At 40.3% G+C, this 72089-nt stretch overlaps 4 protein-coding genes across 9 annotated transcripts; 2 read left to right on the top strand and 2 right to left on the bottom strand.

Annotated features, from left to right (window-relative positions):
• Positions 1-16896: 16896 nt before the first annotated feature.
• On the top strand, positions 16897-22058 carry LOC104247049 (uncharacterized). The gene is made up of 13 exons (XM_070169503.1): positions 16897-17160; positions 17654-18481; positions 18743-18793; positions 18901-19122; positions 19206-19349; positions 20044-20146; positions 20254-20384; positions 20619-20686; positions 21096-21148; positions 21200-21506; positions 21595-21779; positions 21873-21934; positions 22026-22058. Exons 1-13 carry the CDS (start codon positions 16897-16899, stop codon positions 22056-22058), a joined length of 2451 nt encoding a protein of 816 aa, XP_070025604.1.
• An 800-nt stretch (positions 22059-22858) lies between these two features.
• On the bottom strand, positions 22859-23529 carry LOC138887723 (uncharacterized). The gene is made up of 2 exons (XM_070169502.1): positions 23461-23529; positions 22859-23200 (listed from the first exon to the last, which is right to left on the bottom strand). Exons 1-2 carry the CDS (start codon positions 23527-23529, stop codon positions 22859-22861), a joined length of 411 nt encoding a protein of 136 aa, XP_070025603.1.
• Positions 23530-23660: 131 nt separating this feature from the next.
• On the bottom strand, positions 23661-24537 carry LOC138887722 (uncharacterized). The gene is made up of 2 exons (XM_070169501.1): positions 24342-24537; positions 23661-24250 (listed from the first exon to the last, which is right to left on the bottom strand). Exons 1-2 carry the CDS (start codon positions 24535-24537, stop codon positions 23661-23663), a joined length of 786 nt encoding a protein of 261 aa, XP_070025602.1.
• A 1819-nt stretch (positions 24538-26356) lies between these two features.
• On the top strand, positions 26357-50964 carry LOC138888741 (uncharacterized). Of its 6 annotated transcripts, XR_011406108.1 has the most exons (5): positions 26357-26760; positions 29489-29557; positions 31000-32486; positions 37363-37431; positions 38215-38458. XR_011406108.1 is itself a non-coding variant. In XM_070170903.1 (3 exons), exon 3 carries the CDS (start codon positions 31533-31535, stop codon positions 32295-32297), a length of 765 nt encoding a protein of 254 aa, XP_070027004.1. In that variant the 5' UTR covers positions 26357-26760; positions 29489-29557; positions 31000-31532; the 3' UTR covers positions 32298-32876. The 6 variants fall into 6 exon arrangements, 1 of the variants encoding a protein (XP_070027004.1); XR_011406110.1 differs by lacking the exons at positions 37363-37431; positions 38215-38458 and adding an exon at positions 50884-50964; XR_011406109.1 differs by lacking the exon at positions 37363-37431.
• The last annotated feature ends 21125 nt before the right edge of the window (positions 50965-72089 follow it).

Here is a 72089-nt window from a genome sequence, read left to right as displayed (position 1 = left end):
CTGTTGTTCCATCATATTTTGGAATATCATGCATTTTGAACTTTTTTGGAATTGGGAATGGAGCAGCACTTGGCTTCCAGAGTTGTTGCGAATATCTATTCATATCTACCCCTTTGATTATGGGCGGCACCCCGGGTATCTGCTCTATGCGCTCACTTTGCTCCTTGAGCTGTTTCTGCAAGGTTAGTACTAACTTTTGTAAATCAGAATTAATTACATTACTTGGTTCTCTCTCTTGTGATTCACTGGGAGTTCCACCGCTGCCTGAGTTAACAAGCCCGGAACGAGGGTTTTCCAAAGTGTTATTATTTGGAGTAGGTGTGGGTGTTGCAACAGGTAACTGGTTAACAAGTGCCTTAACAACTTTGTTGACCTGAACAACAATTAATTTCTGCAAAGCTTCATCAACAGCTTCAGCATTTTCAAATTGAGCATACTCGTTTATTTGAGACCCATCAGGAGTACCCTCACGAGATTGCCGTGGAGAGTCTCGTGGAGTAGTATTCTGTGGATCTCCCTGATTTTGTTGGTTCGCTTGGTTTTCTTGAATGTTGTCATTGTTGTTCTACATAATTGATGCAACAAGGAAAGTTACGTGAAAAGAAAATAGATTATCAGTTTCCCGGTAACGGAACCAATTTGTTTAACCAAAAAATAAAATTTTAGTCAAAGCTAGAATTTAGAAGAACACGGGTTACTGATAATCAAATGAATGTATAAAAGGAAGTAATTTAGGTAGCAAGAGAGTAATCAAGAGAAAAACAAGTAAACCAAAATTTATTCCAATAGTGTTTCGTATCCTTACAATTGATCAGATATCTCCCTTTTATAGATATCTTGGAGATATACGTTTTGCCCAAATCATAATGAGGCTATTATGAGTAATTAAAGACATTGAATGCTACGTTACATAATCATTACATTCAATACAAATTCTCTAACGTATTTCATATTTAATGCCTATTAAATGCTGTATTTGCACTCTTTTCTATTGTCGGATTTATTCCTTTTGATTCTCGGACATAAATGACTTAGATAGGTATGGGCGCTGAGTTATTTGAATAACTACCCGTGCCTCTTCCTCTGTCATTTTCTCGTATCTGTTGCAACTCGTGTCTCTTAACTAATTGTAATTTTTTGACTATTTGACCAGTCTACGTATCGAGACACGTCACCTTTATATTTAAATACAATTTTTCCCAATATAATAACTAACATTGACACAGGCGACAAATGATCCTTTGGGATAAATATGAGATATTTTGTAGTAATGATTTTGGGAGACATTAGGGCAACCGAGAAAATTCTTGGAGCTATGCATCAACCTCTCTTCGGTTAAAGCTAGACATTTTATCATTCTTTTGGTACCCTGGAGGCTGGAGACCATGTTCTCGTGCATTATTTCATTCATTTCACCATAGAAGCAGATGTAGTTGGATTTTATTTTGCATGGGCACTTGTATGGATTTATGAAGGAACCTTTACATGTATATTTTGAATACATTTTATGTTGATGCATGTATGGGTCAATATTAGATCAAAGATATTCGGTACGCGGAGATATAAGGTCGAGGTCGGACAGGTCGAGGTCGGACAGGTCGAGGTCGGACATTCATCAATAGCCGAGGTCGGACAGTCACCAATAGTCGAGGTCGGACCGTAACCAATAAAGCCGAGGTCGGACCGTCATCAATAAGGCTAAGGTCGGACAGTGATGAAATAGCTAGTTTTCTTTGGAATCCTCAAAGGGTCTAATTGTACTTTTTTAGGATTTTCTATGGATGCCCTTATAAATAGGAAGAGAGGACTTCCAAAAAAGGGAGGGAGGGGGGGTTGGCTCTCTCTCTCTCCCTCCCTCTCCCTCTCTCTAGAGAATATGTAAACATACCTCTTTAAAGAGATTAGAGGATCTGTGATCCCAGACCTTTATGAGATCCAAAAAGGGTCTTAAGGTTCTTGTATGTATTATCATTCGTCTTTATCAAATGAAAGAGGATCCGCTCCACTCAAGATTTGGTGAATCTTTTCCTTATTTACATTTTATTGACATTTAATGTTACTTAATGCATCTTTCTTTATACTATTAAATCTGGCCATAATCACGTCCAATATTTATACTCGGCTATGTTTTTCTATTCATATTATTCATCTCGGATCTAGAGTTAATTATCTTTAACTAGGATTTGCCCCTTCATCTTTGATTGATTTGTTCAAAAAGGTTTTAATATCTTTTGAGTCAAACAATTTGGCACCGTCTGTGAGGATTTTCTAGTTAAAATTTTAGTTTCCTCTAGATCTAAATTCGATTCTAGCTCCACTTTCGTTGATAAATATCTCATCAATACCATTCAAATCGAATAATCGCCCCACCGATTTGCTACATTTCTATCATCACCTCGCCAATACATTTATTTATTGACGTAAATGTTATTTTGGGAAGGTAAAGTAATTTTACTGATTGCTCCCATCTTTACTTTTGGTTGAACGCTATGATTACCTACAAAAGAAAAAAAAAGAAGGAAAACAATGTGCTGATTAGGAAAAGAAAAAGAATTGAAGAAGATGGTGATGAAATAGCAGCTTTTACTTTTTTAGTATAGCTAGTAAGATGGGAACGCCAGTGCTTTTTCAGGAATTAAAATGAAAAATATACTCAACTTAACTATAAAAACAAGATTAAAAAAAAAGAGAGGTACAAGATAGTTTCTTAAATCAAGAATTACATGGTCCTTTCGGTTAAAAAGTCTCGGTTTACGGTCTTAAAATGAGACCTACAAGAGTCTTTGGGTTAAAATCTCTCTTAAAAAGAGAATAAAGACTTACCCTGGAAGAACATGAATTGGGTATTGAGGGCTTGGATTTGGCGTGTTTGAACTAAGCAAAAGATAAGGCGATGCCGCCATGGCTGCAGGCACCAGTTTGCTATAAGAAGCCATATCGTACCGTCTCGCCAAGATACGGTAGCAGCAACACAAAGAGAAAAGGAAGACGAAGAAGTACATGGAAGATAAAATCTTCATAGCCTCTACAACAACAAACCCAATTGTAGACATAAAATTTTACTAAAGCGGACAACCACGCCAAATTGGTAGCAGCTACTGAAAGCATAACCGGAGAAGGGAACATGGTCACTCCTCTCCACTCGTTGACCGATCAAATCGAGGTAACGAACGCTTTCATTTTGTTTTAACTAACTATTTCTCCAAGTAAAATAAAAGCAGGAGCAATCACCCGGGAAACGCATCGTATTCTCCAATGAAAATAAAATTAAGCAAACTGGAACTCACACAGGGAACGCATCGTATTCCCCATGCGCAAGAAAAAAAATTAAGCAAATTGGGACTCACCCAAGAAACGCAGAAGCTAAGCAAAAATGGGACTCCCTTCTTTTTGGGTTCTAGTTATGATATTTTATGCCATAGTTTTCTTGGTCTTCAATTCTTGCTTCCGTTGTTACAGGTTTTAAACATTGTCTGTGTTAGAGGCTTATGATTATGAATCTTAGCTTCCTTATGGTTGCATTTCCTATTCAGGGAAGTAACTTACATGGAAAACGCATGTTGATTGCTAATAATATCTTGTCCAGCTAGCGAACGTGCATGACTATATACTCACTTTTGCTGCTGATTCGATTTACCATCTTTCATAGTCGTGCTCAGGGTATGACTTGCTTTTATGGCTTAACAAATTTATATGGACGTACTTGATTGTTATTGGTACAGATTCTAGAAGAGGATATTCAGCCAGTAATATATAAAACATAGTTAAGGAGATATTCTTTTAACTATTATTGTTGGCTTATGCTTTACAGTTCTAGGAAGAAAACAAGTCACAGGGGCAAGTAAGCCAAATATTCTCCAGTAAAAACAAAATTCAGTACGCCGGGATTCACCCCGACATATGCACGAACAGTACGGCGACCTGCGGTTCTCCAAAATCTGACTGTAAAATAACGGGTTAACATTTCGATAAGTTCGAAATAACACCCTTTAAGACCAAGGGCCATCGCCAAAAAAGAAGAGATAGATCCCAACGGCCAAGAGCCATCGCCAAAAAGAGGAGGTCGACCCCGTACAGCCAAGAGTCATCGCCAAAAAGAGGAGGTCGACCCCGTACGGCCAAGAGCCATCGCCAAAAAAGAAGAGGTCGACCCCTACGGCCAAGAGCCATCGCCAAAAAGAGGAGGTCGACCCCGTACGGCCAAGAGCCATCGGCAAAAAGAGGAGGTCGACCCCTACGGCCAAGAGCCATCACCAAAAAGAGGAGGTTGACCAAGTACAACCAAGAGCCATATCCAAAAAAGTAGAGGTCGACCCCTACGGCCAAGAGCCATCGCCAAAAAGAGGAGGACGACCCCGCACGGCCAAGAGCCATCGCCAAAAAGAGGAGGTCGACCCCGTACGGCCAAGAGCTATCGCCAAAAAGAGGAGGTCGACCCCGTATAACCAAGAGCCATCGCCCAAAAGAGGAGGTCGACCCCCTACGGCTAAGAGCCATCGCCAAAAAGAAGAGGTCGACCCCTACGGCCAAGAGCCATCGCCAAAAAGAGGAGGTCGACCCCGTACGGCCAAGAGCCATCGCAAAAAAGAGGACGTCGACCCCTTCGGCTAAGAGCCATTGCCAAAAAGAGGAGGTCGACCCCGTACGGCCAAGAGCCATCGCCAAAAAGAGGAGGACGACCCCGCACGGCCAAGAGCCATCGCCAAAAAGAGGAGGTGGACCCCGTATGGCCAAGAGCTATCGCCAAAAAGAGGAGGTCGACCCCGTATAGCCAAGAGCCATCGCCCAAAAGAGGAGGTCGACACCCTACGGCCAAGAGCCATCGCCAAAAAAGAAGAGGTCGACCCCTACGGCCAAGAGCCATCGCCAAAAAGAGGAGGTCGACCCCGTACAGCCAAGAGCCATCGCCAAAAAGAGGACGTCGACCCCTTCGGCCAAGAGCCATCGCCAAAAAGAGGAGGTCGACCCCGTACGGCTAAGAGCCATTGCCAAAAGAGGAAGTCGACCCCGTACAGCCAAGGACCATCGCCAAAAAGAGGAGGTCGACCCTGTACAGCCAAGGACCATCACCAAAAAGAGGAGGTCGACCCCGTACGACCAAGAGCCATCGCCAAAAAAGAGGTCGACCTCGTTCGAACCACGACGGGTTAACATTTCAACAAGCTCGAAATAGTACACCTACGGCCAAGGGCCATCGCCAAAAAGAAGAATTCGGCCTCGACCGAATCAACCTTCGGCCTCGACAGAATCAGCATTCAGCCTCGTCCGAATCAACATTCGGCCTCGTCCGAATCAATCTTCGACCTTGCCCGAATTCACATTCGACCTATTCGCCCGTCCAGATCCGCTCCACTCAAGATTTGGTGAATCTTTTCCTTTATTTATATTTTATTACCATTTAATGTTACTTAATGCTTCTTTCTTTATGCTATTAAATCTAGCCATAATCACGGCCAATATTTATACTCGGCTATGTTTTTCTATTCATATTATTCATCTCGGATCTAGAGTTAATTATTTTTAAATAGGATTTACCCCTTCATATTTGATTGATTTGTTCAAAAAGGTTTTAATATCTTTTGAGTCAAACAATGCAAATGTTTATTATGTTCATTTGAAAAAGGCAAAATACATAAGTTACCCCCTGAATTATGGACGAAATCCATGTTACACACTTTTTGCAGACAAAAATTACCTTACGCACTCAACCTTTCCAAAATGTGCCTAATACACACTATTTTACCTACGTGGTCAGCGCGTATTTTACCAACAAAATAAGGCGTGTGAAGAAACAAAAATATAGATCTGATATTTTATTTGAACGATTCAGATCTAACGAAATTTATCTAACGGTTCAAATTGATTTTTCTTTTTCTTTTCTTTCTTTTATTCCTTTTTCTTTTAGTTTGTTTTGTTCATTCTTCAACGAAACAAAAAGTTCTCCCCATATTTGTCTTCCACAATCCCCCATATCCCCAGACCGGCCTTTGTTTGTTTTCTTGTGAAGAGTCCAATAATGAAGCTTGATGGCCTATGGAATTTTAAAGGTAGAGAGAGATAGTGTCTTTTGGAAGAGAGATCTTTTGGGTTTCTCCAAATTAATAGAGATTGGTTGATGAGAAGGTGAATCTATGGTCGATGTTGTCATCAATTAGAGCCTTCACTGCTCTCTCCAACTCTTTTTTAGTTCAGCCACCGCCTTGGCCGCCAGCGCCAGTCCTCCTCTGCCCTCTATGGTGGTTCTTTCCATCCTTGATTTTTATGAAGAATAAAATAGAATTTAAAGATTTTAGTAGAAAGATAATAAGTTCGACAGTAAATGTGCAGGCCTTCTTACTTAAAGAAGTTAATCCAGATTATTATTATGGGATTCTTTTAAAGTGAAGGAAAAATAATTTTAATGTGAGGTTAGGGATGATGTTGCGTTGATAGTAGAGAACTTCACATAGCTGATGGGTGGGGGAGGGGGGGCTTTGTTTCTTTTTTATTTGTTTTCTTTTAAATATTATCAAGTGGTGTAAATTTAGTATTTTCTTTTTTTTTCTTGAGTTAGGACACGTGTCACGGCCTTATTGGCGCGTGACCTCACACATATTTTGAAAAGTTGGTCAAGAAAAAAGTGGTGTGTACTAGCTACACTTTAGAAAGGTTGCATGTGTAATATTATTATCATCCACAGAAAGTGTGTAAGGGGGATTTGAGTCATAGGTTAGGTGGGTACTTATGTATTTTGCCTTTTAAAAATGATTTAAAAAGCTAATGGTTCACATGTTATGATCAGTGTATATATATAATTGTGGTTCGCTCGGTGTGGGTTATGTCACTAGCTGACGATCATGTGCTCTTAGTTTTGGTGCACATGAAATTATTTATTAGGTACTTTTAAGTTTTAAGCCTTTTAGCTTCTTTTCAAGAAGAAAATACTTCTTGATCTTCATTTACAATTCAACTAATTTCTTTTGGAGTTTATTTGCATACAATCTCGCCATAGAATATTAGGAGTGACTCCTTCACTGTTGCGCCACGTGTTGGTGAGGCATCATGGTTTCTATCATACTAGTAAAGAATGGCCCATGCTCTCACTATATTGCAGATTTGATTTTTTTTTTTTTTTTTTTGTTATTCATTCAAATTTTTGGTGATCTAAGTTGTATGATATAACTTCAAAAATACAATTGTTCCTACTCATTCTAGTTGTTAAGTGTTTTGGACTCTTGTATTTCTTTTAGAGTGGTTTTATCTTTTATTGGTGGCATAATAACAAACCATGGGGTTGTATTTTCGTAATTAAAGAACGTTTTTAGATTCCCTTTTGTCACAAAATTATCCAACTTGGGTATTCACTTTACTCAATTTATAAAATTAAAAAAAAATGATTAAATTCTATGTTTCTGTTCCGCGTTCCTGCATTATTAATAATAGAATGGGCCATGGTGTCTATTTGAATTCATTTATCGCATAATTTTATAAGTTTGAACAGGTTAATTTGTAAGAAAGCAAGTTTGATATGAAATGAATGGATAACAATGAGATCACATTGTTAATTTTTAGTTTGTAAAATAGTTTTGAATTAGGTATCATTATAAATTTTAAAAATATATTAAGATTTTTGAACAGTATTATTTGAAAAAGTACTTTATAGAGTAGAAGTTTGTGTTAGGCTTTAATTAAAAAATATTTTCTTAATATTATAGTAACAATATATGGTTGGCCAAGATTTCAGAAAATTTTATCCCTATCCATTAGAAATCAACAAAGTCCTTTACAATCTAAATTATGCAGTACATTTAAAATATGATTATAATTAAACCAAAAAGAGAAAGAATGGCTTAGCAACTACAATAAGCTAAAAAGGAAAAACGGTCAGACAAAATAATCCAAAAAACAATTGAAAGTAACTCATTGGTTATTCTAAAAAAAAAATAGCGATTTGGAAATGAAATTGCAATCTCTCTCACAAAACAATTAATTTTTTTGTATAACATGATATGGTAGCGCCTACCAAGTAAGATCGGTGTCATTCTATACCCATTCGTCGAACCCAAATTAAAAATATAAAATAGTACAATAATGTTTTTCTATCCCAAAAATATACCATCTAGGCAATGCCATAATTGATAAGTCAGGCGTAAATTAATTTATTTTTTCCAAAAATTATATATTTAGATATTATTTAAAAAGGTAAAATAATTTTAAAAAATTTCAATTCGGCATAGTTAAGATCTATATAAAATTTATCTCTTAAGCATCTGATGTCATTATTGTTTTTTACCAGAAGCAGTACCACTTTTTGGATAAACTATCTACAATTTTTTAGTGGGAGAAAATAACAAACAATACAAAGTCATAGGAATTGTGAAAGAAGATATATGCGGTTACAATGGATCAATTTAATTTTAGTTAACCAATTTACTGCTCCAATTATAAGCGCTACTATTACTGTTAAAACATATTTTGAATGAATTTTTTATTTTCAGGTATATCAATGTCAATTTACTAATACTCTAGACAACAACAATAACAGCCCCCCACTGTAATTTCACAAGTGGAGTCTGGGAATGATAAGATATACGCAACTTTACCCATATTCTGAACGGACAAAGATAGTGTTTTTGATAGACCCTCGGCAAAGATACTTTTACTAATGCTTTAGAGATCTATAAAATTAATGAAAAGCTCTATAAAATAAAATAAATGAGTAAAATAATGTGTAAAGGTCTAGTAAGGATCCGGTACAATTAATTCAGAGAGGAAAGATGGGTTACACTGTTTTCATAATTAGAACATAAAAAGGCTGACACTGAATAATTAAATTAAATAAAAATTAACATGCTTAATAATCGTAGAATACATATTTAATATTTAAATTAAATAAATTTTAGCTTTAGGAAAGTCTGTTGTTACTTCTATTTTACCGGGAAATAGAATTTCACTTTTGGAAGAATTACTATATAGTTACACTGTCAAAGGGTCAAACAACCTTGGACAAGCAAAATTGACTGAAGAAAAGTGCAAGTAAAACATTCATGTTTTTTAGCCCAAAAAAAAAAGAACACAAAAAGAAGGAACGGAAAATGTTGTTGTACGTGTACTTCAACGTGAATCAGAACCATGCGCTTTTTGAAAAGTCAAATTGTTCTCAAAGTTTGTTATATTTACTCAAATACCAGTGGCAACTGAAGCAATAAAGAGATTATTCAGGGGCATAAGAATTCTTCAAAAAACCGGCGTTGCCAAAGTAACTGTGAAATTCCAGAAATATCATTATGCCAGGCAGACATGTTGACCATGAGCTGCCTGGTTATTCCCACTTATAGTATAGGAATAGATATGGGTCCCACAAACTTTAAGTGCCTTTTTCGAAATTAGGGACCAGTTTAGGTGGTCTTTATGTATTCTCAAAAATATGAATTTTTTCTAAGGGTACTTTTATCCTGAACAAAAATTAAAAATAATTTTTGATTTTATTTCTGAGAAAAACTAATTTTTTAACTGATTCCATAAAGAAGAAAACAACTTATGCTACTATTCAAAATAACTTGATTTTCACCCCGAAAGTTTTTACCAAACACCTTCTCCAAAATATAAACATTTTTAGCTTTCTAAAATCATGTCCAAACGGGCTATAGCACTCAATGATAATGGGGTAAAATGTAACATGAGAAAGTGAAAGGGACGTAATTACAAATTTAACAATTTCTATGGATATAAATTGAATTTTGATTTAAATAAGCACTTTCAGCTTCCTGAAAGATGCTTCATTGCATAATAATTTCATTTCTACTCCGTATCCCTGTCCTCCTCTCTTTAATAATTTGTACTAAATTTTGTGTTCGATTAGATCTTACTTGGACGACTTAAAACTTATCTGTCATGATCTTCTATGTGGGAATTAGTACCACTTTTTCTTTTGTGATGACAATGTTTACATTGGTAGTATTGTGATCAAGGAGATCCGTTGATTGAGGAAGAACGTACCAACATCAATTCATATTCCCAATCAAGAGGTTGCTTTTCACTACCAAACTCTCTTTCGAAAAGAAAGAAGTTTATTTGGCAAGACGCACATGTATTTATATGTGAGTAACAAAGCTTGTCATGCCTCCTAAAATAGGCCCTAGAATTCACACGCTTGAGGATTATTGCAACTTTTTGCATCTTTATAAGCCTGCCAGACTAGGGTCAATTTCAAATCACTTATGTTATACCAGTATTAACAATATGTGTTTGTTATGCGATATTAAATTATGCATTTAGTTTGGTATAAAATTCAGAATTGCTAATATATTCTCTGCATATGTAACTAACACAATATTTGATTTTCTATGTTAAATGCCACATTCTGTTATGTGGAGATTATATCAGTAATGCATGATTTTACACCACAAACCAACATTGCATAAGTAATAGAGTTTCTATACTGAGATAAAATTTTCTTTGTTCCTCAAACCAAATAAGATCTGTTACTAGCGTAACTCTAATTTATTTCTGCATTTTTCTCTGGTCAACAAATTTGACAAGAACAAGGAGTCAACAGTTCCCAAAGCGTCTTATCTTCCAATAGAGTGGGAAAGATCTTGCTTTTTTTTTAAAAAAAAGAAAATTTGAAAAAAAAGAGGATATTTTTGTGGCATTTGTAAAGTTGTATAAGAGAAAGCATTGTTGTCGGGTACCCATGAAAAAGAGTAGATGAAAAGGTTGCAAAAGTGAACAAAGAGGGTAAAAACAAAAGACATCAAATCAAATACTTTCTAAAGGGAAGCTCTCTGGCTCTCTTTTTATGCTTTGATCTGTAATAGTTGGAAAGATAGGGACGTTTGATTTTTAAGAAGGACGAAAGCCACAGGTAAAGGAAATTGGTCCACCGTGGGAAAGTATGGAAATGACATTTCTTCAATGCCCTTTTCTTATTCTCAAATGAAAGTGATCATGAATGGCATGTGTGTGGAGACCCCTTATTCTTGATTCATCAGTCACATTCTAAACTTTACATATTCAAACGAACTTCCTCTCGGCCTTCTCTTTCGTCAAAGACCCAAAATCGAATTGTGATGCCAGCTAATCTTTAAAATTAGGTAAGTCGATTACTTACAACAATTAATCCAATTAAATATGATATTATGAAGTACAACTTTAAATAAATGAGAAATTTAAAGGTGATACATGCCAACACGGCAATAATCACTGCAATCTCCAAGAGTAGATTGTAAGGAATCACGAATCCTAATTGAATACATACAAATATCTCAAAATAAAATACTGTCCGGATAGGAATTAGACAGTATAAATGTAAAGGAAATGACTTCAACGAACTGCGACGATCAAGCAGCTCTACCCAAAAACAACACGTCGTGATGGCTCCTATCATAGTACTAGGCAAGCCGATTGCTTAGACATTTCCAACACTTTTAATCTTTGAAACTTACTAAAATAGTTTAATTAAAAAAAAATCTCTTAAAGCAGGATAGGAAACCATATAACTCAATACATAAATTCTTCCCAAAATCGGGGTGTCATTGAGTACATGAGCATCTAAAAATTATATAGTCTGTACATGATCTAGAAAGTAAAAATGAATAAATAAACTAAAAGATAAGGGAAGAAAGTCAAGGTCCGCGGACACCAAGCAACTACCTCGATAATCTCCAATGGTCTGGACTATACAAATCAGCAATCGCCGTGACCGGAAGCACCTGCATCTGCACACGAGGTGCAGGGTGTAGCGTGAGTACAACTAACTTAATAAGTAACAAATCTAATCTTTGGACCGAAGGTAGTGACGAATTCAAATGTTATAGCCCACTTTCAACATTTAACAGTACGGAAAGTTATAAAAATATGACAGTGATATCTCAAAAATTCATAGTCTACAAGTAAAGGTACAAGAATTTAGCATGCATTCAGATTCACAACAAAACTTAACACAAAACATGGCAGATCCAACCAAGGGCAGATCCAGCCCGAATACAAGTAAACCAGGCCAGATCCAGCCTTAATGCAAATAAACCACGACAGATCCAACCTAAATGTAAATAACTGCTAGCATTGCGCCCACTAGGGTGTGCATACTCCGAAAGAGCCGATTCAGCCCAAGCGCTATAATAAGCCAAATCCTGGTATGAATCAATAAATTCTACTGCAGCGTACAACCCGATTCCATGAATATCACTCACAATAGACCCTTAGCCTCACTTATTCAATAAGCTCTCCAGTCTCTCAGGCTCACCAGAATCATGATAAATCAACCTAAATAATAGTGATATGATGTATCAAATAAGGATAATAGAGACTGAGACATATTATGCAATTAATAAGTATGACTGAATACAATTTGACAAATTAAGCAAATAATTCAACATGTGAAACGACCTCTGTGGATACCAACAGTACCAATACGTAGCATAAACAGGATTTCTAGCATGACTGCTAGCTCAATAGCTCTAACACATGCTGAGAATACGGGTAACAACAAGATTAATCAACTATTCAGTTACATGGAATCAACAAAGTCACAATTCTTTTGGTGCACACCTACGTGTCTGTCACCTAGAACATATGTCACCTCAACACCAATTACATAACACGAAATCTGGGGTTTCATACCTTCAGAACCAAGTTTAGAAGTGTTACTTACCTCAAACCGTGCAAATCTCTACTCCAACACGCCCTTATCTCACAAAACGGCCTCTGAATGCCTTGAATCCATCCAGAAACAGTTCGATACAATCAACACGTGCTAAATGAATCAATTCCATAAGAAAATACTAAGTTCTGAATCAAAATTAAAAAGTCAACTAAAAAATTAACCCCCGGACCCATGTCTCTAAATCCAATAAAAGTCACAAAATCCGGAAGCTCATTCAACCACGAGTCCAACCATACTAATTTTACCAAAATTCAATGCCAAATTGTCACCCAAATCCCTAGGTTCAAACTCCCAAATTATACCTCAAAATGACACAATCTAGGTGGGAAATTTAATGGAAAAACATAATTATTGAATAAATTTAACCACAAGTTAGTTACCTCAAGAATCTCTTCAAAATCCCTCTCAAAAATTGCCTAATCCCGAGCTTGAAATGTTCAAAAATGATAAAAAAAAATCGTGAACCCTTGAACTAATATGCACTGCCAGTGGTTCTGCTTCTACTGTCCATAAATCCGCTTCTACGGTCCTATATCCCGCTCCTACGGGTGCGCACCTGTGCAAGCCTATCCGTTTTTGCGGACCAGTGACTCCAACTCCCTCTCAGCTTCTACGACTATCCTCCGCATCTGCGAGATCACATGTGCGATATTTTTCCTCGCACCTATGAAACCACCTACACTTACCCAGAATCGCATTTGCGACCCCATGACCTTTTCTACGGTTCCACACATGCGGCCTATCCCTCGCAGGTGCGGTTGCACGAGACCTGATCACACCACTTCCTTCAAAACTCCAAAATCTAATTCGAGTTTAATCCGAATCACTCCCGAGGCCCCTGGGACCTCAACTAAATATACCGACAAGTCCTAAAATACAATACGAACTTAGTCGCGACTTCAAATCACATCAAACAACACTAAAACCACAAATCACATATCTATTCAAGCCTAATGAACTTTTGAACTTCTAACTTCTATATTCGATGTCGAAACCTATCAAATCACGTCTGATTGACCTCAAAATTTGCACACAATTCACAAATGACAAAACGGACCGACTCAAACTCCTGGAACCTGAATTGATCCCGATAACCACAACGTCCACTCTCGGTAAAACTCTTAAATTTTCAACTTTCACCATTTCAAGCCTAGTTCCACTACGGACCTCCAAATCACAATCAAGACATATCCTATGTCCAAATCACCCAATGAAGCTAACGGAACCATCAAAACTCCATTCCAGAGTCGTTTACATACAAGTCAACATCCGATCAACCATTTCAACTTAAGCTTCCAACCTTGAGACTAAATGTCTCAACTCATTCTAAAACCTCTCCGGACCCGAACCAACTACTTCGGCAAGTCACATAAAAATAATTAAGCAGGGAATGAGCATTAAATAAGGGAACGAGCTACAACTCTCAAAATAACCGATCGGGTCATTATACACATGCCAATATCACAACCCGCACATGGCACCTTGTGCCAACATTATCAATAATAACCACACAGATAACTCGCGTGCCGCACTGACAACTTATGTGCCAATATTACAATCCACCTCGCATGGTCACAAGCTCACTATCACAATCCACTCGGCGTGATCACATGCTCAATATCCCAATTCTTCCAATGTGGTCCTGGGCTAACAGTCCAACCATATCGCAAAGAAAGCAGATATACAATAATACTTGTGCATGATTAATGATCATTAAGTTTCATACTCATAAACTGGTATAAATGACAAGATATAGTATATGCATGTGCAAGTGTACTATCACACCTTAAGTTAACAAGAAAAATTAGAGACACCAAGTAGCACATTGAAAACAACACAACAAATTACGTAATATGCATTACAAACACAAAGAAGTCACAGCACCACACGAATATCACCAATAACAAGCCCCCAGGCCATAACATATTATCCCTAATGTAGCCCACTTGTCTTACCGCGCGTGCAATAATAAAGTAAATGCCCGCCTTGTCTCGTCACACGCACATCAATAATTATCTCACCTTGTCTTGCCACATGCTCAAACCCGATATATATACATATAGCCCGCCTTGTCTCGCTGCATATGCAAATATAAATAATAACAATAGCACGACAAAAACCTCGTGCAAACACCCCAACAATCCTCTCAATAATTCCACATGTGTCAAAGTCACAATCAATATAACATATCAATTCGCACTACAGGTGCCCATATGCCACATCATTGCTAAAACAACAATACCAAAATTACAACAACGCATAGCCCACAACTTAATGACAATACATGCAAGAGTATCAATAACAACACAATGAAACATAATTAACTCAACAATAAAAGATATTTTCATAAAAGATAACTTCAATTGAAACATGTTAATAGCTCCCAATAACTACAACTCCAATTAAATGCATATGGATAAACTCAACAATAAAACATATGACATGTAATAACAACCTCAATTAAATGCATATAGGAGTAAACTTAACAATGAAATATAGAATATGTAATAAAAACTTCAATTAAAGCATATAAGAGTAAACACAGCAATGAAATATAGAACATGTAATAACAACTTTAATTGAAGGCATATAAGAAATCTAAGAGTCTAAAACGGTCAATTTTCACATATAAGATCATGCACACACTCGTTACCTTGTGTATACGTCTTCCATATAATTCAAATAGTGCAATTAACCAAATCCTACTTGGTAGTTTTCCCCACACAAAGTTAGATAAGATACTTACCTCAAAAGTCCTCAATCAATACTCTAAAAATGTTTTTCCTCTAATATTCACCTTTGCTCTTCTTAAATATAACTAAAATTGACTTAATAATATCAAATAATTCAAGGGAAACCAATTCCAATAAATAAAGTTAAGATCTTTACATAGTTCCGTAAAAGTTAAAAAAAGTCAACCGGGGCTCGACTAGTAAAAATCTGAGTCCAAAAGTAGATCTCGACTAACCATAAGCCACAATCCTATATATGTATTTTATTTTCAAATCCGAGTCCAATTCGACTCTCAAATCTAAAATTTTTATTTTTTTAAAACATAAACAAAATCCCCCCAAAATTTCTTAGATTTCATGAATTAGATGTTAAATCTCATAAATAATCATGTAATATAACTAAAATAGGATAAAAATCACTTGCCCAATGACTGTGTGTGGGAACCTAATTTTTTTCCCGCATGGAAATAACTCCTAAAAATAGACCAAAAATAATTTTAATGGATTTTATGAGTTTTTCATTATTTAGTTGAATTTTATGCATTTTAATATATTCAAATCATAGAAAAAAAACCATAAAAATTATCACATTTTAATTTCATGTCATCTTAGGTTTAATTTACATTTAGGAATTAATTACATTGAGTTAATTGCATTATCAATCAAAATCACAAAAAATAATACTACATTGGTCATTTTGTTTGTATGTTCAAATTAATTAGTTTAAATTGATTCACAATTTTAGTGCCTTAGTGATGCAAAATTGGAGTATTAAACTAAGAAGTTAATTTTAAAAGAAGAGGATTTAATTGATTTTTGAATTGGGTTAATCTTGCAAAGGAAAATAGGTTTGCTTATTGAGGCCCAGAATTCCAGCGGCCCAAAACCCCAATCTTCCGACCCGCCTAACCCATTTTCCCTTTATCTACCCATTAAAATAAGGAAATTTTACCACCTATAGAATAGCTTAGTACCCTATTTATATTCTATAAATACCCTTTTAAAATATTACATTCTATAAATACCCTTTTTAGTTTATAGCAAAAAATTTAAATTTAGTTCCATCCTAAAATTAAGGCTTAATATATGCTACAAAATATTTTTCTATCTCATTTTTTTTATTTTCTCTCACCTAATTAGCGTATATCTCCTCTCATCAGCTTTTCTCTCTCTTCTTCAATACAATTTTCTCTCTTCTCCCACAAACACACGTTCCATACACTTCAAAAACCCTCCTTCGCCATTATCGCGTATACTTCTCCGCCATTATCACCCCACACGCCATTCTTCTTCGCAACTGTTCTCAAGTGTATTTTGACGGGCAAGTTGGTTCTCAAGTGTTTTTTAGAGCTTCACAGTTGTATTTTGGAAATCTTCTCCCCGTAGGTAATTCAATTACTTCGAAATTGCTTTTTCATTAGTTTGTTTCAATAAGATTTTTTAGCGAATTTACACAATTTTCTGATATATCTTCCATTTGTATTGTTAATCACCAGGATTCTTTGAGTTTTCTCTCTAATGTCGGATGCAACGCCACTCAACAGACTACCCAGAGGTATACCCACCAAAATTCTCTATTTTGATGGGCCCTCTTTCTCGTTGCAACTGACTCAAGCGGAGAAAGATTTTGCAGGTTTATCAGTATCCAAAGTTGATGAAAGAAGAAGTAAATTACACAATGACAAGTTGAAAGAAGTCCAAGTTGATGAAGCTTCAAAAGAAACCAAAAATCAAGTTGGCTCAAAGAGGAAAAAACCTATGAAAGATTCAAGAAACCAAAAGGTAATTGGTATTTGTTACATGTATTCTGTTGTATTCATATGTATCTTCTTGTATTTTTGTACCTTTTTGTATAGTGTATTCTATTTTTTCTATAGTATGTTTATGTATTCATGTGTATTTGATTGTTTCCAAAAGTTCATTTTTAATGTAATCTTACCTGTATTCATATGTATTCATGTGTATTTAGCGTTTGCTAATGTATATTTGCGATAATTCAATTGTCCAGTTTGACCTCAAATGTATTCATATGCATTCATATGTATTCAGGTGTATTCATCTTAAATATTTTGTATTATATTTGTATGTTACAAAGTATGTTAGCATATATTTAGCCTAGTCACTGTATCTAGTCTTCTGTAAGTGTTTGTAGTTGTCTGACATGCATTTGGCCTTGTCACTGTATCATGTCTTACATGTATTCCAAAAAAACCTAATATGTATTTTTGCAATGTATTCATCTGTATTAACATGTATATTTCAATGTTCATTGCAGGGAATTGATTTGTTTGTGAAACACCAGCCAAAATTAGCACCCCATATTAGTAGTTACACTAACACTGATATAGTATCCCAGCTAAAAGATAAGCTTACTCCCGATCAGTTCCAACAATTCGACAATACATGCTTTGGCTCATTTCTTCAAATGAAGCGATTTGATGTTCAACATCAACTCTTCAGATGCTTCATGGCTCGACAGTTAAACAGCACTCCAAACAATGTATTTGCAGTATACGTCAATGGTACTGAATTACATTTCACATTAAGGGAGTTTGCGCTTGTGACTGGCCTCAAATGTGTAGGTAAAGATGAAGATTTTGAGTTTAGTGAAACTCCTCCTAACCGGCTTATTGCGACTTATTTTGGAAGTGCTAATATTGTAAAGAAGAAACACTTGAGACAATGCTTCAATGACAAGGCATGGGGCCCCGACAATGATGAGGATGCTTTGAAGATATCTTTGTTGTATTTCATCCACACCTTTATATTTTCATCTGAGAAGAATAGTGCAACTATACCGAGGCTAGATTTTTACTTAGTAGAGAGTGGGCGCTATTCTGAATATCATTGGGGTATTAAAGCATTTGAGCTGTTGATAAACTTGATTAGCAAGAAGATGGATGCTTTGAAGAAGTATTACAGGATAGCTGGGATGCCCCTAGCTATGCAGGTGTGGTTTTATGAGTGCTGTTCTTCTGTTGATTCCAAAATTGCAGTCCAAGTCTGCGACGTGGTCCCCAGAATACTCAATTGGAGAACCACCGGAAATCAGCCAATATTTTCTTATCTGACGAACGACATGTTCAAAGACACCGGAAACACGGTAATATACAAATGTTATCAATATTCTGAAGATAATTGAACACAAATACATCTATAATTTGCATACATTTGCATTCAGTTAGAGGGAAAGCCTACTGTAATATACATTGGATTCATAAGCTTATATACATGAATACTTGCATACATATTAATACATTTTAATACATTCTAAATACAATAGAGTTAAATACACCTGAATATAGCATTATACAGTTCTGCATTAATATGTTTTTTGTAAGTCATAACTTATTTTTGTTCACAGATTGTGTTCAAGGACATCACTCCTCTAGATATAGAGCTTGATGTTATTCAGGTTTCTCAAGTGTGCGCCGATATTGAGAAAATACCTACTCCTGCGCATTCAGACTAATCGGGACAGGATACGGATGACTTTTCTCCTACACCCAATCTTCAATCAAGAAGAAACATATTGAAAGTGTTGGTCCATCTTCATCACCGCCACATAAGAAGGTCAAGGAACAACCCAAGATTCCTACAAAAGAACCAGAATATCAGCCCAAAGTCCCTCCTGTTTGTGTTTCTGACATTGGACATAAACTTGTGCATGACCATCAGCTCCCAGAAGGCCAAAATGAGGAAGTATCTTCTTTGAGGAAAGACCTAAAATCATTCAAAGAATACGTGAGTATTTACCCACCGATTAATCAATAAAGTTTGATAGCTATGTGTTTTAGTATTTTTCTAACTATTTTTGTACTGTTAAGGTTGTTGGAGAGTTCAAGTCTCTAAGGACATTGATCAATGATAACTTCAAGATGCTTTCAGACCATCTTCAACAAAATCAGCAAACTGAACCCATAGTGAGACATGATGGTGGCATTGACACAGATGTCAGAGATAATAATGAGGTATAAAAGCAGTTATCATATTGAACATACGTATTTAGCTGTATTCATATATGTTTTAATCTAGCCATTTTACTGTTGTATTTAACTGTTATTCAGCTCTATATATATGTATTCTGACTTTTAAATCTTAACATATTGAGCATATTTTTTTAGATGTATTCATAACTGTGTTAACTTAATCTGTAATATAACTTTAAACTGCCATATTTATTTTTATTTCAACTGTATTTACATGTATTCTGCTTGGTTAATCTGCATTTTCTGTAATGTATACTAGCTACTTATATGTATTTAATCCTTTTTCTAACATTAAGTTACCATGCTAACAATGATACATACAACTACCAGAAAACTATTTCAGAGGTACCGTCCATCATACCATCTACCACAAACCAAGAGGATGTATCTAAAGAATTCTATGTTTCTCAATTTAAACTGGACGACAAGTTTCTACCCAGTCAAATTCCAGAAACTAGAATAGTTGTTCACGCCAGTGCAAAAAAAGATGAAGCCACACCAGTGCAACCTCAACGAAATAGGTGACCAAGTAGATGGAACTCTTCGCCTTATCAGTCTAACTTCGACTTAGGAGGTAAGTGATTTTACAAACGTAATATTCAGCATTCATCTTGATTGAATCATTTATAGTAGTCCATAAACACAAATTCAATTTACAGCATGTTCCTCTGTAAAGTTGACACCCATCTTTGAGAAAAGACACCCGTTTGAGGAAGATCCAACAATGGGGCCACATCCTATGTTACTCATTCAAGAATATGACAAGTGGGTTCGTGAAGGTCTTCTAGCAAGACATGATCAGAAGTGAGTTTTCCCCCGTTCATTGTATTATGTTTTCATTTTTTTAAGGTATGTACATAATGAGTTTTATATCATACTTGTAAAGGTAATCTCGACGGCCATTACAAGAAAAACAAGTCTATACTTCACATTCCATTGGATTTTGGAGTTGATCATGTTGATTCCAAAAACTGGTTTTACCTTCTATCCATTAACGGGAAGTTATGGGATGACAATGTGAGTCTTTCCCAAAAATGATAATCTTATCTTTAAATAATAACATGTTGTTTTATTAACTTGTATTTAGTTGTATTATTCAGTTGTATTCAGCTGTATTTTTCTTTGATTTCCTATGTATTCAGCTATAGTCAATTGAATTGAACTGTATTATTAACCTATAGTTAACTTTATTAAAACTGTTGTATTCAACTGTATTGAACAATTGAATTACCTGTATTCATCCAATGGCAGTTAAATTCAACTGTTTCAACTAGTTGTCCAGATCTGTATTCAATTGTATTACAGTGTATTCCACCAAAGTCAGTTGAATTGAACTGTATTATTAACCTATATTCAACTCTATTCTACATGTTGTATTCACCTATATTAAGGAATTGAATTAGTTGTATTCATTCAATGTCAGTTGAATTCAACTGTAGTCCATAATCTGAATACAGTTGTATTCACCTGTATTATAGTGTATTCCTCTATTTTCTGTATTCATTTGTATTCAACTTTTTTTTAGCATCTGTATTGAGGTATTCATATATATTATTTCTTAGTTCAAGCAAATAAACTCATACTATCTACCAACCTCTTTTGTTTATAGCATATGGATGTCATATTCTACTATTTGTGAAAGATGGGCAAGAACAATTAGCATAGGGACTTCACGTTTACTACTGTTGATTGTATATTCAAGACAAGAATAGCTGAAATATATGACAGGTATGAAGATACAGATAGTAATGCTAATGTAGCCAAACAAGAAGACGTTGTATGTGAGTATATTAGGGGCTACAAATTGCATGCTAATGTACCCTGACATACAGTGGATAATGTCTTGATACCAGTGAACTTGAAGGAAAAACTTCATTGGGTGTTGGTTGTTGTGACTTTCAAAGATAGATGTATCAAAGTGTACGACTCGTACACGTCTTCCGGTAATGATGCATACGTAGTCTCTGAGATTGTAAAGCTAGCTAAGCTACTACCTTTGTATCTGTCAATTAGTGGCTTTTATAGAGATAGTCAAGGCATTGACTGGTATGCTTATCCCGCATACACAAACAAGGATCATAACGAACCTTTTGAAGTTATCTTCGTTCCAAATCTGCCTCAACAGAAAGCGGGCAGCATGTAAGTATCAAATCATCTTTCTTATATGTTTTATACAAATCTAATTGTATTAATATTTTATATTCTGTTTCAATCAATTATTTTTTAGGGATTGTGGAGTGCATGTTGCAGCCTTCGCGGAGTTTCTGAGCACTATTGGAGAGATTACACAAAAAACACCATTTGATGCAACTCTTCCCCGTCAAAGATATGGTGCTCTGTTATGGGACTATGCTATGCGCAAGATAGATGCTGATGCAATAAGCGAGAGTGAAGCACTTCAAAGATTGAAAGGCAAATCTTTGAGTCGGAGGCAAAGATGCAGATAGTTTTAGAATAGCTTTAGTTTTTTTTTGAGTTTAGCTTGAACAATGATACTGATTGTAGTGGTTTTGGTCGTAGATGCTATTTACTTACATGCTGAAATTTGGTTAAGTTTGCTTGAACAGGTTTTAGTTAACACACATGTTAGTTACAATTTCTGAAACTTTATGTATGCTGAATGATTTTTGTTAATGCCAATTTTTGAATTGTATTCAGTTGCATAAGATCAGCTTTATCTTTCAGTATTAAGCAGTTGTATTATTCTGTTTAGCTGATTGTATTAATCTATATTATTCAATTCAATTCAGTTGTATTAAAGTGTATTTATCAGTTGTCTACAGTTGGTATGCAAGTATATTCAGCTGCATCCATTCAGATGTAACTTTGAATTGACTAAAACAATACAAGTTATATTTATTAACTTGTATTTAGTTGTATTATTCAGTTGTATTCAGCTGTATTTTTCTCTGATTTCATATGTATTCAGCTATAGTCAATTTAATTGAACTGTATTATTAACCTATAGTCAACATTATTGAACATGTTGTATTTAAATGTATTGAACAATTGAATTACCTATATTCATCCAATGTCAGTTAAATTCAACTGTTTCAACCAGCTGTCCAGATCTGTATTCAACTGTATTACAGTGTATTCCTCCAAAGTCAATTGAATTAAACTATATTATTAACCTATATTCAACTATGTTCAACATGTTGTATTCACCTGTATTAAGGAATTGATATAGTTGTATTCAACTATACTAAGATACTCTCACAACCACTTCATATATATTTATATATATAAAAATGATTCAACTAAATAAATTCAGAAAATATTAACGAAAGTCATTCCACAATATATTACTTCGAAAAAAGAATTTATTATAGCTGATAATGTCATAATAAGTGTTGAGAAATTGTCGAGTCACCAATACATGTCAGAATACAACTATTTATTACGTGGAGCATTCCTACAAGTTCGCTTGTTATGTTCTCCCTGCCCACATATGCTACATGAATGTTGATTTTTCGGCAACAACAATTCACTTAAATTTTTGTCGTGCTTCTTCTTTGGCCTTCCAGGAGGTCTTTTCCATTTGGGTGGTAGTACAACATCTCTGCAACATGCTCTGGTATATTCCAGTCATTTTTGTCCGGTAGCGGGTACACTGGCACATCGTATGTCATTACAATTGCACTTGACTTGTAATAGCTAGAGCAATATTCTTCAGGCATTAAAAACTTGCTCTTCAATACAGCCCAGGCATGTGGGCATGGCAATTCATCAATTTGGAATCTCCCACAAACACATTTTCTCTCGAGCAGGCAGACTGTGTAATTCCTCCCACCATCGTTAACAATATGTAAGTATTCAGTTGAGGGTACCACCTACATTTAAAAACAGAAATGTAAGTTTTGAACACATTTACATGAATTAACAAATATATACTACTGAGTTAAATGGTTACTATCAACTTCGAAAATTGCAACTTCATCCAATTTCAGTTAAATTCAGCTGATTCCAGCAACTGTATGCAACTGTATTCAACTGTATTACGCTACAGTCTGCATTTGTATGCATTTGTATTCAACCTTTTTTGAGCAACTGTATTCAGGTATTTCCAATCAATTTAAACTATATCAATCACCTGAATTCCATTGTAATCATTATCACGTGCATACAGTCTTAATAATAACATGTATTTAACTGTATTCATCTATATTATTTACTAGTTCAAGCAAATATTCATAAAAATTAACGGGTAGTTCTGCCTAAAAAAAATTGTATTCAGTTGTATACAACAATGCCATAAAAAATTAACTTACAGTCATACGGGTACACATGGTCTCATTCAACTCCAGCATTTCCTGGTATTTTTTCCCAAGCGTCTTGTATGTCTGAAGTAGCTTCTTTACGGTTACTACAATTCCAACGACCAAACATCTTCCTAACTTCTTCGAGGAAGTCATATATTGGCAATTCCCTTGTTGAAACTAGTGTTGCATTGATTGACTTAGCGATATTTGACGTCATTGTCCATCCCCTGTTAACAGGTGCATACAACCTAGCCCACTTTTCGTAACCAGCTAACTCTAAGTATTCTTTCACCCTAATATCTACCTTCTCAACCTTCTCCATCAGACTATCAAATTCAGTTTGTGTGTATGCTTTTGCCATCGAGAAGTATATCTCACTCAACTTGGCATGGCTCTTTTTGAATTTCTTGTATACGTTATTCCATAGATGCCATATGCAAGCACAATGCGGTAAATCCGGATACACTCTCGATACAGATTTAATGATGCTCTCATTTCTATCCGAAACAATGCACATGTTTTCCCTTACACCGTATGCTATCTTGAATTGCTCAAAGAACCACGTCCAAGCAGCATCGTTCTCTGAATCAATAACATCGTATGCAAGTGGCAATATATGACCTGTTTAATACAATTGAATATAATTGTTTTTAAATACATGTTTTCCAATGCTTTAAATATTAACAAATTGTATTATTATTGAGGTACTCACCTGCACCATCCAACGTGCTTGCAGAAACGAATGTCCCGGTGTAGTAGGATTTTAGATGACTTCCGTCCACTACAACAATTGGTCTACAATGATCAAACCCCCTTATAAATACATACAATGATATATACACGTACATGAATTCATTCTTTGATGATTTTTCCATTCTTATGTGAGAACCTGGATATGTCTTATCCATTGTATATAAGTATCCTGGTAATTTTTTGTATGAATCAGCCGGTTCACCTCTAAGAAAATTCATTGCCTTTTTTTAGCCCTCCACGCCAACATGTAGCTAACATCAACACCTAGATCTGATTTCACGTTATCAATAATGTCCCTCAGAGTGTATTTCCTCTTATGGTTTGTAAGCTTTGTCCTTATAATATCACTTATAAGGCTGCTACTAGCCTGCCGCTGCTCATACACTTTATCCTTCAGCGGACATTTATGGTTGTCATTGAATTCTCTCACCTTGAATAATTCTGATTTGTTAATGCTTGAAGCCTTAAACCTCCAATCACAATCTTCTGAAATATATATTAATGCATAGCTGGAAAGAAAAGTTCATACATCAGACAACTTAATGAATCTGACATATATACTTCCTATTCATAAAGTACCAAATTGATATCTGTGTATATGTAATTTTGTATACTAACGAATTCCAATATTGTTAGATGTGATTAAATACAATAAATACAACTAAATACATTCGTATGAATAATCAAACACTTAGTAACATTATAGACATAATATGAAAATAATCATAGCCACTGTTGTATTTTTTCAATAGTAAAATACACCTGAATAGATATTATTAAGAATACTAAACAAATATAAATTTTCAAAGGTGTTCATCATCTGGAGGAAACACACAACTACAATTAAATACAACAAAGTTAAACAAACATCAAACCTGACAGCATTAGACCGATCAACACGGAATTGAAACCTTTGAGCTATAGCATAATTCTTCATCACCTCTTTCAATGTAGCCTTATCCTTATAAACTTGTCCAGCCATAACCTCCTTTTGATTATTTTTTGAAATTATCAAATCCTTGTGGAGTTCGAACACTCCAATCGCTTCTCCTGAATTGGCAAGTTCTATAGCTAGTGTATCATCTGTATCGGAATCGTACATTTGAACTGCTTCGTCTATCTGCACAATGTCGCCTTGATTTAAACCATCTCCGGAGATAAGCTCTTTTTCCATAGTTGTAATGCACAAAGGATACATCCCAAATCCTCTGTTCTCTTTTTTCAATTTTACATACACTCTGTAACCCATATCATTGTGTATTTCCATTGGCGTGCGATTGCCTTCAACATTGTATTGTATTTTAATGGTATTTGTGCTCAAATCTATACCCAGTTGATTAGAAATTGAACCAACTAGATCATTAAAGGAAGCATACTCCTTAATCAGTATTCCCTCAATGGAAAAGTCGATATAATTGCCCTCATCGTTCCACTTTCCAGAATGACGCAACAAAACTGTCAAGCTTTCCATATATATAGTAGAGTTATACCTTCTTTTGTATATAATTGTATCAATCGATAAGGAGGAGAAGAAAATCGCACAAATAGAAGCAAGTTGCTCTGTTTCTTTGCTTCTTTCACGTTTATGTATTTCTGACTTTGAGAAGAATACAGATTGATGGGATAACTTTTAAGTTTGTTGAGTAAAATTAGGGAAATCAGAATTGATTTGATTTCCTTCCATTTTTAACATCTTCGTCGACCCAGATATTGCGCAGGTACGTTACGTATTTAGCGCTACATACGTTTGAATACAAGTAAATACATATCAGGATTAGCTGGATTTCCTTTTTGTACGCCGCTAATTTTTGTTGTATTATTAAATACACTACCTTAAATACATTATAGAATTGCATAAAAGATATCTATAGGACGTAATATAGCAAAATGTTTCTATTAATGGCTAATTAGGACTAAAAGATGATACTTTGTGAAAAAATCCTAATATCATCATAACAATCAGAGGAACCCTTCCCAAAATTAGAAACCCTAGAACCCTTCCCCCTCTCACTCATTAGCGTCGTTTTCCCCTCTATATTCTTCCCCATCTCTCTCTCAATAGAACAGAGCACACACATACAAACGCATTCAGCGACAAATGAAAAGCAAGATGAAAAGCAAGAAGAAAATTGAGAGTTCTGAAAGATTTTGAAGGTTGAAAACACACAAAAGGTTTCAAAATTAGAAGAAAAACAGGGAGTTTCAAAGCCTATGCTGATTACCGATGCTTTATCTCTCCAATTCCTGGGTGTTCGAGTTTTGATTGTGATCTCAGAAGCTGATGCTGTGTTTCATTGATTTTGTTTTGCTAAGCTATAATTTGCAGATCTCCCTTTATTTTGCTGCTATCCGAGCTCTTGTTCCTGCTTCTAAACTAGGTACACATATACCCCTGAGTTTCTTTTGTGTTTTTACTTGTGTATGAATGAAATAAAATTTAGTTCAAATTCCTATTCGTGAGAATCTATATGTTAGCATGTTTGAATGTTATAAGTGATAGATTTATGAATGCTAAGCAACTGAATTTGGTCAATTTAAAGTCAATTCTGATTTTGAAAATCATTGCCTGGATATAATATCTAAAATTGTTTTTGAAGTTTGAGTTAGGAATCGTGTTAAGCTAGCTTAAAATAATTTAAATCTGAACTTGACGATGATGAGGCTTATGTAGATAATACTGCTGCTGCTCCTCTTTTCCCCTTGGTTTCTCTTGTTCCTAATGCCAAATCAATGGGAGAAGTTGAACGTTTTAATGCAGAAACGTGATTTCATTGAATACATTGATAAAACTACATATCACTAGAACTTTTGTTCTTAAATGAGGAAGAATTGTTATTTGATTTTCTTCCGTTGGAGCTAGATATTTTATATGTGCTCAAATTTGGAATTCTTAAACCTGTGATGCAAAAGTAGTTGCACTGCCTCCTCACCTTAAAATATTTCTAACTTTCCTTCACACTACGTATTAAAAATTTAAGCTCTACTTAGTGAATTTTATTTTTTTATTTATGTTTAATAAATCATCGTGATTATAGGTACGGTTCCCGTAGCATAGTTATGATACGTAATTTTCCAATTCGGGTATGTATTTTATTTGACCCGACCATAACTTCTAATAAAAATAAATATATTGTAGATCGTGAGTACGGTTCCCGTGACGCAGTTTGCAATATGTACCAAAACGATAAGTGTACGACAATCGTGACATGTTCTAGAACAACTCCATAAATAAATAAAAGCGGTTATAAAGTTTTAAGAAAGCACAATAGGTATTAAACATGTAATAAATCAGATAATTAGGCTAAATATTAATAGTTGAGCGACCATGCTAAAACCACGGAACTCGGAAGTGCCTAACACCTTCTTCCGGGTTAACACAATTTGTCACGACCCTAACCGGACCAAGTCATGATGGCGCCTATCGTGAAACAAGGCCAGCCGACACAAACCCCCAAACCAACTAAACAGTTATTATAATTCATTTTAAGTAATTACTAAGCTATAAATCCCAAAATATAGAGTAGAATAGAATAGTGCGGAAACAAACACAGTCCGACATCGGGGTGTCACTAGTCATGAGCATCTAAAATCCATCTAAGAGTAGTCTAATACAAGTGTAAATAGAGATAGGAAGGAGAAGCACTGGTGTGACGACCCAGCCGGTCGACTTAAGAATTTACGCCCCGATCCCCTATTAACAGCTTTCCCCAAGTTTATTTCTGCTATTTTGATTTGCCAGGATGTTCGGTTCGGAGAGTTTAGGGACACTTAGTCCCTAAATGAGAGCTTAAGTGTTGGAAAGTTGGTCGTAGTCGAAACAGTGTGAAGACGGCCTCGGAATGAAAATTCGATGGTTCCGTCAGCTCCGAAGAGTGATTTCGGGGTTAGGAGTGTGTTCGGATTGTGTTTTGGAGGTCCGTAGCTAATTTAGGCTTGAAATGCCGAAAGATAAATTTTTGAAGTTTCCGGTTCGATAGCGAGATTTTTATCCGAGGGTTGAAATGGAATTTCGGAAGTTGGAGTAGCTCCGTAGTGTTGAATGTGGCGTGTGTGCAAAATTTCAGGTCATTCGGACGAGGTTTGATAGACTTTTTGATCGAAAGCGTATTTTTAGAGGTTTTGGAATTCTTAGACTTGAATCCGATGAGAAATAGGTGTTTTGATGTTGTTTTGTGCGTTCCGAAGGTTGGAACAAGTTCGAATGAGGTTATAGGATATGTTGGTATGTTTGGTTGAGGTCCCGGGGGCCTTGGGTGTGTTTCGGATGCTCAACGGATCATTTTAAGTTGTAAAAAAGTGGCAGAGGAATTTTACTCTTCGCATTCGCAAGTGGGCCCTCGCGTTCGTGAAGAGTCATTTGAGGAAGGTGAAAATTAAGCCTTCACGTTCGCGAGGAAGGCACCTCGTTCGCGAAGGGCTAAGTATTTGTACATCGCATTCGCGTGGGTGGTGTCGCGTTCGCATAGAAGAAAATGAGCGGCTGAGTTTCAGTAGATTTAATGCATCGCATTCGCGATAGGTGGAATGCGATCGCGAAGGCCTGCCTATGCAAAGCATCGCGTTTGCGAGGTATTGGCCGCGATCGCGTAAGAGAAAAAATGGTCAAAGTCATTTTGTGCTTCGCGAAGCGAGGGTTCGATCACGTTCATGAAGAAGGAATTACCTGGGCAGATATAAGATTTCAAAATCGAGGGTTTAGCCATTTTTATAAAAACTTAAGCTTGGGAGCTCGGATTTGAGCGAGATTTTGAGGGTTTTTCAGAGATATCGATTGGGTAATGATTCTAGACTCCTTTTTGCTTGTAACCCATTAATCTAAATATGAATTCATCCTTTAATTTCGAAATTTGTATGAAAATTAGGGAAAATTTCTTAGACCAAGAAATTGTGTTTTGATTGGGGATTTGACATCGGATTTGGATAATTTTGTTATGGTTAGATTCGTGAGAGTTTGAGGATTCTGAAACTATAAATTTTACTCGATTCCGAGATGTGGGCCCAAGGGGTATTTTGGTCATTTTACCTAATTTTGCGTATTAGCTTAGAATTTAATTGTAGAATCAGTTACTTGAAGTGTTATTTACATTATACAATTGAATTGAATAGATTTGGGCCATTTGGAGTCGAGTACTCGTGGCAAAAGCGTGGTTTCGGGTTGATTTGAGCTGGTTCGAGGTAAGTGGCTTGTCTAATCTTGTGTGGGGGACCTTCCCCTTAGGATATGATATATTTGATAATTGAAATGCCTTGTACGTGAGGTGATGAGCGCGTACTTGAGCTAATCGTTGAAAATCCGGTTTTTCCTTAAGTATTTCACTACTTGTGAATTTAGACTGTTGCTAGTTTAGAAAAGCATGTTTAGTTGACTTAATTTCCTATTTGCTTAGACTGCCTTAATTACATTACGTGAAGCATGTTAGGCTAGAATTAACTGTTTACTTGGTACGAAATTTAGCTTAATTGGGTATTCTTGTGTTGTTGCTGTGGGTTTTTACTTTGGGACTACGGGACGACATCCCGTGAGATCCCCTGTACGTATTTATGATATGAACTGAGGAACGGGATACCAAGTGATCCTCGGGATATGGAGATATCCCTAGCATATATTGAGGATGCCAAGAGATCCCCGGGATATGGAGATATCCCTAGCATATATTGAGGATGCCAAGAGATCCCCGGGATACCAAGATATCCCTAGCATATATTGAGGATACCAAGAGATCCTCGGGATACCAAGAGATCCCCGGTTATCATACTTGTTATGAGTGGTACTTCCTTGTGGTTTGCCTTCATCTCTGGTTCCGTTATTGTACTCTTATTATCATGTATAAATTCTTAATGTAGATTCTCAATTGTACTGCTTATCTTATCCTGTCATCTTTATATTTATTTAATCTTAGTAGGGCCCTGACCTCCCTCGTCACTACCCAACTGAGGTTAGACTTGGCACTTACTGAGTACCTCTGTGGTGTACTCAGGCCCCTTCTGCGCATGTTTTTCATGTGCAGATCCAGGTACCGCTACTCAGGCCTACCATCCTTGAGGAGGCGACTGCTCTAGAGACTTCAAGGCATATCTGCCATGTCCGCAGACCGAGAAGTCCCTTTTTATTCTAGCTGTTAAACATTGTCCTTCTATATTTTCTTTCTTGTTAGACATTTCTGGAGTTAGAGCTTCTTATGTATCTCTTAGCTTGTGATTCATGGGTTTCCGGGTTTTGGGAAAATGTATTGGTTTTAAGAGTAAATATTGTGTATGTCGAGCGACACTTTTAAATGCTGTTTTATTACTCTATTTCTGTTTTAAATTGTTTTCTTTCGCAAATTTTGTTTATCTTCCGCATTTTAGGCTTACCTAGTCGTAAAGACTAGGTGCCGTCATGATAGTTCACGGAGGACAAACCAGGGGTCGTGACAAGTTTGTATCAGAGCTCTAGGTTTATAGGAGTCATGGATCACAAGCCAGTTTATTAGAGTCTTGCTGATCGTTACGGAGATGTCTGTACTTATCTACGAGAGGCTATGTAACTGTTAGGAAAATTCCACTTCATTTGATTTCCTTGTCATGCGATATTTTGACATCACAATTCTAAACTTCTGTCTTCTTTTCTCTCACAGATGGTGAGGACACATGCTACCCGAGATGATCAGGCACCCGTGCCTCCTACTACAGTCGTCAGAAGTCAGGGCCGGGGTTGAGGCCGAGGATGCGCACATGGTGCAGCTAGAGCACCTGCGCGAGCTACTGCCGAAGTACCTCCAATAGTTCCAGCCGAAGTCCAGGCGCCTGACACGCCTACTGCTACCACTACTCCAGCCCTTCAGGAGACTTTGGCACAGTTCATGAGCATGTACACCACTCTGGCTCAAGCAGGGTTGCTTCCCCTTGCTGCAGCTACATCTTAGGCCGGAGAAGAGCATAGACTCCCACCGCCCGCACTCTTGAGCAGCGAGTTCATGTTGAGCAGGTCCCTGAGATTATTCTTGTACCACTTGCAGTGCCAGTTCAGCCCGAGGACAGGGCAGCGGCTTCCGAGGAGGAGCAGCTGAGGCATGAGAGGTTCAAGAAGTACAAGCCTCCTGTATTTAGTGGTCTAGCATCGGAGGATGCTCTGGGATTTCTAGATGAGAGCTACCGCATTCTCCGTACCATGGGTATATCAGGATCGAGTGGGGTTTCCTTCACTACCTTCCAGCTTCGAGGAGCTGCATATGAGTGGTGGCGCACCTATGAGTTGGACAATCTGGATGAGGCTGCTTCACTGACTAGGACTCAGTTTTCAGATCTGTTCCTGAGAGAGTATGTTCCTCAGAGACTCAGGGACGCTTGGCGTGCAGAGTTTGAGCATTTGCGCCAGGGTGCTATGACTGTCTCAGAGTATGCTGTCCGTTACACTAGTTTGGCTAGGCATGCACCAGCCTTGGTTTCTACTGTTCGCGAGAGAGTTTGCCGGTTTATTGAGGGCCTTATTCCCAGCATCAGGTCTAGCATGGCTCGTGAGTGGGAGATGGATATTTCTTATCAGCAGGTGGTGAGCATTGCTAGGAGGATTGATGGTATGCATGCTAGGGAGAGAGAGGAGAGGGAGGCTAAGAGGTCTCGAGAGTTGGGCCATTTCTCTGGTGCCCGTACCCCAGCTGCAGGTCGTCATGGTAGGGGTTATATGAGTCGTCCTATTCATTTAGCTCTTCCAGCAGCCAGTAGTGTTCCAACTCCTCCTAGGCCACATGAGCCTTATTATGCACCTTCGGTTTCTAGCGCGCCTCCTGCGCGGGGTGCTTTCAGAGGTCAGTCCAGTAGACCTGGCTCGAGCCAGTCACAGCCACCACGTCCTCCCAGAGTTTGTTTTGAGTGTGGTGACACACTCCACCTGGTGAGGGATTGCCCTAGACTTGGGAGAAGTGCACCTCCATAGACATCTCAGCCACAGCGTGTCCCGCAGAGTTCTCAGGCTATGATTACAGCTCCAGTTGCTACCCCACCTGCTCACTAACTAGAGGTGGAGGCTGGGGAGGTAGAGTTCGCCCTAGAGGGGGAGGCCAGGCCAGATACTATGCCCTTCCTGCCCGTACCGAGGCTGTTGCATCCGATTCTGTCATCACAGGTATTATATTGGTTTGCTACAGAGATGCATCAGTTCTATTCGATCCAGGCTCTACTTGCTCTTATGTGTCTTCTTATTTTACTTCGTATTTGGGTGTACCTTGGGATTCTTTGAGTTCCTCTGTTTATGTTTCTACTCTTGTGGGAGATTCTCTTATTGTGGATTCGGTCATGTTTGGTTGCTCTTAGTGATTTTGAGACCAGAGCTGATCTATTGTTACTCAGCATGGTTGATTTTGATATTATCTTGGGCATGGACTGGTTGTCGCCCCATCATGCTATTCTTGACTATCACGCTAAAACCGTGACGCTGCCTATGCTAGATATACTGCGTGTTGAGTGGAGGGGTACTTTAGATCACACTCCTAGTAGAGTCATTTCTTTTCTTAAAACTCAGCGTATGGTTGAGAAGGGGTGTAACACGTATTTAGATTATGTGAAAGATGTCAATATTGATACCCCTTCAGTTGATTCAGTCCCAGTAGTACGAGATTTTCCCTATGTGTTTCCAGTTGACCTTCCGGGCATGCCGCCTGATAGAGATATTGATTTTGGCATTAATCTATTGCCGGGAACTCAGCCCATTTCTATTCTTCCGTATTGTATGGCTCCTCCTAAATTGAAGGAGTTGAATGATTAGTTATAGAAATTGCTTGATAAGGGTTATAGTCGGCCTAGTGTATCGCCTTGGGGGTGCTCCTATCTTGTTTGTGAAGAAAAAGGATGGTTCTATGCGTATGTGTATTGATTATCGCTAGTTAAACAAGGTTACAGAGAAGAACCGTTATCCTTTGCCTCGTATTGATGATCTGTTTGACCAGCATTAGGGCGCACAGGCATTTTCTAAGATTGATTTGCGCTCAGGTTACCATCAGTTGAAGATTCGGGAGCCAGATATCCGAAGACTGCTTTCAGGACTCGGTATGGTCATTATGAGTTCCTTGTTATGTCATTTGGGCTGACCAATACCCCAGCAACCTTTATGCATTTGATGCACAGTGTGTTCCGGCCGTATCTTGACTCGTTCGTCATTGTCTTTATTGATGATATTCTGGTGTATTCCCGGAGTCGGGAAGATCATGAGCAGCACCTGAGGACTATGCTTCAGACTCTGAGAGAGAAGAAGTTATATGCGAAGTTCTCGAAATGTGAGTTTTGGTTGGATTCAGTGGCATTCTTAGGCCATGTGGTATCGAGTGAGGGCATTTAGGTGGATCCGAAGAAAATAGAGGCCGGGTATAGTTGGCCCAGACCATCCTCAGCTACAGAGATCCATAGTTTCCTTGGTTTGGCGGGTTACTACCATCGTTTTGTGGAGGGGTTTTCATCGATTGCAGCCCCTATGACCAGGTTGACCCAGAGGGGTGCTCTATTCCAATGGACGGGAGAGTGTGAGGCGAGCTTTCAGAAGCTCAAGACAGCTTTGACCACAACCCTAATTTTGTTACTGCCTACAGGTTCGGGGTCTTATATGGTCTATTGTGATGCCTCGAGGGTTGGCCTCGGAGCGGTGTTGATGCAAGACGGTAGGGTGATTGCCTACGCGTCCAGACATTTGAAGATACATGAGAAGAACTACCCTGTTCACGACCTTGAGTTAGCTACCATTGTTCACACCTTGAAGATTTGGTGCCATTACTTATACGGTGTGCCTTGTGAGATTTACACCGACCATCGGAGCTTGCAGCACCTGTTCAAGCAAAATGATCTAAATTTGCGCCAGAGGAGGTAGTTAGAGTTGCTAAAGGACTATGATCACTATTTTGTATCATCCGGGCAAGGCCAATGTGTTAGCCGACGCTTTGAGTCACCGGGCAGAGAGTTTGGGGAGTTTGGCTTATTTACCAGCATCGGAGAGACCTATGGCGATGGATGTTCAGGCCTTAGCCAGCCAATTTATGAGATTGGATCTTTCGGAGCCCAGTCAGGTTCTAGCTTGCGTGGTTTCTCGGTCTTCCTTATTTTATCGTATCAGGGAGCGACATTATGATGACCCTCATTTGCTTGTCCTCAAGGACAAGGTTTAGCACGGTGATGCCAGAGATGTGACTATTGGTGATAATGGGGTATTGAGGATGCATGGTCGGATTTGTGTACCCAATGTTGATGGGCTTCGAGAGTTGATTTAAGAGGAGGCCCATAGTTCGCGGTATTCCATCCATTCGGGTGCCGCAAAGATGTATCAGGATTTGAGACAGCACTACTAGTGGAGGCGGATATATATTTGGATTTGTAGCTCGGTGCCTCAACTGTCAGCATGTGAAGTATGAGCAACAGAGACCGGGTGGGTTGCTTCAGCAGATAGAGATTCCGGAGTGGAAGTGGATGCGGATCACCATGGACTTTGTAGTTGGGCTCCCACGGACTTTGAGAAAGTTCGATGCTATTTGGGTGATTGTGGATCGGCTGACCAAGTCCGCTCATTTCATTCTTGTGTGTAATACTTATTCCTCGGAGCGGTTGGTGGAGATTTATATCCGGGAGATTGTTCGTCTGCATGGTATTTCAGTGTCCATCATTTAAGATAGAGGCACTCAGTTCACATCACGGTTCTAGAGGGACGTTCAACATGAGTTGGGTACTCGGGTGGAGTTGAGTACAACACTTCACCCTCAGACGGACGGGCAGTCTGAGCGTACTATTCAGATTCTTGAGGATATGCTCCATGTGTGTGTGTGATTGAGTTTGGAGGTCTTGGGATCAGTTCTTGCCATTGGCAGAGTTTGCTTACAACAACAACTATCAGTCCAGCATTCAGATGACACTGTATGAGGCTTTATATGGGAGACGGTGTAGATCCCCAGTGGGTTGGTTTGAGCCGGGTGAGGCTAGATTGTTGGGCATAAACCTGGTTTAGGATGTTTTGGAGAAGGTTAAGGTGATTCAGGATAGACTCCGTACAGCCCAATCCAGACAGAAAAGTTACGCGGACCGGAAGGTTCATGATGTTTCCTATATGGATGGAGAGTGGGTTCTGCTCCGGGTTTCGCTTATGAAGGGCGTTATGAGATTCAGGAAGAAAGGAAAGTTGATTTCGAGATTTATTGGCCCTTTTGAGATATTGAGGCGTGTTGGGGAGGTTGCTTATGAGCTTGCCTTACCTCCCAACTTGGCCGGAGTTCATCCGGTATTCCATGTTTTGATGCTCCGGAGGTATCACGGTGATCCATCGCACGTGTTGGATTTCAGTTCAGTCCAGTTGGACAAGGATCTATCTTATGTTAAGGATCCGGTGGCAATATTGGATAGGCATGTTAGAAAGCTAAGGTCAAAGAACACTGCATTCGTGAAAGTTCAGTGGCAGGGCCAGCCGGTCGAGGAGGTGACCTGGGAGACCGAGCAGGATATGCACAACTGTTACCATTATCTTTTTACTACTTCAGGTATGTCTTTATGATCGTTCGATGACGAACGAATGTTTATGTGTAGGAGGATGTGACGACCCGGCCGGTCGTCTTAAGAATTTACGCCCCGATCCCCTATTAACTGCTTTCCCCAAGTTTATTTATGTTATTTTGATTTGCCAGGATGTTCGATTTTGAGTTTCGAAGAGTTGTCCATAGTCGGAACAGTATGATGACAACCTCAGAATGGAAATCCGATGGTTCTGTTAGCTCCGTTGAGTGATTTCGGGGTTAGGAGCGTGTTCAGATTGTATTTTGGAGGTCCGTAGCTAATTTAGGCTTGAAATGTCGAAAGTTGAATTTTTGAAGTTTTTGGTTCGATAGCGAGATTTTGATCCGAGGGTCGAAATGGAATTTCAAAAGTTGGAGTAGCTCCGTAGAATTGAATGTGTTGTGTGTGCAAAATTTCAGGTCATTCGGACGAGGTTTAATAGACTTTTTGATCGAAAGCGTATTTTTAGAGTTTTTGGAATTCTTAAACTTTAATCCGATGAGAAATAGGTGTTTTGATATTGTTTTGTACATTCCGAGGGTTGGAACAAGTTCTAATGAGGTTATAGGATATGTTTGTATGTTTGGTTGAGGTGCCGGGGGCCTCGGGTGTGTTTCGGATGCTCAACGGATCATTTTAAGTTGTAAAAAAGTTGCAGATTTTGTTCAGCTGTTGCAGAGGAATTTTACTCTTCGCATTCGCGAGTGGGCCCTCGCGTTCGTGAAGAGTCAATTGAGGAAGGTAAAAATTAAGCCTTCGCGTTTGCGAGGAAGGCACCGCATTCGCAAAGGGCTAAGTGTTGTACATCGCGTTCGCGTGGGTGGTGTCGCGTTCGCATAGAAGAAAATAAGCGGCTGAGTTTCAGTAGATTTAATGTATTGCGTTCGTGATTGGTGGAACGCGATCGCGAAGGCCTACCTGTGCAAAGCATCGCGTTCGTGAGGTATTGGCCGTGATCGCGTAAGAGGAAAAATGGTCGAAGTCATTTTGTGCTTCACGAACGCGAGGGTTTGACCGCGTTCGCGAAGAACGAATTACCTGGGAAGATATAAGATTTCAAAATCTAGAGTTTAACCATTTTTATCAAAACTTAAGCTTGGGAGCTCGGATTTGAGCGAGATTTTGAGGGATTTTCTGAGATATTGATTGGGTAACGATTCTAGACTCCTTTTTGCTTGTAACTCATTAATCTAAACATGAATTCATCATTTAATTTCGAAATTCGTATGAAAATTGGGGAAAAGTTCTTAGACCAAAAAAATGAGTTTTGATTGGGAATTTGACGTCGGATTTGGATTATTTTGGTATGGTTATACTCGTGAGAGTTTGAGGATTTTGAAACTACAAATTTTACCCGATTCTGAGATGTGGGCCCGAGGGGCGTTTTGGTCATTTTACCTAATTTCGCGTATTAACTTAGAATTTAATTGTAGAATCAGTTACTTGAAGTGTTATTTACATTATACAATTGAATTGAATAGATTTGGGCCATTTGGAGTCGAGTACTCGTGGCAAAAGCATGTTTTCGGGGTGATTTGAGCTGGTTCGAGGTAAGTGGCTTGTCTAATCTTGTGTGGGGGACCTTCCCCTTAGGATATGATATATTTGATAATTGAAATTCCTTGTACGTGAGGTGAGGTGTGCTACTTGAGCTAATTGTTGAAAATCCGGTTTTTCCTAAATATTTCAATTGAGTTCTTTTTCCTGTTTTATTCTACTTGCGAATTTAGCCTGTTGCTAGTTTAGAAAAGCATGTTTAGTTGACTTAATTTCCTATTTGCTTAAACTACCTTAATTACATTACGTGAAGCATGTTAGGCTAGAATTAACTGTTTACTTGGTACGAAATTTAGCTTAATTGAGTATTCTTGTGTTGCTGCTATGTGATTCTATTTTGGGACTACGGGACGACATCCCGGGAGATCCCATGTACGTATTTATGATCTGAAATGAGGTGAGGGATACCAAGAGATCCTTGGCACGTATATTGAGGATACCAAGAGATCCTCGGGATACCGAGAGATCTCTAGAATATATTGAGGATACCAAGAGATCCTCGGGATACCAAGAGATCCCTGGTTATCATCCTTGTTATGAGTGATACTTCCTTGCGCCTTCATCTCTGTTTCCGTTATTGTACTCTTATTATCATGTATAGATTCTTACTGTAGATTCTCAATTGTACTGCTTATCTTATCCTGTCATTTTTATATTTATTTAATCTAGTAGGGACCTGACCTTACTCGTCACTACCCAACCGAGGTTAGGCTTGGCACTTACTGAGTACTGCTGTGGTGTACTCATGCCCCTTCTGCGCATGTTTTCATGTGCAGATCCAGGTACCGCTACTTAGGCCTACCATCCTTGAGGAGGCGACTACTTTAGAGACTTCGAGGTACATCTGCCGCGTCCGCAGACCAAGAAGTCCCTTTCTATTCTAGCAGTTAAACATTGCCCTTCTATATTTTCTTTCTTGTTAGACATTTCTGGAGTTAGAGCTTCTTATGTATCTCTTAGCTTATGATTCATGGGTTTCCGGGTTTTGGGAAAATGTATTGGTTTTAAGAGTAAATATTGTGTATGTAGAGCGATACTTTTAAATGCTGTTTTATTACTCTATTTTTGTTTTAAATTATTTTCTTCCGCATTTTAGGCTTACCTAGTCGTAGAGACTAGGTGCTGTCATGATGGTTCATGTAGGGCGAACTGGGGGTCGTGACAACTGGGCTGCGAATGCCGAGCAGCTACCTAGTCAACTCCGAACAAGCCTGCTGGAAAGAAAATCAACACTCGCTAGCATGATTCGAGACTCCCGGATCTGCACACAGGGTGCAGGGAGTAATGTGAGTATGCTAACTTAGTAAGTAATAAAAGTAAAGGCAGTTGAGCGATAAGAAAACACGTAAAACACAGAATAATACTACAACAAAATAGTATAAAACCAGAACTATGCAATAAAACAGTAAAAACTCGTAGAAACACCTTAGTTCAGTAAAAACCTCTTTAAAACATAATTGAGTAATTCAAACGAGTGATGAAAATAAGGGGAAAAGGATAGAAACATAAATCAGCCCCTTGGGCAAAATACCAACAGAACCAGCCCCTCGGGCTATCTCACAATCATTCGTATCAGCCCCTCGGGCAATAACATGAAACAACAAGAGTCGCTCGGACAATATCACATCTCACACTGGGTACCCGCGCTCACAGGGGTGTGCAGACTTCGGAGGGGCTCCTACAGCCCAAGGGCTATATCAAGCCATATCGTGGCATAATCGAACTGGCCCTCAGCCTCATAATCATGAATCAGTACACACTGCTGCAGTGCGCAACCCGATCCCATAATATCCTCACAACATAGGACCTCGGCCTCAGTCAGTCAGAAATCTCTCAAGCCACTCGGGCAAAATTAAAACATGATACTCAGCCCAAAATGTCATTTAAAATGTCAAAAACGGAGTAAATATGGCTGAGTTATGAAAATAGTAGAATACAGCATGACTGAGTACAAATATGAAGTCAAAGCAGTGAGGAATAGTAGTAAAAATCCCTTAAGGGTCCAAAATAGTTGGCACGAGGCCCAAATATAGTATTTAGCCCAAAATATGATTATACTTTCCAAAACACGGTGATAGCAAACAAATTTCAACCAAATACACGGTTTAACAGTCACGTGGGACGGACTAAGTCACAATCCCCAACAGTGCACAACCTCGCGCTTGTCATCTAGCGTGTGCATCACCTCAAAGTAGCACAATGATGTGGAATTCGAGGTTTCATACCCTCAGGACATCATTTACAATCGTTACTGACCTCTATTCGATCCAAACTCTAGCCCACAATGCCTTTGCATCTCGAATCGGCCTCCAAATGCTCCAAATCTATCCAAAAATAGATTTATACAATCAAAATATTCTAAGGGAACAAAGCCCACTCGAAAATAACCAATTTACATCAAAAATCCCAAAATTGGCCAAACCCGACCCTCGGACCCACATCTCGGATTCCAATAAAAATCACAAAACAAGAGTCATTACAATCTCCCGAGTTCATACATATCAAGAATACCCAAATCCGACCACAAATGACCCCTCAAATCCCTATATTTAGGTCTCCAATTTCCAAGCCCTAACTTCAAATTTTAGGTTTTAGATTCCGCAAAATTCATGTTTAATTAGGTAGAAATCACATTAGGATCGAGTATTAAGTCCATAAATCTTACCTCCAAGTGTTTCCCCTTGATTTCCTCTTCAATCCTCCTCAAAAAGCTCCAAAATCGTTCAACAATGGTGAAACTTAGACCCAAAATCGCGGAAATGGTGTTTTAAACATTCTGCCCAGCTATTCACATTCCTTCTTCGTGAACGCGGTCAATACCTCGCGTTCACGAAGCATAAAGTCCCGTTTACTACTTAATCCTTTCTCATGAATGCGTCATCCTGAACGTGAACGCGAAGCCATAGCTTCTCAACCTATCGCGAACGCGACTACCAGCTCGCGAATGCGGAGCACACCGACCCCAAACCTTCGTGAACGCGGGACACCCATCGCAAACACGAAGGCCAAAATTCCTGCCTCTCATCCTAACCCTTCCCGAATGCGAGAGCCCACTCGCGAAAGCGAAGGCCAAACGTCTGCAATACCAACAACAGATTTTCTACAACTTTCTCCAACATGAATTGATCCGTTCAACCACCCGAAACTCACCCGAGGCCCTCGGGACCTCAACCAAACATGCCAACATATCCCATAACCTCATTTAAACTTGTTCCAACCTTCAGAATGCTCAAAACAACATCAAAACAACAAATTGACATTAGATTCAAGCCTAAGAATTCCAAAAACTTCCAAATTCCGATTTCAATCAAAAAGTCTATCAAACCTCGTCCGAATGACCTGAAACTTGGCACCCATGTCAAAAATGACACATGGACCAACTCAAACTTCCGGAATCTCATTCCGACCCATATATCAAAATCTCACCAATCAACCAGAAAACGCCAAAATTCCAATTTCGCCAATTCAAGCCTAAATCTACTCCGAACCTCCAAAACACATTCCGATCACGCTCCTAAGTCCCAAATAACCTCCCAAAGCTATTCGAACCATCAGAATTCACATCTGAGCCTTTTTTCCACACAAGTCAACATCCGATTGATTTTTCCAACTCAAGCTTATTCAAGAGAGACTAAGTGTCTCAAACCTTACCAAAACCTCTCCGAACCCAAACCAACAAACCCGATAACACATAATACAACTAAACGAGACAATAAGAAGCAGAAATGGGGGAAACGGAGCGGTAACTCATGAAATGATCGGCCAAGTCATTACATTCTCCCCCTCTTAAACAAATGTTCGTCCTCGAACGAGTCAAGAAACATACCTGAAGCCTCAAATAGGTGAGGATATCTACTCTTCATCTCCCGCTCGGTCTCCCAGGTAGCCTCCTCCATGGGCCGACCTCTCCACTACACTTTCATTGAAGCTTTATCCTTTGAACTCAACTTTCGAACTTGACGCTCCAAAATAGCTACTGGCTCCACATCATAAGTCAAATCATCATCTAACTGAACCGTGTTGAAATCGTAAACATGATACAGATCACCAATATACTTTCGGATCATAGAAACATAAAATAACGGATGCACACTCGATAAGCTGGGTGGCAAAGCAAGCTCATAATACACCTCCCCAATCCTCCGAAGCACCTTAAAAAGCCCAATGAAACGAGGGCTAAATATACCCTTCTTCCTAAATCTCATAACACCCTTCATGGGCGAAACCTTCAATAGAACCTTCTCACCAACCATATAGGACACATCCCGAACCTTCCTATTAGCATAACTCTTTTGTCTGGACTGCGCTGTACGAAGTCTCTCCTTAATCACCTTCAAGTTGTCTAAAGCATCCTGCACTAAGTCTATACCCAATAGTCTAACCTCACCCATCTCAAACCAACCGACCGGAGATCTACACCACCTCCCAAACAAAGCTTCATATGGAGCCATTTGAATACTCGACTGATAACTATTATAATAAGAAAACTCTGTGAGCAGTAGAAATTGATCCCATGACCCTCCAAAATCAATGACATAAGCGCACGAGATGTCCTCCAATATCTGAATAGTGTGCTCAGACTGCCCGTCCGTTTGAGGGTGAAAAGTTGTCTTAATTCAACGTGAGTACCCAACTCTCGCTGCACAGACCTCCAAAACTGTGAAGTAAACTGAGTACCTCTATCTGAAATGATGAAAACTGGGACACCATGCAAATGAACAATCTCCTGGATATATATCTCTGCCAACCGCTTTGAAGAATAGGTAGTACACATAGGAATGAAGTACGCAGAATTGGTTAGCCGATCCACAATCACCCAAATAGCATCGAACTTCTTCAAAGTCCATGGGAGCCCAACTACAAAGTCCATGGTGATCTGCTCCCACTTCTACTCTGGAATATCCATCTACTGAAGCAAGCCACCCGGTCTTTGATGCTCATACTTCACTTGCTGACAATTGAGACACTAAGCTACAAGCCCCACAATGTCCTTCTTCATTTTCCTCCACCAATAATGCTATCTAAGATCCTGATACATCTTCGCGGTACTCGGATGAATGGAATACCGCGAGCTTTGGGCCTCCTCCAGAATCAACTCTGAAGCCCATCTACATTGGGCACGCATATCTAGCCCTGCATCCTCAATACCCTATCATCACCAATAGTCACATCTCTGGCATCGTCGTGATGAACTTTGTCCTTAAGGACAAGAAAATGAGGATCATCATACTGTCACTCCTTGATGCGACCAAATAAAGAAGACTTAGAAATCACACAAGCCAATACCCGACTGAGCTCCGAAATATCTAACCTCACAAACCAATTGGCCAAGGCCTGAACATCAACTGCAAGAGGTCTATACCCAACTGGAATATATGCCAAACTCCCTATAGTCATCGCCGTCATACTCAAAGCATTGGCCGCCACATTAGCCTTCCTGGATGGTACAAAATAGTGATATCATAGTCCTTTAGCAGCTCCAATCATCTACCCTGCCTCAAATTGAGATCCTTCTGCTTGAACAAGTGCTGGAGGCTATGATGATCAGTAAACACCTCACAAGCCACACTATACAAATAATGCCTCCAAATCTTCAATGCATGAACAGTGGCAGCCAACTCCAAATCATGAACAGGGTAGTTCTTCTCATGGGGCTTCAATTGATGAGAAACATAAGCAATAACTCTACCCACCTGCATCAACACGCACCCAATACTAACTCTCGAAGCATCACAATACACGGTATATGAACCTGAAGCTGATGTCAAAACTAACACTGGAGCTGTGGTCAAGGCAGTCTTGAGCTTCTGAAAGCTCTCCTCACACTCATCTGACCACCTAAATGGAGCACCTTTTTGAGTCAACTTGGTCAAGGGTGATGCTATAGATTAAAATCCCTGAACAAACCGATGGTAATAACTCTCTAAACAAAGAAAATTGCGAATCTCTATGGCTTAGGACGGTCTGGGACAACTCTGAACCGCCTCTATCTTCTTCGGATCAACCTAAATACCCTCACTAGACACCACATGCCCCAAGAAAGCCAATAAACTAAGCTAAAACTCACACTTGGAGAACTTTGCATAAAGCTTCTCCTCCCTCAATCTCTGTAACACAACTCTCAAATGCTCCGTGTGCTCCTCCTGACTATGCGAGTACAACAAAATATCAACAATGAAAACTATGAAAAACGAGTCGAGATAAGGCTATGCTGTTCATCAAATTGATGAACGCTGCTAGGGCATTGGTCAGCCCAAAAGACATTACCAGGAACTCATAATGACCATATCGGGTCCTGAAAGTTGTCTTAATAATATCCAAGTCCCTGATCTCCAACTGGTGATAAGCTGAACGAAGATCAATCTTGGAGAACACTCTCGCTCCCTGAAGCTGGTCAAACAAATCATCGATACGAGACAAAGGATACTTGTTCTTGATTGTTGCTTTATTCAACTGCCTGCAATCAATGCACATCCTCATCGTGCTATCCTTCTTCTTCAAAAATAGAACAGGCGCACCCTAAGGTGACATACTAGGCCGAATGGACCCCTTATCAAGGAGTTCCTGAAGCTGCTCCATCAACTCCTTCAACTTTACTGGTGCCATATGATATGGTGGAATAGAAATGGGATAAATACCCGGTGCCAGATCACTACCAAAATCAATATCCCTATTCGGTGGCATGCCCGGCGGGTCTACAAGAAACACGTCAGTAAAATCCCTCACAACAGGAATAGAATCAATACTAGGAGTCTCTGCACCGACATCCCTCACAAAGGCTAAGTATGAAAGACAACCCTTCCCAACCATCCGCCGGGCCTTCAAGAACGAAATCACCCTACTGGGGACAAAATCAGTCAAACCTCGCCACTCAATCTGTGGCACACCCGGCATAGCTAATGTCACTGTATTAGAATGACAGTCCAAAATAGCATGACATGGAGATAGCCAACCCATGCCCGATATCATATCAAAGTCCACTATACAAAGCAATAACAGGTCCACTCGGGTCTCCAAACCCCTAATAGTCACCATACACGACCAGTACATATGGTCTACAATAATAATATCGCCCACCGAAGTAGATACACAAACAAATGAAACAAGAGACTCATGGGGTGTATCCAAATAACGCGCAAAATATGATGACACATATGAAAAAATAGAACCGGAATCAAATAACACAAAGGCATCTCTATGGCAGACTGAGACAATACCTGTAATTACAACATCTGAAGCAATAGCATCAGGTCTAGCTGGGAGTGCATAGAAACGAGCCTGACCACTACCTGATCGACCTTCCCCTCTAGGGCAACCCCTAGCTGACTGACCTCCACCCCTAGCTGGGTGGGTGGGTGGTGGTGAAGTAACTGGCGCTGAAGTCGATGACTAACTCCTCTACTGAGACGAACCCCTAAGACGATGAGGACGCTGCCTCCACATGTGACCCAACTATCCATACTCATAACAACTCCCTGGTGCTGGAGACGGGGACTAAAGGGAACCCCTAGCATCGGAATGACTAGCAGATGCACCTAGCAAAGAAGAGCCTTGACCTGATAGAGCACAAGATGAACTCTGGGCTGGAAGGGCACTAAGTGATGAATGACCCTGATGAGAACTGTGAGAACCATGACCCGATGATTCCCAATGATAACCTGGGCGAGCTGATTGAGCATGACGAATGGACGGCGTCTACCATGCTGAAACTGACCTCTTGAAGGGGCACCACCATAACTACCAGATCCCCGAGGCCTCTTGGCCTCCCTCTCATCTCGCTTCTAGCAACGAACTAACTCAATCTCGTAAGCAATGTCAACAACATCCTCAAAAGTAGCACTAGACACCCTCTCCCTAGTCATGCAAATCCGAAGCTGATATGTGAGGCCATCAACGAACCTCTTGATCCTCTCCCTATTTGTAGGAACCAACCAAACAGCATGACAAACTAACTCTGAGAACCTCATCTCATATTATGTCAGAGTAATATCTCCTTGCCGCAACTGCTCGAGTTGCCTGCGTAGATCCTCTCTACGAGATTATGGCACATACTTCTCAAAAAGAGAACGGAGAACTGTTGCTAGCTAAGGGGTGCTGCACCAACAGGCCTACGCCTCTCATAAGCCTCCCACCAAGTGAAGGCAGCTCCAAAAAACTAAAAAATAAATGCGACCCAGTTGGACTCTAGAATACCCGCTGTACGAAGAATCCTCTGACACTTGTCCAAGAAACCCTAGGCATCCTCGCCCTATATACCACTGAAGGTCGGAGGTTGAATTCTACCAAACCTCTCTAACCTGCGCTGCTCGTCCTCTAACATAACAGGAGCTACATAGTCCTAAACAACTGTAACTGGCTAGGCTGGAGGTGGCCCCGATGTCTGAAGTCCCTGCACGAACTGCTTAGGTGTGCGAGCGGCGGGAGTCTAAGTGCCTCCCCCGGCCTAAGAAGTAGCTGCGACTGTAGTAACTGAGACCGCCTAAGCTAGGCTAGTGCATACTGATAGAATCTGGGCTAGGGCCACCTAAAAACCTAGAATCACAATAGGCATAGCTGTTGCCTGAGCTGGTGCTGCTGGAGCGTCCACATCTGGGACCTGATCATGAACTGGGGTGGCTGGTGTATCTGCATGTGCTTCTCTAGTTGCTGTGCGGGCTACACCCCTGCCCCTACCACGGCCTCGACCGCGTCCTCGTCTTGGCCCCAACTAGTGGTACTGGTGGTCATCCATCCTGACCGGTAGCACGTGTCCTCACCATCTGTGAGAGAATAGAATAACAAAAGTTTAGTACTCGGAAAAACAGATTCGCACGACAAGATTTCAAGAATATGAAGTTTTCCTAAAGGTTCTGCAGCCTCCCGAGGATAAATACAGACGTCTCCATACCGATCCACGAGACTCTACTAAACATGCTCATGACTCGTGAGACCTATGTAACCTAGGCTCTGATACCAACTTGTCAAGACCCTAACTAGACCTGGTCGTGATGACGTCTATCGTGAAACAAGGCCAGCCGACACCCCCCAAACCAACTAAACAGTTATAATAATTCATTTTAAGTCATTAATAATCTATAAATCCCAAAATATAGATTACAATAGAACAGTTCGGAAACAAACACAACCCGACATCGGGTTGTCACCAGTCATGAGCATCTAAAATCCGTCTAAGAGTATGATAAGACAATATAGTCTAATACAAGGCTAGTACAAAGTGAAATAAAGATAGGAAGGAGAAACACTAGGCTACGAACGGCGAGCAGCTACCTAGTCAACTCCGAACAAGCCTGCTGGAAAGAAAATCAACACTCGCTAGCATGATTCGAGACTCCCGGATCTGCACACAGGGTGCAGGGAGTAATGTGAGTATGCTAACTTAGTAAGTAATAAAAGTAAAGGCAGTTGAGCGATAAGAAAACACGTAAAACACAGAATAATACTACAACAAAATAGTATAAAACCAGAACTATGCAATAAAACAGTAAAAACTCGTAGAAACACCTTAGTTCAGTAAAAACCTCTTTAAAACATAATTGAGTAATTCAAACGAGTGATGAAAATAAGGGGAAAAGGATAGAAACATAAATCAGCCCCTTGGGCAAAATACCAACAGAACCAGCCCCTCGGGCTATCTCACAATCATTCGTATCAGCCCCTCGGGCAATAACATTAAACAACAAGAGTCGCTCGGACAATATCACATCTCACACTGGGTACCCGCGCTCACTGGGGTGTGCAGACTTCGGAGGGGCTCCTACAGCCCAAGGGCTATATCAAGCCATATCGTGGCATAATCAAACTGGCCCTCAGCCTCATAATCATGAATCAGTATACACCGCTGCAGTGCGCAACCCGATCCCATAATATCCTCACAACATAGGACCTCGGCCTCACTCAGTCAGAAATCTCTCAAGCCACTCGGGCAATAGTAAAACATGATACTCAGGCCAAAATGTCATTTAAAATGTCAAAAACGGAGTAAATATGGATGAGTTATGAAAATAATAGAATACAACATGACTGAGTACAAATATGAAGTCAAAGCAGTGAGGAATAGTAGTAAAAATCCCCTAAGGGTCCAAAACAGTTGGCACGAGGCCCAAATATAGTATTTAGCCCAAAACGTGATTATACTTTCCAAAACACGGTGATAGCAAACAATTTTCAATCAAATATATAATTTAACAGTCATACGGGACGGACTAAGTCACAATCACCAACAGTGCACGATCCCACGCTCGTAATCTAGCATGTGCGTCACCTCAAAGCAGCAGAACGATGTGAAATCCGGGGTTTCATACCCCCAGGACAACATTTATCATTACTTACCTCTATCCGGTCCAAACTCTAGCCCGCGATGCCTTTACCTCTCGAATCGGCCTCCGGATGCTCCAAATCTATCCAAAAACAAATTTATACGATCAAAATATGCTAAGGGAACAAAGTCCACTCGAAAATAACCAATTTACATCAAAAATCTCAAAATTGGCCAAACTCGACCCTCGGGCCCATGTCTCGAATTCTGATAAAAATTATAAAACAAGAATCCTTACACTCTTCCGAGTTCGTACATATCATGAATACCAAAATCCAACCACAAATGACCCCTCAAATCCCTATATTTAGGTCTCCAATTTCCAAGCCCTAACTTCCAATTTTAGGCTTTAGATTTCACAAATTTCATGTTTAATTAGGTATAAATCACATTAGGATCAATTATTAAGTCCATAAATCTTACCTCCAAGTGTTTCCCCTTGATTCACTCTTCAATCCTCCTCAAAAAGCTCCAAAATCGCTCAACAATGGTGAAACTTAGACCCAAAATCGCGAAAATGGTCTTTTAAACATTCTGCCAAGCTATTCACATTCCTTCTTCGCGAACGCAGTCAACGCCTCGCGTTCGTGAAGCAAAAAGTCCCGTTGACCACTTAAACCTTCACCGTGAACGTGACACCCTGAACGCGAAGCCTTAGCTTCTCAACCCATCGCGAACACGAAGCACACTAACCCCAACCCTTCACGAACGAGGGACCCCCATCGCGAACGTGAAGGCTAACCCTCCTTCCTCTCATCCTAACCCTTCGCGAACGTGAGAGCCCACTCGCGAACGCATAGGGCCAAACGTCTACAACGCCAACAACAGATTTTCTACAACTTTCTCCAACATGAATTAATCTGTTCAACCACCCGAAACTCACCCGAGGCCCTCAGGACCTCAACCAAATATGCCAAAATATCCCATAACCTCATTCAAACTTGTTCCAACCTTCGGAACGCTCAAAACAACATCTAAACACCAAATTTACATCGGATTCAAGCCTAAGAATTTCAAAAACTTCCAAATTCCGCTTTTGATCAAAAAGTCTATCAAACCTCGTCCGAATGACCTGAAATTTTGCACATACGTCAAAAATGACACAACGGACCTACTCCAACTTCCGGAATCCCATTCCGACCCCTATATCAAAATCTAACCTATCAACCGGAAAACGCCGAAATTCCAATTTCGCCAATTCAAGCCTAAATCTACTCTGAACCTCCAAAATACATTCCGATCGTGCTCTTAAGTCCCAAATCACCTCAAAAATAGTTTTTTTGTTTTTGAATTCTTTCATAAGGAAAAGAAAATCAATCCATAATCAAAATCCAAAATACGTGTTTCCTTCATTTTGAAGTATGTTTCCCAAAAATTCAAAAAAAAAAATCAGAAACAAAAATACAAAAAAATATTCTTTTTTTCTTTAGAAGTTTTTCTTTTGTAAATGTCATACAAAATTGAAATATTGAAGTCCAAAAATATTTTTGCTTTTCTTTAGAAGTACTTTTGTAAATTCAAAAACAACTCAGAAATCAAAAATACTTTCTTAAAAGTCCCTCTTTTGAAAATTAAGAGGCAACATTCCAATTCCAAAAAAAAATATTTTCTACATTTTCTAGAAGTTTTTTTCCAAATTTTTTTAAAAAAAGTAATAATAAAAAATTCAAAAATATTTTCTTTCTTCTTCTAAAGCCTTTCTTTCGAAAATTCCAAAAACAAAAAAGAAAAAACAAAAAAATGAAATTAAAAAAAATTGCATGTTTCTTTTTCTAAAAGCTCTCATGGTCTGAGTTTTATAAAAAATAAACAAGAAAAACAAAAAAATAAATAAAAAGAGTTTACTTATTTACTCCATTCTCAATCTTCCTGAACTATGTAATGATCTAATTCATGCGACGTCTTGATACGTAGGCAATCCCTATCGGATTCGACCATAGCCAAAAAATTATTTGAGTGAAAAATAAACTGAAAAAAAAGAGAAAGAAAAATTGAGTGGAAAAAAAAAGATAAAGAAAAAAGAAAAAAAGAGGGTGACAACAAATAAAAGAGTGAAAAAAAAACAAAAAAAGAAAAAAGAGTTCCAAAAAATAAAAGAGCGACAGAAACAAAAAAAAAATCAAGAGTGATTAAAGAGAGGTAGAAATAAAAAAAAAGAGGTACATCATGAAAGGGTTAGTTAAGGCCGGGATGAAACATGCAACCGTTCAAACACATGGTAGAAGCGTTTGATTGTTAGGTGCATTGCATCCCAACGTGCGATTTTCTATATGTTAAATGTCTCAAAACTAACAAGGTTGTGGTATGAGCAAATCCAGGTTCTATTCATGTGGTTGGTTTTGTTGGTATGCGGTGATGAACGCGCAACCTTGCACGTGGCCACAATAATATACACAAAACCAAGCTCCACCTCCCAGAAATGCCCATCCTTACCAAGCTCTATATAATCCCAAATCAAATGTTCCCCAGTACAATCCTCGCCCAAGAGAGCCTTTAAAAAGGAATCTGTTCACCCCTATTGGCGAATCAACTCGGGCTTGTTCTAAAAGCTAGTCAGGCGAGGTCTGCTGCAGCCAGTGGCCCCAAATCAACCAAACCCTGAGTCCCCCTCGCACCAAGCTGATGCAAGATGTGAATACCAATCTGGAGCAGTGGTACATAGTACAGAGGACTGTTGGACCCTCAAAAAGGTAGTCGAGGATTTGATCGAAGCTGAAAGAATCGTTATTCGGGACGAAGAGGTTCCTGATTTGACAAACGATCCGTTGCCGGCTCAAACACTGGGCCAATAGTCAGACTGATTTGTGAAATGAGGAATTTGATCTGGCACTGAAGGCCATCGCAACCATCGACGAGATAGAAGAAAAGCCAAAACCAGTCGCCTAGCCTGGATGTTCCCTATTAGAGGGAAGTCTCGATAGCCGGTCTTGTTATCCTTTCTACATCCATATTATCTCAAGGTGTGATTAGGATGTTTTACTTTATTTTCTTACTTTCCGATGTTAACCCTTCTATCTTTTAAAATGAAAAAAAATCATCAAAATAAAAAAAAAATCAAATGAAATTAATATTTCACTGTCCATGAATGTCTCTTTTGTTAATCTTGTCACTTTTCTTATTCTCTTTTCAGTTATGTTAAATGCAAATTTCAATAACATGACATGCTTGCGAACTTCATGCCCAAATCCTGAAATGCTGCCAGACTTCGAAATAATGAATCAAGAATTAGATCACAACGAAGATACGTTTAAGGAAATAAAACAAAGAGTTGGAAAGCTGAAGGAAAATTGGTTCCATATTGGAAAGGTTCATACATTGCAACAAGAGCGCTGCCAAAATATTGCGTTGTACTTGGAACACATCGAAGGAAATGTCCCTCAAACGATTGTCAATGCAAATGCAGTCAAAAGGTACTATTTTGGATCCTCTATATAGCAATAACGTTCTCCGATTGGGATGAAGAAGGCTTTCTTTATCACTATCCAAATATTCAACCCTTTGCAAACCCTTTGAGCCAGCTCCCATTCTTTGATTACCCTCTTTGGAACCTGGAAGTTATTATTGAAAATATGATGAATGAAAATGAAAAAAATGAAAAGAGACGAAAAAGAAAAATACAAAAAGGGAAGAAAAGGGCAAAAAGAAAATGAAATGAAAAATGAGAAAAAAAAAGAGAAAAGAAAACAAAACAGAAGAAAAACAAAAGAAAATTTCCAACAAAGTTCCATGAACTGCATTCTACTTGATTCCGAAAGGATACGTAGGCAACTTCTCTCTGGGGTTAAGTCACACAAAAATAAAAATCCCAATTCCCCCACAAGTTGAAACTGGGGCAGAAGTTATAATGGTTCGGTGATGGTTTAGCCTGGAAGGTTCCAAAGTTGTAATTTAATCCAAATTCTTTTTACCCCAAATCCTGTTTAAGTCCTTCTGATCAATCGGTAAAGATGTCCAAGATTGGAGGATACAGTTACTTGGATTTGATACAACCAAATGAGAGAGATAAGATGAGAGAGTCTTATCGGTGAAAACCCCCACGGGCACCGTAAGGCGATGTTAAGTAGAAAATTAAAATGAGAGAGTCTTGTTAGTGAAAACTCGCAAAGAGCACTACAAGGTGATGTTGAGAAGAGAAATAAGGGTGGTCTGCTAGTGAAAACCCGCAAAGGGCACCGCTGATCGAAAAGAGGATCTTCAATATTTACACAGTCCTATGCAAGGTTTCTCGATTTTGAGGCACAAGTCATGATGAATTTCTGAGCGTCGGACAGTTTGCACAGATCAGGAATCCAGTCCAGATGGCATGTCATGTTCATTGAAGTCCGCATGTACTCCAGATAAGTCCTTCTGTCCTTTCCCTAAAAGGGATACCTTTTATTTAAATTCATTGTCCTTTACATTGTTTGTTTTTCTTTGAATCCCTTTTGGTCTAACTCTATTCCGAAACTAAGACAAAGAAAGGATGGTAAGACTAATTTACAGGGCTCTCCTTTGATACAAGCTAATACACATGAAGGCACCCAACCTCGGCAAGGGCATCAAGTCGACTTCGACCGGCCATGGTGACTGATATTTTGAAATTGAAAACTCTTGGAAGGAGAAAATCAAATTGAAGTGCCTATAAAGGAAAATAAAGTCGAAAAGGTTAAGTCCCACGTGACTAATTGTCTCGGCAAAGGTTTGAAAAGTAATGATAACCCAAATGCTCTGAAATTAAAATTGGAAGAAAGAAGCCAAAAATGAAGGCCTATGAAGGCGAAACAAAGTTGGGAAAGGTTAAGTCCCACGCGACTAGCCATTGCAGCAAAGTTTAAGGAGCCAAAAGTTCCCCAATGCTCCGAAGTTTAAAAAAAAATATAAAAAAAGAAGAAGAAAAACAACAAGTCAGAAGGGAAAGGCCTACAGAGGTTAAAAAAAAATATAGTCGAAAAGGGTGAGTCCCACCGACCATTCATCATGGCAAAGTCTGGAAAAGCCAGAGTTTCTCCAGGGTCAGAAATACAATCAATATTCAGGAAGCAACCAGTTGTAGTTGAAAGGGCCGAGAACAAGTGATTAAAATAATCAAGGCCACAAAACATACCACCGTTTCAAACTGACAAATTGATCTTTGTTTGAAAAAAAAGGAAACAGGTGCAATCCAAAAGCAACCTTGCAAGAAGCATGTGCGACTAAAAAGAAACTGTGCAAGGGCTAGAAACAACTTTGCAGAAACAACCCAAAAATGCTAGTCTCCTCCAAAATTCTTTCCTGCATTTACTCATTCTCTGAAATAAAAAAAGAAATGAAAAAAATGACGATGAAATGAAATGAAAAGAACGAAAAGAAGAAAAATTCAAAATCATGGTAGTATAAGGTCTCCAATCCCTAGCTGCGTTTTTTTCAACATAGGGTCCCACTTCCAAGTTGATGCCAGCATAACCCTATGACTTTTCCAACACAGGGTCCCACTCCCTAGTTAATGCCAGCATAACCCTATGAGTTTTCAAACATAGGGTCCAACTCCCAAGTCGATGTCGGCATAACCAGATGACTTTTCTAACATAGGGTTCCATTCCCTAGTTGATGCCGATATAATTCAATGACTTTTCCAACATATGGTACCACTCCCTAATTAATGCCGACATAACCTGATGACTTTTCCAACATACAGTCCCACTCCCTAGATGATGCCGACATAACCCAATGACTTTTCCAACATAGGGTCCCACTTCCTAGTTGATGTAGGCATAACTCGATGACTTTTCCAACATAGGGTCCCACTCCCTAGTCGATCCCAGCATAACCCGATGACTTTTTCAATGTAGGGTCCCACTCCCTAGTTGATGCCGGCATAACCCGATGACTTTTCCAACATAGGGTCCTACTCCTTAGTTGAGGACGACATAACCCGATGCCTTTTCCAACATAGGGTCTCACTCCCTAGTTGATACCGGCATAACCCGATGACTTTTCCAAAATAGGGTCCCATTCCCTAGTTGATGCCGGCATAACCCGATTACTTTTCCAACATAGGGTCCCACTCCTTAGTTGATGCCGGCATAACCCGATGACTTTTCCAACATAGGGTCCCACTCCATAGTTCATGCGGGCATAACCCGATGACTTATCCAAATTAGGGTTGCACTCACTCGTTAATGCCGACATAACCCGATGGCTTTGCCGACATAGGGTCCCACTCCCCAGTAGATGCTGGCATAACCCGATGACTTTTTCAACATAAGGTCCCACTCCTTAGTAGATGCCGGCATAACCTGCTGACTTCTCCGACATATGGTCCCGCTCCCTAGTTGATGCCGGCATAACCCGATGACTTTTCCAATATAGGGTCCCACTCCTTAGTTAATGCTGGCATAACTCGACGAATGTTCCAACATAGGTTACCACTCCCTAGTTGATGCCGGCATAACCCGATAACTTTTCCAACATAGGGACCCACTCCCTAGTTGATGCCGGTATAACCCGATGACTTTTCTAATATAGGGTCCCACTCCCAAGATGATACCGACATAACCCAATGACTTTTCCAACATAAGGTCCCACTCCCTAGTTAATGCAGGCATAACCCGATGAATTTTCCAATATAGGATCCCACTCCCTAGTTGATGCTGGCATAACCCGATGACTTTTCCAACATAGGGACCCACTCCCTCGTTGATGCCGGCATAACCCAATGACTTTTCCAACATAGGGTCCCACTCCCTAGTTGATGTCGGCATAACCCTATGACTTTTCCAACATAGGGTCCTACTCCCTTGATGATGCCGGCATAGCCCGATGACTTTCCGACATAAGTTCTCACTCCCTAGTTGATGCCGGCATAACCCGATGACTTTTACAACATAGGGTCCCACTCCCTAGTTAATGCCGGCATAACATTGTGAATTTTCCAATATAGGGTCCCACTCCCTAGTTGATGCCGGCAAAACCCGATAACTTTTCCAACATAGGACCTACTCCCTAGGTGATGCCGGTATAAATTGATGACTTTTCTAACATTGGGTCCTACTCCCTAGTTGATGCCGGCATAACCCGATGACTTTTCCAACATAGGGTCCTACTCCCTTGATGATGCCGGCATAGCCCGATGACTTTCCGACATAAGGTCCCACTCCCTAGTTGATGCCGGTATAAATTGATGACTTTTCCAACATAGGGTCCCACTCCCTAGTTAATGTCGGCATAACCCTATGAATTTTCCAATATAGGGTCCCACTCCCTAGTTGATGTCGGCATAACCCGATCACTTTTCCAACATGGGGTCCCACTCTCTATGTGATACTGGCATAACCCGATGACTTTTCCAACATAGGTTCCTACTCCCTAGTTGATGCCGACATACCCGATGACTTTTCCAACATAGGGTCCCACTCCCTTGTTGATGCCGGTAAAACCCGATGACTTTTTCAACATAGGGTCCCACTCCCTAGTTGATGCCGGCATAACCCGATGACTTTTCCAACATAGGGTCCCACTCTCTAGTTGATGCCAAGATAACCCGATGACTTTGCAACCACAGGGTCCCATTCCCTAGTTGATCCCGTCAACCCGATGACTTTTCCAACATAGGGTCCCACTCCCTAGTTAATGCAGGCATAACCCGATGAATTTTCCAATTTAGGATCCCACTCCCTAGTTGATGCCAGCATAACCCGATGACATTTCCAACATAGGGACCCACTCCCTAGTTGATGCCGGCATAACCCGATGACTTTTCCAACATAGGGTCCCACTCCCTAGTCGATCCCAGCATAATCCGATGATTTTTTCAACGTAGGGTCCCACTCCCTAGTTGATGCCGGCATAACCCGATGACTTTTCCAACATAGGGTCCTACTCCTTAGTTGAGGACGACATAACCCGATGCCTTTTCCAACATATGGTCTCAATCCCTAGTTGATACCGGCATAACCCGATGACTTTTCCAAAATAGGGTCTCATTCCCTAGTTGATGCCGGCATAACCCGATTACTTTTCCGACATAGGGTCCCACTCCTTAGTTGATGCCGACATAACCCGATGACTTTTCCAACATAGGGTCCCACTCCATAGTTCATGCGGGCATAACCCGATGACTTATCCAAATTAGGGTTGCACTCACTCGTTAATGCCGACATAACCCGATGGCTTTGCCGACATAGGGTCCTACTCCCCAGTAGATGCTGGCATAACCCGATGACTTTTTCAACATAAGGTCCCACTCCTTAGTAGATGCCGGCATAACCTGCTGACTTCTCCGACATATGGTCCCGCTCCCTAGTTGATGCCGGCATAACCCGATGACTTTTCCAATATAGGGTACCACTCCCTAGTTAATGCTGGCATAACCCGATGAATGTTCCAACATAGGTTACCACTCCCTAGTTGATGCCGGCATAACCCGATAACTTTTCCAACATAGGGACCCACTCCCTAGTTGATGCCGGTATAACCCGATGACTTTTCTAATATAGGGTCCCACTCCCAAGATGATACCGACATAACCCAATGACTTTTCCAACATAAGGTCCCACTCCCTAGTTAATGCAGGCATAACCCGATGAATTTTCCAATATAGGATCCCACTCCCTAGTTGATGCTGGCATAACCCGATGACTTTTCCAACATAGGGACCCACTCCCTCGTTGATGCCGGCATAACCCAATGACTTTTCCAACATAGGGTCCCACTCCCTAGTTGATGTCGGCATAACCCGATGACTTTTCCAACATAGGGTCCTACTCCCTTGATGATGCCGGCATAGCCCGATGACTTTCCGACATAAGGTCCCACTCCCTAGTTGATGCCGGCATAACCCGATGACTTTTACAACATAGGGTCCCACTCCCTAGTTAATGCCGGCATAACATAGTGAATTTTCCAATATAGGGTCCCACTCCCTAGTTGATGCCGGCAAAACCCGATAACTTTTCCAACATAGGACCCACTCCCTAGTTGATGCCGGTATAAACTGATGACTTTTCTAACATTGGGTCCCACTCCCTAGTTGATGCCGGCATAACCCGATGACTTTTCCAACATAGGGTCCTACTCCCTTGATGATGCCGGCATAGCCCGATGACTTTCCAACATAAGGTCCCACTCCCTAGTTGATGCCGGCATAACCCGATGACTTTTCCAACATAGGGCTCACTCCCTAGTTAATGCTGGCATAACCCTATGAATTTTCCAATATAGGGTCCCACTCCCTAGTTGATGTCGGCATAAACCGATCACTTTTCCAACATGGGGTCCCACTCTGTATGTGATACTGGCATAACCCGATGACTTTTCCAACATAGGTTCCTACTCCCTAGTTGATGCCGGTAAAACCCGATGACTTTTTCAACATAGGGTCCCACTCCCTAGTTGATGCCGGCATAACCCGATGACTTTTCCAACATAGGGTCCCACTCTCTAGTTGATGCCAAGATAACTCGATGGCTTTGCAACCGCAGGGTCCCATTCCCTAGTTGATCCCGTCATAACCCGATGACTTTTCCAACATAGGGTCCCACTCCCTAGTTAATGCAGGCATAACCCGATGAATTTTCCAATATAGGATCCCACTCCCTAGTTGATGCCGGCATAACCCGATGACATTTCCAACATAGGGACCCACTCCCTAGTTGATGCCGGCTTAACCCGATGACTTTTCCAACATAGGGTCCCACTCCCTAGTTGATGTCGGCATAACCCAATGACTTTTCCAACATAGGGTCCCACTCTCTAGTTGATGTCGGCATAACCCAATGACTTTTCCAACATAGGGTCCTACTCCCTTGATGATGCCGGCATAGCCCGATGACTTTTTCGACGTAAGGTCCTACTCCCTAGCTGATGCCGGCATAACCCGATGACTTTTCCAACATAGGGTCCCACTCCCTAGTTAATGCCGACATAACATGATGAATTTTCCAATATAGGGTCCCACTCTCTAATTGATGCCGGCAAAACCCGATGACATTTCCAACATAGGGACCCACTCCCTAGTTGATGCCGGCATAACCCGATGACTTTTCCAACATAGGGTCCCACTCCCTAGTTGATGTCGGCATAACCCAATGACTTTTCCAACATAGGGTCCTACTCCCTTGATGATGCCGGCATAGCCCGATGACTTTTCCGACGTAAGGTCCTACTCCCTAGCTGATGCCGGCATAACCCGATGACTTTTCCAACATAGGGTCCCACTCCCTAGTTAATGCCGGCATAACATGATGAATTTTCCAATATAGGGTCCCACTCTCTAATTGATGCCGGCAAAACCCGATAACTTTTCCAACATAGGGACCCACTCCCTAGTTGATGTCGGCATAATCTGATGACTTTTCCAACATAGGGTCTCACTCCCTAGTTGATGCCGGCATAAGCCGATGGCTTTTCCGACATAAGTTCCCACTCCCTAGTTGATGCCGGCATAACCTAATGACTTTTCCAACATAGGATCCCACTCCCTAGTTAATGTCGGCATAACCCTATGAATTTTCCAATATAGGGTCCCACTCTCTAGTTGATGTCGGCATAACCCGATAACTTTTCCAACATAGGGACCCACTCCCTAGTTGATATCGGCATAACCCGATGACTATTCCAACATAGGGTCCCACTCCGTAGTTAATACCGGCATAACCGATAACTTTTCCATAATAGTGTCCCATTCCCTAGTTGATGCCGGCATAACCCGATTACTTTTCCAACATAGGGTCCCACTCCTTAGTTGATGCCAAAATAACCCGATGACTTTTCCAACATAGGGTCCCACTCCATAGTTCATGCGGGCATAACCCGATGACTTTTCCAAATTTGGGTCGCACTCCCTCAATGATGCCGACATAACTCGATGGCTTGCCAACATAGGGTCCCACTCCGCAGTAGATGCCGGCATAACCCCATGACTTTTCCAACATTTGGTCCCACTCCCTAGTTGAAGCCGGCATAACCTGATGACTTCTCCGACATAGGGTCCCACTCCCTAGTTGATGCCGACATAACCCGATGAATTTTCCAATATGGGGTCCCACTCCCTAGTTAATGTTGGCATAACTCGATGAATTTTCTAACATAGGTTAACACTCCCTAGTTGATGCCGGCATAACCCGATAACTTTTCCGACATAGGGACCCACTCCCTAGTTGATACCGGTATAACCCGATGACTTTTATAATATAGAGTCCCACTCCCAAGATGATACCGGCATAACCCAATGACTTTTCCAAAATAGGGTCCTACTCCTTAGTTGATGCTGACATAACCCGATGACTTTTCCAACAGAGATTCCCACTCCCTAGTTGATGCCGGCATAACCCGACCACTTTTCCAACATAGGGTCCCACTCTCTATGTGATACCAGCATAACCCGATAACTTTTCCAACATAGGTTCCCACTCCCTAGTTGATGCCGGCATGCCCGTTGACTTCTCCAACATAGGGTCCCACTCTTTAGATGACGTCGACATAACTCAATCACTTTTCCAACATATGGTCCCATTCCCTAGTTCATGTCAGCATAACCCGATGATTTTTCCAAATTAGGTCCCACTCTCTAGTTGATGCCAACATAACTCGATGGCTTTGCAACCATAGGGTCCCACTCCCTAGGTTATCCCGGCATAACCCGATGACTTTTCCAACATAGGGTCCCACTCCCTAGTTAATGCAGGCATAAACCGATGAATTATCCAACATAGGGTCCCACTCCTTAGTTGATGTCGGCATAACCCGATGACTTTTCCAACATAGGGACCCACTCCCTAGTTGATGCCGGCATAACCCGATGACTTTTCCAACATAGGGACCCACTCCCTAGTTGATGCCGGCATAACCCGATGACTTTTCCGACATAAGGTCCTACTCCCTTGTTGATACCAGCATAACCCGATGACTTTTCCGACATAAGGTCCCACTCCCTAGTTGATGCCGGCATAACCCGATGACTTTTCTAGCATAGGGTCCCACTTCCTTGTTAATGCCGGCATGACCCGATGAATTTTCCAATATAGGGTCCCACTCCCAAGTTGATTCTGGTATAACCCGATAACTTTTCCAACATAGGGACCCACTCCCTAGTTGATGCCGGCATAACCCAATGAATTTTCCAACATAGGGTCCCACTCCCTAGTTGATGCCGGCATAATTTGATGACTTTTCCAACATTGGATCCCACTCCCTAAATGATGCCGGCATAAGCCGTTGACTTCTCCGACATAAGGTCTCACTCTCTAGTTGATGCCAACATAACTCGATGGTATTGCAACCACAGGGTCCCACTCCCTAGGTTATCCCGGCATAACCCGATGACTTTTCCAACATACGGTCCCACTCCCTAGTTAATGCAGGCATAAACCGATGAATTATCCAACATAGGGTCCCACTCCTTAGTTGATGCCGGCATAACCCGATGACTTTTCCAACATAGGGTCCCACTCCATAGTTCATGCGGGCATAACCCGATGACTTTTCCAAATTAGGGTTGCACTCACTCGTTGATGCCGGCATAACCCGATGGCTTTGCCGACATAGGGTCCTACTCCCCAGTAGATGCTGGCATAACTTGATGACTTTTCCAACATAAGGTCTCACTCCCTAGTCGATGCCGGCATAACCCGATGACTTCTCCGACATATGGACCCACTCCCTAGTTGATGCCGGCATAACCCGATGACTTTTCCAACATAGGGTTCTACTCCTTAATTGAGGACGACATAACCCGATGCCTTTTCCAACATAGGGTCTCACTCCATAGTTGATACCGGCATAACCCGATGACTTTTCCAAAATAGGGTCTCATTCCCTAGTTGATGCCGGCATAACCCGATTACTTTTCAATATAGGGTCCCACTCCTTAGCTGATGCTGGCATAACCCGATGACTTTTCCAACATAGGGTCCCACTCCATAGTTCATGCGGGCATTACCCGATGACTTTTCCAAATTAGGGTTGCACTCACTCGTTGATGCCGGCATAACCCGATGGCTTTGCCAACATAGGGTCCCACTCCCCAGTAGATGCTGGCATAACCCGATGACTTTTCCAACATAAGGTCCCACTCTCTAGTTAATGCCGGCATAACCCGATGACTTCTCCGACATATGGTCCCATTCCCTAGTTGATGCCGGCATAACCAGATGACTTTTCCAATATAGGGTCCCACTCCCTAGTTAATGCCGGCATAACCCGATGAATATTCCAACATAGGTTACCACTCCCTAGTTGATGCCGGCATGACCTGATATCTTTTCCAACATAGGGACCCACTCCCTAGTTGATGCCAGTATAACCCGATTACTTTTCTAATATAGGGTCCCACTCCCAAGATGATACCGACATAACCCGATGACTTTTCCATTATAGGGTCCTACTCCTTAGTTGATGCCGACATAACCCGATGACTTTTCAAACATAGAGTCCCACTCCCTAGTTGATGCCGGCATAACCCGATGACTTTTCCAAAATAGGGTCTCATTCCCTAGTTGATGCCGGCATAACCCGATTACTTTTCCAATATAGGGTCCCACTCCTTAGCTGATGCTGGCATAACCCGATGACTTTTCCAACATAGGGTCCCACTCCATAGTTCATGCGGGCATTACCCGATGACTTTTCCAAATTAGGGTTGCACTCACTCGTTGATGCCGGCATAACCCGATGGCTTTGCCAACATAGGGTCCCACTCCCCAGTAGATGCTGACATAACCCGATGACTTTTCCAACATAAGGTCCCACTCTCTAGTTAATGCCGGCATAACCCGATGACTTCTCCAACATATGGTCTCATTCCCTAGTTGATGCCGGCATAACCAGATGACTTTTCCAATATTGGGTCCCACTCCCTAGTTAATGCCGGCATAACCCGATGAATATTTCAACATAGGTTACCACTCCCTAGTTGATGCCGGCATAACCTGATATCTTTTCCAACATAGGGACCCACTCCCTAGTTGATGCCAGTATAACCCGATGACTTTTCTAATATAGGATCCCACTCCCAAGATGATACCGACATAACCCGATGACTTTTCCATTATAGGGTCCTACTCCTTAGTTGATGCCGACATAACCCGATGACTTTTCAAACATAGAGTCCCACTCCCTAGTTGATGCCGGCATAACCCGATGACTTTTCCAACATAGGGTCCCACTCTCTAGTTGATGCCGGTATAACCCGATCACTTTTCCAACATGGTGTCCCACTCTCTATGTGATACCGGCATAACCCGATGACTTTTCCAACATAGGTTCCCACTCCCTAGTTGATGCCGACATACCCGATGACTTTTCCAACATAGGGTCCCACTCCCTTGTTGACGCCGGTAAAACCCGTTGACTTTTTCAACATAGGGTCCCACTCCCTAGTTGATGCCGGCATAACCCGATGACTTTTCCAACATAGGGTCCCACTCTCTAGTAGATGCCAACATAACCCGATGGCTTTGCAACCAAAGGGTCCCACTCCCTAGTTGATCCCTACATAACCCGATGACTTTTCCACCATAGGGTCTCACTCCCTAGTTAATGCAGGCATAACCTGATGAATTTTTCAATATAGGATCCCACTCCCTAGTTGATGCCGGCATAACCCGATGACTTTTCCAACATAGGGACCCACTCCCTCGTTGATGCTGGCATAACCCGATGACTTTTTCAACATAGGGTCCCACTCCCTAGTTGATGTCGGCATAACCCAATGACTTTTCCAACATAGGGTCCTACTCCCTTGATGATGCCGGCATAGCCCGATGACTTTTCCGATATAAGGTCCCACTCCCTAGTTGATGCCGGCATAACCCGATGACTTTTCCAACATAGGGTCCCACTCCCTAGTTAATGCCGGCATAACATGATGAATTTTCCAATATAGGGTCCCACTCCCTAGTTGATGCCGGCAAAATCCGATAACTTTTCCAACATAGGGACCCACTCCCTAGTTGATGCCGGCATAAACCGATGACTTTTCCAACATAGGGTCCCACTCCCTAGTTGATGCCGGCATAATCTGATATCTTTTCCAACATAGGGACCCACTCCCTAGTTGATGCCAGTATAACCCGATGACTTTTCTAATATAGGGTCCCACTCCCAAGATGATACCGACATAACCCGATGACTTTTCCATTATAGGGTCCTACTCCTTAGTTGATGCCGACATAACCCGATGACTTTTCAAACATAGAGTCCCACTCCCTAGTTGATGCTGGCATAACCCGATGACTTTTCCAACATAGGGTCCCAATCTCTAGTTGATGCCGGTATAACCCGATCACTTTTCCAACATGGTGTCCCACTCTCTATGTGATACCGGCATAACCCGATGACTTTTCCAACATAGGTTCCCACTCCCTAGTTGATGCCGACATACCCGATGACTTTTCCAACATAGGGTCCCACTCCCTTGTTGACGCCGGTAAAACCCGATGACTTTTTCAACATAGGGTCCCACTCCCTAGTTGATGCCGGCATAACCCGATGACTTTTCCAACATAGGGTACCACTCTCTAGTAGATGCCAACATAACCCGATGGCTTTGCAACCACAGGGTCCCACTCCCTAGTTGATCCCTACATAACCCGATGACTTTTCCACCATAGGGTCCCACTCCCTAGTTGATGCCGGCATAACTCGATGACTTTTCCAATATAGGGACCCACTCCCTCGTTGATGCCGGCATAACCCGATGACTTTTTCAACATAGGGTCCCACTCCCTAGTTGATGTCGGCATAACCCAATGACTTTTCCAACATAGGGTCCTACTCCCTTGATGATGCCGACATAGCCCGATGACTTTTCCGATATAAGGTCCCACTCCCTAGTTGATGCCGGCATAACCCGATGACTTTTCCAACATAGGGTCCCACTCCCTAGTTAATGCCGGCATAACATGATGAATTTTCCAATATAGGGTCCCACTCCTTAGTTGATGCCGGCAAAACCCGATAACTTTTCCAACATAGGGACCCACTCCCTAGTTGATGCCGGCATAAACCGATGACTTTTCCAACATAGGGTCCCACTCCCTAGTTGATGCCGGCATAATCTCATGACTTTTCCAACATAGGGTCCCACTCCCTAGTTGATGCCGGCCTAAGCCGATGACTTTTCCGACATAAGTTCCCACTCCCTAGTTGATGCCGGCATAACCCAATCACTTTTCCAACATAGGATCCCACTCCCTAGTTAATGTCGGCATAACCCTATGTATTTTCCAATATAGGGTCTCACTCCCTAGTTGATGTCGGCATAACCCGATCACTTTTCCAACATGGGGTCCCACTCTCTATGTGATACCGGCATAACCCGATGACTTTTCCAACATAGGTTCCTACTCCCTAGTTGATGCCGACATACCTGATGACTTTTCCATAACTAATTGCATAACTAATCGCGTCTACACTGCCTTGAGGCTGGTTGTCGATAACCCCTCGGGTGTTAATCTCAACTATAATCTCGAGCCTATAGAAACGTGCTTATGAATCGTCGTGATGACCGAAAATTAGACCCTCCGATTTTACCGCATATAGTAACTTATTGGGTGCATTGGTCAGTTGTACTCATGCTACACTCTATAGTTCGTGTGCAGATTCAGGTAATTCTGGGTATGGTGGTTGCTAACTTTGAAGGTTTTCTATCAGTTCGAAGATCCTCGAGGTAGCTGGCTTGGTGTCAGCAGACCTTGACTCTCCTCCTTTATCTTGTTGTTTTCATTATACTGTTCTATCTTCCTATACAGTTTCTCAGACTAAGCTATTGCATAGATGCTCATGTACTCAGTGACATCCAGATTTTGGGGAGTTGTGTCATGAATTACCATATTTTTCATATTAGCTATTTTAAAAGATTTTACTCTTACACTTAATTTATTATGTTTTCAGATTTAAAAATGTGTGGTTCATTGTGAATGTTGGCTTGGTTAGTATTGCATTTGGTTCCATCATAACATGTGAGATTTGGGTCATGGCAAGTTGATATCAGAGCCTAGGTTACTTAGGTCTCACGAGTCATGAGTAGGTTTAATAAAGTCTTGCGGATCGGTATAGAGACATCTATACTTATCTTTGAGAGGTTGCTAAACCTTTAGGAAAGCTTCACTTTCTTTTATTCTTCTCGTGCGAATTTATTGAATCTGGAACTTAAATTTTGTTATTCTATTCTCTCACAGATGGTGAGGACACGTGCTACTCGATCGGGCGGACGGCCACCAGTACTACAAGATAGGGCCATGAGAGGCCAAGGCTACCCTAGAGGCTAAGGTACAGCTCGTACAGTAGCTAGAGTAGCACCAGCAGACCTACCAGTTGCTCCAGCTCAGGAGCAGGTTCCAAAGTGGTTAAGCCAGAAGGACCAGCTCTGACACCAGCTGTGCCTATTGTGATTTCAGGCCTTCAGGAGGCTTTAGCCCAAATATTAACTATTTGCACTAGCTTGCTCAGATGGTTTTTGTTCAGACCGCGCCAGCCACTTCTCATACCGGGGGAGGTACTTAGACTCTCGCTGCCCATACTCCAAAGCAGGTGGTGTAGGGACTTCAGATACCGGGGGTACTACAATCCTAGCCAGTTCTCGTTGTTCAGGCCCAAGTGTGTCCCATTATAAGTGATGAGGGCAGAAGAGACTAGAGAGGTTTGGGAGGCTTAAGCCTCCATCATTCAGTGGGGCTGAGTTAGAGGATGCTCAGGCTTTCCTGGATAGGTGCCATCGGATTCTTTGCACGACGGGTATTTTGGAGACTAGTGGGGTCTAACTTACTACTTTTTAGCTAACAGGGGAGGCCTTTATATGGTGGGAGGCCTATGAGTGGAGCAGGCCGGCCGATGCTGCACTACTTTTATGGCACAAGTTCTCTGTTCTCTTCTTAGAGAAGTTTGTGCCACCGACCTGCGGAGAGGAGTTGCGTAGTCAGTACGAGTAGCTCTGGCAGGAGGGTATATATGTTACCCAGTATTAGATGAGACTTTCAGAGTTTGCTTGTCATGTAATCTGGTTGGGTTCCGTTGATAGGGAGAGGATTAGGAGGTTCATTGATGGCCTTAACTATTAGTTGCAGTTTGTTATGACTCGGGAGAATACATCGGGTGCTAGGTTTGACAAGGTGGTTGATATTGCTCGACGACAAGAGTTTGTCCGTAGTCATGAGCGTGAGGAGAGGGAGGCCAAAAGACCTCGTGGTTCATGTGGTTTCATCAGTGTTCATTCTGGGGGCAGTCCTACCACAGTAGGGGTAGTCCTTATAGGCCCGCTCAGATGGCCCTTCTAGTTCATCGTGTTGCATCAGATAGCCATGGTTCATACAGTGCTTGTCTAGGTCAGTCATCTCTCAATGCTCTCCTAACAGATAGTTTATCCCGTGCTCCATCAGTTTAGGGTTCATCTATGCCAAGTCCTTCTAGTAGTTATTCTGGTACTCGGGGCCCAATTTAGTTCCCACCACCATTATCGGGGAGTTGCTTCGACTGCAGGGAGTTTGGGCATGTCTGGAGACAATGTCCCCATTGCTCGGGAGGTCCAGTTCAATAGAGGGGTCAGCCTATAACTTCTACACCAGTTACTTCACCACCTGCCCAGCCAGCTCGGGATGTGGCTCAGCAAAATAGAGGTTGCCCTAGAGGGGGAGGCCAATTAGGTGGCGGTCAGGATCGATTCTATGCTATTCCTCCGAGGCCATAGGCGGTTACTTTAGATACAATTATCATATGTATTATTTCAGTGTGCCAAAGAGATTCTTCAACATTATTTTGCCCTGATTCTACTTATTCCTATGTATCATCATATTTTACTTATTATTTAGATATGCATCGTGAGTCCTTAGTTTCATCTGTTCATGTATCTACGCCGGTGGATAATATTATGGTGGACTGTGTATATTGGTCGTATGTGGTGACCATTGGAGGATTTGAGACTAGAATTGATCTCTTATTACTTAGTATGGTTGATTTTGATATAATTTTGGGTATGGACTGGTTGTCTCCGCGTCATGCTTTTTTGGATTGTCACGCTACGACCGTGATGTTGGCGATGTCGGGGTTTCCAAGTATCGAGTGGAGAGTTTCTTTAGATTATGTTCCCAGTACAGTGATCTCATATTTGAAGGCCCAATGGATAGTTGGGAAGGGGTGTTTGTCATATCTGGCCTTCGTGAGAGACGTTGATGCTGACACTCTTGGTACTAATTTTGTTTCAGTAGTACCAGACTTTCTGAATATATTTCCTATAGACCTGTCGGGTATGCCAACTGACAAGGATATTGATTTCGGTATTGACTTGGTGCGGGGCACTTAGCCCAATTCTATTCCTCCGTATCGTATGACACCACCATAGTTGAAGGAATTGAATGAGCAACTTCACGAACTTCTTGATAAGGTGTTTATTAGTCCTAGTGTGTCACCTTGGGGTGCACCGGTTTAACATTGATGATTTGTTACCATCTCCAAGGAGCTAGAGTGTTCTCTAAGATTGATTCGAGGTTTGTCTATCACTAGTTGAAATTCGGGACTCGGATATTTTAAAGATGACATTCAGGACATGCTACAACCACTATGATTTCCTTGTGATGTCTTTTCGGCTGACCAACACCCCAACATCATTCATACATCGGATGAATAGTGTATTTCAGCCGTATGTGTAGACGCGTGATTTTTGACCCTCCCCGAGAATTTTTACATTTTAGCGTGAATATGTAAAATTGGATATAATTAGTTATTTTTAACTATTTTTACTTTATTTTCATCGCAAAAGAAAAATTACAAAAAATATATATATAAATTTTAGTTTATGTATTTCTCATAAACTTGAAAAATACAAAAATTGTACCTTACTTTTGTACTTTATATAATTTCGAAAATTACCAAAAAATATAGTTCTATTTATGTTTTGTAGTCATTTTAATTTTGAAAAAAATAAAAAAATATTACTTTATATTTTATCTTTATATAAAAAACGAAAATTACAAAAAAATAGTTTTATTAATATATTGTAGCTATTTTAATCTTGAAAAAAAAAATATTAAAAAAAAGATATAGTTTTGTCTTAAATATTAGTCTTATTTTGATAGTTATTTTACTTACATAGGATTAATTGAACAACGTCGTGTTCTTATTCTCGGGTCCGGACAAAAGAATAATATTTGGGGTTCAAACTACCCGTTTTTAGGCCTAATTTTCGGACCTAACCCATAACAATCCAAACCCACCACACCTTACACCAACTCCAAGATAATGGGGGACATCTTTTGAAAAAGGAGGCGGAATACACGGACATCTTTTGAAAAGGGGGAGGAATTCACGGATGGTGGGATTTTTTTTATTTTTTATTTTAAAAAAGGAAGGGTCTTCATTTTTTAAAAGGGGGGGGGGGGGTGGAAAGATTTTAAGAAGAAAAAAAAAGTTTGAAAAGAGGCGGAAGAGAACGAGGACCCTAAAAAACTAATCCACCGTTTCCCATAACAAAAAATGAACCCTCCCTTTAAAGTCCATCGTCTTCTTCAGCAGACGCCTAAAAAATGAGTTGAAATACACAAGATACACATGAGACCAAATATAGATTCTAAGATCTAAAAATTAGAGGCTACAGCCAAGAAGACCAAAAACGCTTCTTCAGTGCTTCCTCTAGAGATAAGGCTGCCGTGAACTTAGAGTTGTAACGCAACAAACTTTCTGCGAAACAGACCCAGAAACGACCCTGGAGCAGTAGCTAAATCGCTGCTAATTCCATCACGACACAGTACCAAAATATTACAAAAATTCCAGCTGAACAATCCTCGAAACACAAGCTTTAAGTCGAGTTCGAGGTTGCGGACGAGGTCGAGTTTCCGGCGAGTTCTCTATTCGCTTTGACCTTTGTATTGAAGAAGCTTTTCCATATAAAAAAGGTCCGTTTCCATCTTCGTATTCTCATATGTAAAAGATCTGTTTTCTTAATTTTCATTGTTCTTCCATCTTGTTACAGCAGCTTGGAGATGTTTGGGTTGTTTTTTTTTTCTTTATTTTATTGTCTTTTCTTATTGATTTTATTTTCTTGTTACAGTAGATTTCATCCTTCATCTTCTTATCCTTGAAGTAAGAACAATTTCATGTTTTTCTTTATTTTATGCTCTTGTTACGGTAGCTTTTGTAATACGTATTAGTTTAGAAGCCAAACTTTTATACGTTTCTTTCAAAATGTAGACTCACTTAAGTTGGACCTAATTGTATAATTGATTCAACGATTAACTTAATTGTATAAAATTATGTCTCTGAATTTGTATAGCTATCTACGTTCTTGAATGAGTATATTAATTGTTGGATTAATTAAGTTGGCAAGTTAGTGTGGAATTTGTGAAAATGAACATCCTTAGAAATGTTTCTTTAGGCACGCACTTAATCTATCTATTGCGACTGTTTACACGTTCGCGTGACATAATTACGATTTTTGAAAAATAAATTGGGGTATGCGTTCGCGCAACTTCGACTAATTTTTCTTAATAATAATAAAACGTTACTAATTGTGGACACGTTCGCATGGCATGATTTCTGACGCACCAAATAAATGGGTACACGTGCGCGTGACTCGTTTCAATATAATCTTCTTAATTAAAAAGCGGTGAAAAGTAAATGCACAAAGGTTCTAAAATGAGTAATTAGACAATTTAATAAGCCAAGTATGATCAAAGCGACCGTGCTAGAACCACGGAACTTGGGAGTACCTAACACCTTCTCCTAGGTTAACAAAATTCCTTACCCGGATTTCTGGTTCACGGACTGTTAAACAGAGTCAATCTTTCCTCGATTCGGGATTCTAAACTGGTGACTTGGGACACCATAAATCTCCCAAGTGGAGACTCTGAATTTCAATAATTAACCCCGTTTCGATTGTCCTTTAATTGGAAAAACTCCCTTGTATTTATACCCTTTACGGAGTGTAAGTCAAAAAGGAGGTGTGACAGCTCTGGCGACTCTGCTGGGGACGAAAGAACCAGCACCACTGGTTCAGGGTTCAAGAATTCGAGCTTAAAATAACTGTTATAGTTGGCTTTATTTATTATCTGATTTTTACATGATATATGCCTAATGTGCTAAATGATGCTTTTACCGCTTTAATATTATCTGAATTGTGTATATAAAACTGCTACGAAACCCTTCTTCTTTCTGAGTCTTCTGAATTTATGGTGTACACGTGCGCGTGGCCCACCTTTCTGTTAGAAGTCATACCAAATAAGACGAAGTTGGGACAAGTAACTAGGCCGGGCAGACTTTCGTGCTCCCGGTACGTTGCCCCCATTTCGGCTCAAGCTGTCCACTTGGGTAAGCCAGGGCTAGAACAATATGCCTCAGGTTTTTTTTCACTTAGAATAACTCAGCTTCATGCCGGATCCCTAGTAGGAACGTTTGTTTGCATCACGTGCATTTGACTTTGGAGGCTCAACACAGGGGTTGGGTCTGTCTAGGACAGGTGTACCAAAAATGAAAATGACCATCCTGATGCATCTTACTTGCTCTTACTTGCACATTTATTTGATTCGGACTTGTGCGTTGACCGACTTTTAAATATCAAGAATAATATTTTAAAATTGAAAAACAAATAAGCGGTTAGGGAATTGATTGTTTATTTTGAAAAAAAAACCAATTCCCGAATACTGTCAAAACTCTTGCAGAAAATTTGAGAAAATAAAAAAATGTCTTATTAGTAAAAGCAAAGAAAAAAATAGATAGAAAAAAAAATTGTTGTTCTGTCTTATTTAAAAAAAAAAATGGAAAATAGTTTGTCTTCCCCTGAAAAAATGACAATGAAAAAAGTCTTATTTTTAAAATAGTTTTTTTATTTATTTGTTTCTGAAAATGCCAAAAGGAAAATGAAAGAGTCGTACTTGGAAAGTGGTTTTGTTATTTGCTGTTGAAAAAGAAAAAAAATCCTGTTTTAAAATAGTTCGGTTAGTTTGCCCGAACTACGCGGGTTTGATTCTCACCGGATGTGAGATACGTAGGCAACCCTCATCGGGTCCAACCCCTCCTTTTGCTAAAATAGCCAAAAACATAATTAAAAAAAATATGTCAAAATTTTAATTTTGTCATGAATAAGTCGGGTGATGCTGTTTTGTCAAAAATAGCCGAATGTTCCCGAAAGGGACGCCGGAGGGCTGACTTTGCATAAACAGCCACTTTTCGGGTCATGTTTAAGATTTGGTCTAGTGGACCCCCACAGTCTTAAAAATCTTTGTCCCCAAGGCGTTGAAAGGCCGCGTTTGCAATGTTGAGTTTTCTATTTTTGAAAAATGATAAAAAGAGTCATAAATAAGTCGGGTGATGCTGTTTTGTCAAAAATAGCCGAATGTTCCCGAAAGGGACGCCGGAGGGCTGACTTTGCATAAATAACCACTTTTCGGGTCATGTTTAAGATTTGGTCTAGTGGACCCCCACAGCCTTAAAAATCTTCGTCCCCGGGGCGCTGAAGGGTCGTGTTTGCGACACCACGTTTTCATCGCAATTTGAAAAAAAGAGAGTCAACGGTCAGGTGAACACCGTTTGGTTTTTTAGTCAAAATAAGTTGAGCCAGCTTCGACCGCGTCTTAAACCGTTCTTGCCAAAATAGCCTTAGAGTATCTTTCAGTTGTCGAAAGGCTATTTTCGTAAAAGAACGGACAAGTGTGTAAAGTGTCATAAAATAATCCTCTCCGGCCTCAAAATTTGGAAGGGGCCACGTTTGCAAAAATAACCGTTCGGTTGCATTTGTCAAACGGAGAAAGGAAGCTGGCCGTTTGTTTTTGGATTTTGTAAATCTTTTGATTAAAATATGTGGTTTGTTTGATTTTCGAGTTTGTAGGTCATCTTCAAACCTTTGAAACCCAGTTTGTTTTAATATGAAAATTAAAAAAAAATGTTGAGTATTGTTTATCTCTTATTGTTCCGAACTACGCAAGGTCTGATTCATGCGGGGTCATGATACGTAGGCAATCTCCATAAGATTCGACCATAACAAAAAAAATATATATAAAAAAGAAAAATGAAATGAAAAAAAAATGATGAAAAAATAATATGAAAAATCAAAAAAATGATGAAAACATATATTGATTTATAAGGACCGACTGAGTCCATTCTAACATGTTCTGTTTTGAATTGTGAAGAAAGTTGAGGTGGTCGGTTTGTGGTAAGCGGCCAACACAAGGTCCAAGGAAAAATGACAACTGACGTCGAAGCTGTTACAAGTACTCCAGAGACTCAGGGTCGGAGGGTTCAACACAAGTCTACTATGGTTGAGGAAAATAGAATATTGAAACAGCAAATGACCGAAATGTGTCAAGCATGGGCCGGTGGTCAAGGACAACCTCGTCATGAGTCACAATTTGCGACACAACAAGAGCGGTACTACGCTCCTGAGTACCACTCGTACTC

The sequence above is a fragment of the Nicotiana sylvestris genome, chromosome 3 (genome assembly GCF_000393655.2).
Source record: "Nicotiana sylvestris chromosome 3, ASM39365v2, whole genome shotgun sequence".
Classification (NCBI taxonomy): domain Eukaryota; kingdom Viridiplantae; phylum Streptophyta; class Magnoliopsida; order Solanales; family Solanaceae; genus Nicotiana; species Nicotiana sylvestris.
Note: the sequence above shows the minus strand (reverse complement) of the source record. Positions and strands in the feature narration are given on the sequence as shown.

Excerpts from the sequence above, each read along its gene's own strand:
- LOC104247049 (XM_070169503.1), top strand. The coding sequence starts at position 16,897 with ATGTCGGATGCAACGCCACTCAACAGACTACCCAGAGGTATACCCACC. Across the intron at positions 21,149-21,199 it reads CAAACAAGAAGACGTTGTAT|TGGATAATGTCTTGATACCA; the intron begins GTGAGTATATTA and ends CCTGACATACAG. Across the intron at positions 21,507-21,594 it reads CAACAGAAAGCGGGCAGCAT|GGATTGTGGAGTGCATGTTG; the intron begins GTAAGTATCAAA and ends ATTATTTTTTAG.
- LOC138887723 (XM_070169502.1), bottom strand. The coding sequence starts at position 23,529 with ATGAATACAGTTAAATACATGTTATTATTAAGACTGTATGCACGTGAT. Across the intron at positions 23,201-23,460 it reads ATGATTACAATGGAATTCAG|GTGGTACCCTCAACTGAATA; the intron begins GTGATTGATATA and ends TTTTAAATGTAG.
- LOC138887722 (XM_070169501.1), bottom strand. The coding sequence starts at position 24,537 with ATGGATAAGACATATCCAGGTTCTCACATAAGAATGGAAAAATCATCA. Across the intron at positions 24,251-24,341 it reads AAGCACGTTGGATGGTGCAG|GTCATATATTGCCACTTGCA; the intron begins GTGAGTACCTCA and ends TGTATTAAACAG.
- LOC138888741 (XM_070170903.1), top strand. The coding sequence starts at position 31,533 with ATGGGTATATCAGGATCGAGTGGGGTTTCCTTCACTACCTTCCAGCTT.